This window comes from Carassius carassius, chromosome 40 (genome assembly GCF_963082965.1).
Source record: "Carassius carassius chromosome 40, fCarCar2.1, whole genome shotgun sequence".
NCBI lineage: Eukaryota > Metazoa > Chordata > Actinopteri > Cypriniformes > Cyprinidae > Carassius > Carassius carassius.
Window position 1 is genome coordinate 13518673 of NC_081794.1, and position 55797 is coordinate 13574469.

The 55797-nt window shown below is 38.7% G+C and overlaps 1 pseudogene; it reads right to left on the minus strand.

Annotated features, from left to right (window-relative positions):
* Positions 1 to 315: 315 nt before the first annotated feature.
* LOC132121873 (serine/threonine-protein phosphatase CPPED1-like) lies at positions 316 to 42581 on the minus strand (annotated as a pseudogene).
* Positions 42582 to 55797: the final 13216 nt, after the last annotated feature.

A 55797-nucleotide genomic window follows, 5' to 3' on the forward strand; every position in this document is an offset into this window, starting at 1 on the left:
CGAAAAACATAAGCTATATAAAATATATCAACTTACCGTGTGCTTTTTTTCGTTGGAAAACAGCAGCTCGCTATTCTTGGTCCTCGTTGAGAAGCATCGCGACGCAATCATGAGTTATTTACTAAACTGAAAGATTATGATTTGAATTTGTGAGTGACAGACAAGTAGAAGGGTGGGGGCACACTGGGGGGCCAATTAGTTTTCAGGAGGGGCCAGTGCCCCCATGTCCCCTCCCCTGGCTATGCCAATGTCAGGTTCTATAATGGATGCTGAAGATGAAGATAAAACTACATGATTAGTGATCTTTAGGTGGATTCAAACCAACAATTTCTTAACATCTTTGTCCATTCCTCTTTTGGTTAATTGGTTCAGACTATGATGGATGATGTCATCTTCAGTAATTACCACCACTCACACACCATGAGTGTCGTCTCCCAACTGACAACCAACAGCGGAGCTCACCACCATATCCAGCCCATCATAGCAGCCCCCTGCATTTCTGTGGTTGTGACTGGAGAACACAGCTTTCACCCCTGAAATGAGAGATATATGTGACCCTGGACCACAAAACCAGTCATAAGTAGCACGGGTATATTTGCAGCAATAGCCAAAAATACACTGTATGGGTCAAAATTATAGATTTTTTTTTGTGCAAAAAATTATTAGTATATTAAGTAAAGATCATGCTCTATTAAGATATTTTGTACATTCCCTACCATAAATATAACAAAACTTAATTTTTGTTTAGTCATATGCATTGCTAAGAACTTTTCTAAATATTTAGGAATTGTTTTTTTGTTGTTGTTTTTTTTTCACTCTCAGATTCCAGATTTTCAAATAGTTGTATCTGGGACAAATATTGTCCGATCCTAACAAACAGTACACCAATTGAAATCTTATTTTTTCAGATTATTATAAATCTCAATTTCAATAAATTGACCATTACTGGTTTTGTGGTCCAGGGTCACATATAGTTAAAGTATAATTAAAAATAAACATTTTCTCCAGTGAAATCAAACAAAATATTCAATTCATGATCACATTAGTCTTAATTTCACACCTACAAATAGACACAGACCATTCGATGACTGGATACATATTGATGCATCTGATGCATATTGCTTACAAAACTCTAATATGGCTCATGTATACCTTGAATCCAAATGCAAGTCTTTTTAAATACAACTAAATAAATCTAAATGCAACTAAGGTGTACTTGCCAGGTTGATACAAGGTCATTTGGAGGATGAAATAATCACTGAACTTGCCAACTTTTGCAACTTTTGTGACATAAAATCCTTAAAAGAAATTCAAAGTTTTAAGTATGCTACATATACATTTTCACTTTATTTTCTGAGTTTGTCTGTGTACTTGTTACTGTTGGAAAGGTAGAAATGCTGTTCTCATAGTCTAAACAGTTTCTCTTCTTTGCAAGCTTAACATTTGTCTACTTTATACCCACATAAAATGTTCCAATATTTTTGTTAGTGTGAGTAGTAGTAATTATGATACACATTATGCCAAGATGATTTATGACTTTGACCTTTGACCTTTTGACAGGTTGAACTTCCGGTGACCTTATGATGGATGGGTTGAACTTCCGGAATGAGTTCATGGTTAACCTATGACCGTTTCCCACGCATCGATCATGTGGTTTTGACAGAAAGTTTTACCCTATTGACCTAGTTAGTTCTAAATTATATATTTTGACGGGTAGTTAAAACGGTAAAGGAAACACTCCCCACGCATCGATCATGTGGTTTTGACAGAAAGTTTTACCCTATTGCCCTAGTTAGTTCTAAATCATGGTTTTAGGAAAACCCTCCCCTACGCTGTTTGAACTTTGTGTCAGTTAGCTTGTTTGAAGTTTGTGTCAGTTAGCTTGTTTGAAGTTTATCCCAGTTATACGGTTATGTGTGTGTGTGTGTGTCTCCCCCCTCCCATTACATTCCTGAGCAGTGTATAAATGGGATCGGTGTGTTCTACGTTTATATATAAAACATCATATAATTTATTTAATCTAAAACAATTAAAGGTTGAAAAACATTTCAGTTATTTCTCATTCATATATAAAACATTATATAATTTATATAATATAGTAATTATCATGCTAAAGTTGAAAACATTTTAGTTATTTCACATTTATATATATATATATATATATATATATATATATATATATATATATATATATATATATATATAAACATTATATAATTTATATATAAAACATTATATAATTTACTAAAACAATTAAAGGTTTAAAACACATTTTAGTTATTTCATATATGAGGCATTCAGTTATTTCACATTTATATATATATATATATATAAACATTATATAATTTATATAATATAATTAATTATCATGCTAAGGTTGAAAAACATTTAAGTTATTTCACATTTATATATAAAACATTATATAATTTATATAATATAATAATCATCATGCTAAAGTTGAAAACATTTTAGTTATTTCACATTTATATATAAAACATTATATAATTTATATAATATTTATATAATTTATATAATATAATTAATTATCATGCTAAAGTTGAAAAACATGCCGTTCTTTATATTCTATCTTTTATATAATATACATAATCTAAAAGCAATTTAACTAAGGTTGAAAAACATTGTGTTCTTTTAAAAAGGTTATAAATGAAACGTTTATAAAAATATAGTGAAACCGACTGTTTCAGATAAAACAAGATCCATTTTTTTAGGGGGCAGAAGAAGCTGTTTTCACATCAGCTTTGATCCTGACCCTCTGTGTCCCACTGTCTACGTCTGCACGCTACAGTGCACACTCGTCCGAATTTACTACAAAATCACAATATCTTCAAAGCCATTGCTAATTAAAACTAACGTATCTCACGCAGGAGTACCGTGTTTTGACAGTTTTCTGACGGTTCACCTATGAATTACGGTTGGTGCGCGGCTAGCATCTCTTGTACCCCTCTCTCTCTCTCTCTCTCTCTCTCCCTCTCATACATTCATTCGTCTCCAAGTCTTATTTTCTTCTTTTAATGAATATAAACACATTATACATTCGCAAACAATATAAAACAAAACATTTACATTAGTTTTTGTCATCACTAAAAATATACATTTTACCAGGATCGGGGAAAAAATATAGAATTGAACACAATGAAGAATATGGTCTATTGAGGAACCCGGATGTGTCATTGACACAATTCAGTTAAAATAATTTCACATTAATCGTTGCAAAACATTTTCTATATTATATTTAAAACCTTTTATATCCATCTTTATATCATATCTTTTTCAAAAAGCTGTTTAATTATTTATTTTAACCGTACACCTACAGTACCACCACACACTAAAATGCTGCATGCACGTACATTTTTAATTAAATTTAGTTTTAAGCAATCTGAAATATGACTACCCTATACATTTAATCATAAACCACACGTACCATGTTATATCACTATAATATCCATTCCACTATACAATTTTGTATTCTGATAAACCATATAAACAAGCGTACATACGCATGAACATATCAAGTTAAAAAGAGACTTATATCTATTTTAAAAAATATGAAAAAATAAATAAATAAAATTATATATGACAACGTGTTACTAAACCAGAACACACGTTTTAAACAAGTATTCATCATGTTTATAAAACACATCGCAGTAACAGACATGTTACTAAACCAAACCAAATCATTTATCATACATTTTTAATCATGTATTCAACATATACTTATAACACCAATGTCTGGGGGAGGCCAAAATACCTCCAGTCACCCCAAAACCCACTCAGACTCCAGGGGTTAAAGAATATGGAAATAAATAATTATATAACGACATCAGGCTACTAAAGCAATTCATTAAACAACAAAAAAAAAAGTATTCAACATTTAAGTTAATCAAACTTATAAAACACACCATTCTCTTCTTTTAAAAAAAAGAAGAAGAGCATTTTTCTTATTTTAAATCTGATTTTATATATAGCATAGTATATAAAATAAAGATTTCTGATGATACATATAAAAAAAAATATCCCTTACATTTTTTTTAGACCGGTAAGAGATGTCCAAACATGAATGAAATATCCCCAAAATAAAATAATACGACTTAAAAAATTAAAATAAAATGTTTAAAGTTAAAACAGGATCTCACAGGTCCTAGTCCGGGTATTCTTCTGTATGCGAGACCTGAAGGGGTGCTTCACACACCGTGTACCGTTTGATTTGTTTAGGTTGTAATAGTTTTAAGTGTAAAACAGCTAGACTTCATTTTTGCGTCGATGCTTCATGCGATCACACTTTTTGGACAGACACAAAGTTGCCCTAAAAGAAATATCTCGAAGAGAAAAACTAACTTAATTTCTTAATTTTCATTTATTTCTATTACGATAAAGGCACACAAAGATCGCCTAAAAACGTACGGCCGTCGAAAATCTTGATACGGCTAGATCTCGAGGTGTAAGAAAAATGTCATTTACAAAACATTGTGATTCTTTGATGTGAAACACCCTTGACATGATCTGCTGGCCTGCATAAATGTTTTAGCACGGCTATTTACACCAATAGTCATAAATGTTTAGCACGGCTATTTACACCAATAGTCATAAATGTTTAGCACGGCTATTTACACCTATAGTATGAGAACTGTATATTGTGTCACTCGCATAGAAAATTAATTACTGGTTTATCCGGGCTCAAAAGGAAATGATGATAATAGTTGACACATCCTTAGCTCATACATTTCTTTCATTTTGAAAATTGCAGCTGCCGGCGCTTAAATTTTTTTAGTAAACCATTTAACATTACACAATGCCTACAAAATAATCAAAGCGTATGCTTTCTGCTCTAGGTAAGAACATTTACACCGAGTGTTATAGGCCCGGTAAATAATTTGAAAATAGTATTTCTGTCGAATGAGAAAAGAAAATACTACGTTCTGCTACGTTCTGTAAGCTCTGCTAATATTAAAGTGAGGTTATTGAACGCAGTCTCAGCTGCATCCGACCACCTGAACGGAGTACTGGGAGAGGTCAAGGCTGTCAGAGGTGAGGCTAGTTGGCCAAAATACCTCCATTTAAAAGCAAAATTAAAATATAAAAATGACCTTCTGGGTTTTTTACGTAGTGCTTTTCAGTTACTGTAAGATCGCTTTACACTAGTGTAATGAAAGTTAACTTTTCTTAAAGTTTATAGTTGTATTTTACTGTATCCGCATCCTTCTATCCTGTAGATTGTATGTGTACTGTAAAATAACAAATATACATTTTGCTTAAAGTCAGTAAAATAATTACACCTAGAATTTGAAACGAGTTTAAACACATTGTGTGTCACTAAAGCAAGGCACACCGTCTATCGTCTTATTTTTTAAATAACCTGATGACCGGCATCGTCTCTTCATATAATTTATGCACCCGAGTGGTTTTCTCACACGAGTAGAAAACTCTGTCTCTTTGGATGTGTTTGGCAGAAACATAATTTCTACATCAGAAACATTTTTTTAATGTACGACTGAACTTTTCTCATTCGACAGAAATACTATTTTCAAATTATTTACCGGGCCTATAACACTCGGTGTAAATGTTCTTACCTAGAGCAGAAAGCATACGCTTTGATTATTTTGTAGGCATTGTGTAATGTTAAATGGTTTACTAAAAAAATTTAAGCGCCGGCAGCTGTAATTTTCAAAATGAAAGAAATGTATGAGCTAAGGATGTGTCAACTATTATCATCATTTCCTTTTGAGCCCGGATAAACCGGTAATTAATTTTCTATGCGAGTGACACAATATACAGTTCTCATACTATAGGTGTAAATAGCCGTGCTAAACATTTATGACTATTGGTGTAAATAGCCGTGCTAAACATTTATGACTATTGGTGTAAATAGCCGTGCTAAAACATTTATGCAGGCCAGCAGATCATGTCAAGGGTGTTTCACATCAAAGAATCACAATGTTTTGTAAATGACATTTTTCTTACACCTCGAGATCTAGCCGTATCAAGATTTTCGACGGCCGTACGTTTTTAGGCGATCTTTGTGTGCCTTTATCGTAATAGAAATAAATGAAAATTAAGAAATTAAGTTAGTTTTTCTCTTCGAGATATTTCTTTTAGGGCAACTTTGTGTCTGTCCAAAAAGTGTGATCGCATGAAGCATCGACGCAAAAATGAAGTCTAGCTGTTTTACACTTAAAACTATTACAACCTAAACAAATCAAACGGTACACTCGTTTAAGTTTGAGCGTGTTAAAGTTTCCACACTCTTGTTTAGATACATTTTTTATCCATAACCTTTCGTGTATTCGAGCGACCAAATCACTAAGAAAGACAGTATAGCGAGAAAACTAACGTTTACAACGCATATAGATTTCAGAATACAATTGTTAAAGTTTTTTTTTTTTTGTTAAATGTTGATTTGTAAATGATATTTTTATTACTCCGTTAGATTTAGTCATTGTGTTCGGATAGCCTATGACACAATTCACATTTTGTTTTAAGACTCCTGTAAGTTCATGCTAACTCTCGCGTGGGAAAGAGAGCGGGGTGAGCGCATTCTATTCATTTAAGAAAAATTATTAAACATTTGCCTAAACTTTTTTTTATTATTTTGACAAAACACAACACGACGACATTAAAGAATGTTATCAGTTCCTACGGCCATCTTCTTTGATTCAAATAAAGCAACATCTCTGGTGTACGTGTGTATGTGCTAAACATCTTTGCTTCTCCACTTCTCCAGATTTGTTAGATGGGCTACCGTTGTAATACAATCACATTTGAGAACTACGATGTTCTCACTTTTGTAACGGTTATAGAAAAATGCCGTACACACTTTTGCATTTCACAATTCAGTGATTTTAGCTGTAATGAGCACATAAGACAAAAATTGTCAATGTGTGACTCATAAACATGTATAATTTTATTTATTTATTTTTACCAGAGATAGGCGACCGATCTGTTGACACGTTGTTTTGCAGTTTTCTCTGACTGTGGTCAAAGAGTTTTCTCTGACTGCGGTCAAACATACAGTCCCTGTTCATAGGAATTTTACAGCATAAAAATATCGCCCCTACATCTAGAGCTCTTGTTCATATAGCCGATGACCACGTTCACATTTTACTCGTCGTACTTGTTTCAGCATCTCCGCTTGACATTAAAGAGTAGGCCTATGCCCCTCGGTCGTAAGCATTATCATCTGCCGTGTGCTGAGATTTTTCTGCTTTGTCCACTTTTGACGGATTTGCTAGGGGACTATGTCACCTTGTTGTAACGTGATTACGTTTAAGATCCATAAGATTGCGCTAAATGCCCTTGAATAGGTTATAGACATACTCTTTTATACAGGAAACGTGTATCAGAATAACAAATACCTAATAGTGAAATCCAGTATTCTAAACTATTGTGAAAGTTTTTTATGCAACTCTGTAAATAGCTTTTTTTTTTTCTACTACTGTATACATTATTGTTTGGTTGTCTTTGTACAGTATTTCAATAAATAAACCATTGTTGATAAGTCGTTCATTTAAGTGAGAGGCGGGATGATTTTGACTGTTTTAGTCATTCATCGTGCTTAAGGTCTGATCCGGAAACCGCGCTACGTCTGGAACTGCGCTTTGTCACGTCTAAATAACCCGTTGTTCTTTAAGAAAACACGAGGCGAGCAGTTTCTGACATCTATTAATTCACTTCATTTTTTTCACAACCGCAAATGTTTTGTTTAGCATACATATTAGTTTTAGTCAGTTACATAGTCGTCACGCATGAAGTTTATAGTTATTTTAAATAATTATGATAGAGTTACAGGTTTAGGTTAGTGGGGTGCCTGTAAGCAGTGAAAACTTCAAGCATCGTAGACGACGGTGTTACTCAAACAGCCCATAGCGTTATCTTTTAACAAACTATTGTATTGCGCGTTACTAAGACAAAATCTGTAACAGTGTTCATTAATATGTTGAAATGAAAATAAACATACAAAACTTTATAATGACCGCGAGTTCAATATAGCTTAACACCGCATAGACAAATGTTTGTTCTAACTCTTTCGCCCTAAAATTGCGAGATTTCTTGACTTTGCCGTGTTTAACGGACTATAGATCTCATTGCACCGTAGCGAACTGTAAACCACACACTTTCTCATCAAAAGAAAACAGCACATGTTTAAAGCTATTACACCATAAACTGTCTAAAGTTGTTAATGTACAAGCACAGTAAACTATTTCTACAAAAAATATCATCGCACTACTGTTTTTTTTTTTTTCGTATAATACATCGTTCAACAATACTTTTGCACAGTCATTCGACTGTATTTATTACCGCCGTTCTCACGTTCCTGCTGTTCATAATGTATATATAATCCTTCATTGCTCTGTTCATAATGTACATACAATCCCTACATTGCATTCATATTTATATTCTGTATATACTCTGATCAATATTGTACGTATATAGCAACTCCACTGTATATTCTGTATATCATAGCTTTACTAACTCTGCACTTTTATGTATATAAAACACTATATTCTCGCACTTCTGGTTAGATGCTAACTGCATTTCATTAGCTCTGTACTTGTACTCTGCATAATGACAATAAAGTTGAATCTAATCTAATCTAAACAAGTACAATCGTAAGCTTCCAGGACTTTGCTCATTCTTTCTGTTTAAATTTGTTTAAACTGACTTTCACATTCTTATCTTATTTTCACCAACTAAGTGTAATTCCTAGGCCTCGCAGATTGTTTTCTAGTTTTGGCCGTCAACCTCTTTGTTCATTTCATGAAATATTTTATCTCTTATGTTATATCATTATACTATCCTAGTTTATATCAGATACAAGTTTGTTTCTTCATATTTCTCGCAAGTCAAACCCTAACCAGGCCCTCCCATCACCCTCCTCCGCTTTTGTGTGCAACGCCTCCAACCCATTTTTATTTTTTGTTCGAATGTACAGAAGATCCGCCACTACTTCCTCGTGACTACGGCTATTCTTTATCACCTGTGAGCGGCTGACCTCATAAACTCTGCAGTTATCGCAGGTTTTCTTATGATCCGCGAACATCTTGTCAATCAAACTGCAATATCTTGTCAATCAAAACATTATCTACGTGGACTGACAGAATCGGCTTCAACGATCAAAACGATCAAATAAAAAACTGCGCAAGGCCCGGATCGTCGTGGATTTTAAAAACACTCAGTTTACGTCTTGAAACTGAAATTGCACAAGGCCTGGATCGTCGTGGATTTTAAAAACACTCGGTTTACGTCTTGAAATAAATTCTGAAAAGGATGTCTGCCACTACCAGCGATGCTGAGGATGAGCGAGTGGAGTGCGGCTGTGCCGAAGGAAAGATGTGTGCTGTAAAAATGTATATTTTTAGTGATGACAAAAACTAATGTAAATGTTTTGTTTTATATTGTTTGCGAATGTATAATGTGTTTATATTCATTAAAAGAAGAAAATAAGACTTGGAGACGAATGAATGTATGAGAGGGAGAGAGAGAGAGAGAGAGAGAGAGAGAGGGGTACAAGAGATGCTAGCCGCGCACCAACCGTAATTCATAGGTGAACCGTCAGAAAACTGTCAAAACACGGTACTCCTGCGTGAGATACGTTAGTTTTAATTAGCAATGGCTTTGAAGATATTGTGATTTTGTAGTAAATTCGGACGAGTGTGCACTGTAGCGTGCAGACGTAGACAGTGGGACACAGAGGGTCAGGATCAAAGCTGATGTGAAAACAGCTTCTTCTGCCCCCTAAAAAAATGGATCTTGTTTTATCTGAAACAGTCGGTTTCACTATATTTTTATAAACGTTTCATTTATAACCTTTTTAAAAGAACACAATGTTTTTCAACCTTAGTTAAATTGCTTTTAGATTATGTATATTATATAAAAGATAGAATATAAAGAACGGCATGTTTTTCAACTTTAGCATGATAATTAATTATATTATATAAATTATATAAATATTATATAAATTATATAATGTTTTATATATAAATGTGAAATAACTAAAATGTTTTCAACTTTAGCATGATGATTATTATATTATATAAATTATAGGCTGTTTTATATATAAATGTGAAATAACTAAAATGTTTTTCAACCTTAGCATGATAATTAATTATATCATATAAATTATATAATGTTATATATATATATATATATATATATATATATATATATATATATATAAATGTGAAATAACTGAATGTCACATATATGAAATAACTAAAATGTTTTTTAAACCTTTAATTAATTATATTATATAAATTATAGAATGTTTTATATATAAATGTGAAATAACTGAATGTCTCATATATGAAATAACTAAAATGTGTTTTAAACCTTTAATTGTTTTAGTAAATTATATAATGTTTTATATATAAATTCTATAATGTTATATATATATATATATATATATATATATATATAAATATAAATATAAATATAAATGTGAAATAACTAAAATGTTTTCAACTTTAGCATGATAATTACTATATTATATAAATGATATAATGTTTTATATATGAATGTGAAATAACTGAAATGTTTTTCAACCTTAGCATGATAATTAATTATATTATATAAATTATATAAATATTACATAAATTATAGGATGTTTTATATATAAACGTATAACACACCGATCCCATTTATACACTGCTCAGGAATGTAATGGGAGGGGGGAGACACACACACACACACATAACCGTATAACTGGGATAAACTTCAAACAAGCTAACTGACACAAACTTCAAACAAGCTAACTGACACAAACTTCAAACAAGCTAACTGACACAAAGTTCAAACAGCGTAGGGGAGGGTTTCCTAAAACCATGATTTAGAACTAACTAGGGCAATAGGGTAAAACTTTCTGTCAAAACCACATGATCGATGCGGGGGGAGGGTTTCCTTTACCGTTTAAACTAGCGGTCAAAAAAAATCTGATTTAGAACTAACTAGGTCAATAGGGTAAAACTTTCTGTCAAAACCACATGATCGATGCGTGGGAAACGGTCATAGGTTAACCATGAACTCATTCCGGAAGTTCAACCCATCCATCATAAGGTCACCGGAAGTTCAACCTGTCAAAAGGTCAAAGTCATAAATCATCTTGGCATAATGTGCATCATAATTACTACTAGTGTGTTGCAGTAACTGATGTGAATGTCTAGACGGCTAGATGTCTGTCTGAAAATAATAAAAACTGTCTATCTATCTATCTATCTATCTATCTATCTATCTATCTATCTATCTATCTATCTATCTATCTATCTATCTATCTATCTATCTATCTATCTATCTATCTTTTTTTCTGGAGGGTTTCTCTGTGACTGGAACGAGATATCCTACCCTAATTAAAGCATTCAAAGTCATCGTCTGGAGTCTGTCTGGTTACTGCTACACTGGTGTAGTGGAACACTAGAAATCTTATTCCAGAGTGATAGTTTTCATGGGGGTGAGACATCATCCGACTCAGTGTGACACTCTTAGGCATTGGGTAATAATTCTTAACTGAAATGTCTAAGGCCTGGTTCTCCAGTGCAGTCAGATCTATTGTTGATGCGGTCAGAGACACCTAAGGATAATATCTGGTGTTGGGAGACACCCAGTTTAACTTAGATCAGATGCATATGAGAATTTCTACCACACACACACACACACACACACACACACACACAATAACTTTTTAAAGTTGTTTCTTCAACACATTTATTGTGATAGTCTGTTTTAGATAAACCATCCTTAAATGACACTTAAAGACAAAACTAACAGAAGTTACACTGTCAAGTTTAGAAAAGTTAGATTTTTTTAATGAAATGCATACTTCATTCAGCAATGATCATCAATCTGATCAAAAGTGACAGTAAAGTAATATTACAAAATATGTTTATAAAAAATCTGTTCTTTTAAACTTTCCATTGACCAAAGAATCCTCAAAATGTTAAGAAAAATATTAAGTTACACAGTTGTTTTCAACATTGATGTTTATTGAGCGTCAGATCAGCATATTACGTTACAGGAGTAATGGCTTCTGAGAATTGAACTTTGCATCACAGGAATAAATTATATTCTAAAATGGATTCATATTAATAGATTATAATTTTGAATGTGTATTATGTAAATTTAGATATACACTACAGTATTATTATTATATTAACATATTAAAATGTTATTTAAATTGTAATATTTCACAACTCTAATATTTCACAATGTTAGTGTTTTTACTGTTTTTTTTTAAATAATTAAATAAATGCAGCCTTGATTAGTATAAGAGACTTCTTTAAAAAATATTAACAAATCTTTCCGATCCCACACTTTTGAGAAGTATAACACAGATGTTAGTCAGATAGTCTGTTCCATTCTAAGTAGTCAGTTCTTGACCAGCATGAATTGCAATGTGGAGCACATTTATGCAAAAGATTAATCAAACCAACATTATGAGGCTATTTGCTCAACACTGCCACTGACTGAAACATCTGCATTTCTTGTCTGATTGTCTGTCTCCACGTAGACACGACTGCAAATCCACATGGGCATGGGCAGTTTCCCGTCCATCTGCATAACCATTGTGAAGCTTCTCATCTCTCCCCTGCAGCAGGGGCCAAGGCTCTGCCATTCAGGAAATTTAAAGCAAAGTTCATCAAACAAGTCACAGAGAGTGAGAGACACAAATGAGCTCTCTCTTTTTTGAGGGACGTGAAACTGGAGGTGGGTCTTCCACAGTTCAGCTGAGGTTTCTTTTCTGAAGAGAATTTAGAAAAGTTGGTACCCCATACCAAGGTAATAGATGCATTTGGAAACAAGAAACGAAATATCACATGAATTTTTAATTCAGAGAGAATAAAGGTGCCAAAAACCACAGTGATGATGGCAAGGAAGAAGATGGCACACCAAAATCCATAGAAGAAGAACGGAGAAAATGATAATGACAGAACACAATGTTTAGAGACTGCTGTTTGCTGTCAAGAGTTCATCTAAATTACACAAGTTGTTCTTATTCCACACGCACTTGAGAGCTATCTGCATGCTCTGTTGGACACTGCTAATGAAACCAAACCACACAAGCAGACACAATTACAAATACCTTGACACTCAAAGACTTACACAGTGCAGCACATAGAGCAGAAACCATCCCAAAAATGTAAAAATAATTAAAACAACAGGAACAAAACATTTGGATGAATTATAACTGCATTTAAATTACTTCAGTTGGCAGATTATGCACATTTTAAGCATCTTTCACATATCATAACCTCTAATCCACTTGATGGAAACAAGCAACAGAAACATAACGTATAAAGAAAAAAAAAAGTGTCCAATTATCTGGAGAAGTCAGATGTGAAACTGAGGAAGGGGAAGAAAAATCAAAGCACTTCTTAAACAAATCATTTACTCTAAGGACACTCTCTCTACTGCACTACCGAACAGAATAATTAGACATGCAATACTGTTAATGATGACTGCACATATCTAATGTAACTACACATCAGCCTGAAACCTGCTACACTTTCCACAAATACTGCACAAATCAGGGCCTGAAATTAAAAAAAAAAAAGATTTGTTTGTGTTATTTTCTATGAGCGGTCAGCAAAAGTACGTGCTTGACATTAAGAAAGCATCCTTTCATCCTTTAAAATCAGTCAGTGCATGTTTCTTTCAGTTTAAACTCAAATCATGCATTTTAGTCTGGGACTAGATTTAAGCTTTGTTTCACAGACCAGGTGTCAATAGAGCAAATTTATAAAGTGAATGAACTAACCAATGAACAAACCAATCAATCAAATGTATGTTTATATATATATATATATATATATATAGTACAGACCAAAAGTTTGAACACACCTTCTCATTCAAAGAGTTTTCTTTATTTTCATGACTATGAAAATTGTAGAGTCACACTGAAGGCATCTAGGGCTATTTGACCAAGAAGAAGAGTGATGGGGTGCTGCGTCAGATGACCTGACCTCCACAGTCACCGGACCTGAACCCAATCGAGATGGTGTAGGGGTGAGCTGGACCGCAGACAGAAGGTAAAAGGGCCAACAAGTGCTAAGCATCTCTCGGGGAACTCCTTCAAGACTGTTGGAAGATCATTTCAGGTGACTACCTCTTGAAGCTCATCAAGAGAATGCCAAGAGTGTGCAAAGCAGTAATCAAAGCAAAAGGTGGCTACTTTGAAGAACCTAGAATATGACATATTTTCAGTTGTTTCACACTTTTTTGTTATGTATATAATTCCATATATAATTCCACATGTGTTAATTCATAGTTTTGATGCCTTCAGTGTGAATCTACAATTTTCATAGTCATGAAAATAAAGAAAGGTGTGTCCAAACTTTTGGTCTGTACTGTATATATATATATATATATATATATATATATATTTATGCTTTTAATGGAACAATAGAAAGTCTTTACAAAATCAAGACTTAAAAAAAAAAGTTGCATTAATATGTGTCTCTCTGTTTGCACATACTGTAGCTTTATATGCCATAAAGGTTTCTGCATTTTTTGCAACGGTGTCTCAGCACGCTTACAGTCGCTTCTTTTCTCGGTTGTGATTTTTGGCTGTGAACATATCAGTGTGTCCATACTCCCACCAGTTCTGTAATCAGGCTGATTAATAAGCTGTGATCTCTCAACAAACAGTGCTGTGGTGGAATCACTTGTGGAGATTTTCTGTAAAGTCAGTAGTTTCTGCATGTTTATAAGAAGATATCCTTGTAAAGATGAACAAAAAATGCCATTCCGCTGAGAATTCTGGGATTCTACACTAATGCCAACAGCAGTGCTATGAACAGAATATGACAGCACCCTTCTGTATTGCTTCCACAGTAAATTCCTCCTGAATTTTGTCCACTGCTTCCAGCGACTTATTTCCATCTCATGAATTGCTTTTTATTTCACATCTTGTAGATGTATTTGAGAAAATCCCATTTATCTGCCTGTTAATTAATGGGCTCATTACTGCAAGAATAGTAGTATCTAGGGATCAACAGAGGTGAAATTTGCTGAGAATGTGAGAGAATAGTACATACTAAAAATAAACATTCACATAAAATAAGCCAGAGATCCAGTCCAATAAGGAAGTGTTCAGTTCTCTGGAGACACACTAAACGCACTTCTAGAGTCTCTATTCCCACAGAATTTACGGATCTGACAGATTTGGATGATATGTAAATCCTCAGTCTCATCTATTCAAACTACTCAGACTGCATTAACGGTTTAGTTTGAGGGTTGTGTGTGTGTTTAAACCTGTTTGTGTGTGCTGTCATTAGGCCACTGGGATACATTATTCACAAAACTCTGTGAGAAATAATTTGCAAGACAGAAGGAAGTACAAAATGATTTTGTGCAAGGAGAGCATTGCTTATGCTGGTCATATATATCGCACCCATTTATCACTCTAGATCCTCTAAATGTGTAATTACGATTAAATACAAATATGCATGTAATGCAACTGGCATAGTGTTTGGCAACTTCAATCAAGCTGATTCCTATACACAATGCAGCTGTTTCTTGTCTGGAAAAAAACATATTTAAATGGGATATTTTATATGACCTGCAAAAGTGCTTGAAGACGTGTGTTTTTTAATTTATCTATACTGATCGATATTGGAGATGTAATTGTTCATTTCCTCAATATTTACAATTAGATTACTTTTGCTGTCATCTAGCGCTTATGCAAACTTTAAACACACTAATAATTTAACAACACTATTAAAAGTAATCTTTAGTAAATGCCAAAAATGAATATACAATTTTCATACTGTTCTGTACATTATAATGTTGTGACAATTCACTGCTGCATTTAATATGATTAATTCGAGTTTTTAGTGCTAAATATTACATTTATTTGTATTTATACAAAATAATAGAACTTTAATAATGGCCATTTATCAGCCATAGTATAACATGAAAATAATTAACAGCTTACAGCTACGATGTTTTGATGAAAAACTAAGTAAATTAAGTTTCTACAATCTGCATTTTAACCTTAAGAAATAGTTCACCCAAAAACAAAACATTTGCTGAACATTCACTCCCCCTTAGGCCTTCCTTCTCCAAATCATGGCCTGAGGGTGAGTACATTTTCCAAATATTGTCATTCTGGGGTTAACTATTCCGTTAAACCAAATTACCAATCAAAGACATAATAGTCTAATAAAACCTAAATGCCAAATGATGCTATTTATCTTTTTAAGCTCCTGAAACACTCCATACAATGATGCAAGACCTTGAGATACACAAAAACACAACCAAACCTCTCCTAAAGGATATCTGATAACAATAGGCACTCCATCACACTGTAACCTCCACAGAACACACAATTCTTCAATGTCTGTCTAAAACCACACGCTTGCCAGCTTACCTACAATTCTCAGCAGATGACAAGCGTTCTGTTGATTAACCGAATCCTGCGCTCATTTCTACTGGCGTGTGCTGAATGAGAGCCTTAAGACAGCTGAAATAGCAGAGGAAACACTTGGCTTATCACTGCTAATTAACACACTACAAGATAGCACCACTGGCAGTGTCAGAAATGTTGAATGGTTATTTAAAATGGTTTTGCATTATAACACAATGAAATGTGGGCTCAAAAACACAAGTTGCCTTTTAAGATAGCACAAGCTCTCCTTATGCTTGTTTGTTTAGTGCTGTTGCCAAGAGTACTATTGTAGATTTACCAATAAGATGCAATCTAGGGTATTTACAAAACACACAAACATATATATTTTACTTAACAATGGCTCTTAAGCACTAAAATGTAAGCCTAATAAAATATGCCATTAGGATAAAGACTTGAAGTAAATTAAAAACATGTCTCATGGGTTTATTCTGTGCATATTAGTGGGAATAAAATGCATCCCAGTATTCAGGTGTTCAAAACACACTATACCCAAATATATATATATATATATATATATATATATATATATACCTGTATATGTTGGTTTAGAGAGAAAATGTGTGGAATGTATTTATACAGTGAGAAAAACTTAAACAGATATAAGTTATACTCTCTTATTGGTAGCTGTAAATATAAGATTAGTCTCTAAATAATTAAAAACTAACATTCAAGAGGCTGAGGATCGGTAGAACCTTGTAAAATGTAGGCATTTCCATTGATATTACTCTAAGCTCCGTTCACCTTGGTGCTAACTCAGGCAAGTGTTACAGAACGTCCAATAGGATTGCACTAAAGATATTAAGGAGCAGCCTGATGTCAATAAAACATGCTCATAATGTCTGATGATTGGATATCATTCTTAACATCGCAATGCAGGTAGGTTATCTTGTTAAATTATTAAGAAACTTTACTGAAAACTTCAAATCAGAATCAATGCAAACACTTTAACTGAAAAAAGTCTAATTTAACAGTATTACTACTGATGCTACGATTCAACTCTGCTACACAGTACATTTTATTATTAACGCAAGGCTTATCACAAAGCACAGAGGACCTGACAGACAGCTATTACAGGGCATTAGAGATGAACAGTATTCTACTAATATATGTTAGTGCAGCAAAGGAATATGGTCTGTTAACAGCTAGTGATATCAGGAACTGTATATTATATGTATTCATTACAAATGCCACCCACTGTACAAACCTCAAAGCTAACAGACATCTGGAGTGATCAGCATGTTTTCCCCTTAGGCAGATGTCTCAAAAAAATCATCTTCTCCTCACAGCCTTGCTTCCTTTTAGAAAATGCAGTTTAAATCATACAAATATAATTTGCAGCAGGATATTAAATCTATGAGCTCAAAGAGCCTGAGAAAATTAGTTTGTGGGCAGTGGCTGTGTTTTCCTCTGACAGGGATCTCTGATCTCCAAGAGGACTGGTTTATTTTTTCAAGCAAATTCCTCATATTTGCATCTTCCATGTTTTGATCATTGAGAAATTAGAAAGTGGAAATGGAAATATTAAACGTGGTGTTCGGAAGGAATCTGTGGAGTGGATGGGGAATCAGAATGGGGAAGAAAGGGGATTTAATTGACTTTGAACGTGGAATGGTTGTTGGTGCCAGACGGGCTGGTCTGAGTATTTCAAAAACAGCTTAACTACTGGGATTTTCATGCACAACCATCTCTAGGGTTTACAGAGAATAGGCTGAAAAAGAGATCAAAGGGTAGTTCCAGTAGACTTCGTTGAGCCAGTTTCAGACAAACAGGTTGTAGTAGAGTATGTATATGGTATGCAGTCTCTCTTACCTTCATTGCCACACAGACTCAACAGTAAGACCCGGGCTGATGTCACTTATCACATTAGAGCCTTAGCCAGTGTCTACGCACCTGTAGCTAGCAAAACAGCTACACAGACTTACCTCTCAGAGTTAAAGGACATTGCAAAACAGACTGGCAAAGACTTTGCAGCTGTCCTCAGAGAAGAGCTCTCTGTCATCAGTGAGAGTGTCGATCTAGATCAATCCGAAACCCAAGATGAAGATATTGAACAGAACTCACCTGATACCCCAGGGCAATATGGCCCTGAAAACGCTGCAGAGGTAAGCCCCCTACCTAGTACGGCCACGGAGCAGCATGTTCAACATCATTGGTCTCCACCACCATCTAAAGAAAAGACACAGCCTGCTCTGAAACTTTCTGACGTCAACCCACCTGACATACAAAAAGTAATAGTCGAGCATATAGTGAGAAATATTGATTCTGCTCTGCAGGTACACACTTCTTTGAGACTCAGACCCTTCTCTGGGCGTTTCCCACGATCCAACAATGAAGTGGATTATGAGACATGGCGTTCCAATGTGGAACTTCTCCTTAAAGACACAACACAGTCTGATCTTTACAGGTCACGAAAGCTTCTTGAAAGTCTCTTATCACCTGCTATCGATATTGAGAAGCACCTGACACCTGAATCTCCTCTTAAAGCGTACTTGGAGATCTTGGACTCCGCTTTTGGCACTGTCAAGGACGGAGATGACCTCTTCGCAAAGTATCTTAACACAATGCAAGATAACGGTGAGAAACCCTCAGCTTATCTACAACGGCTGCAGGTGATGCTGAACACCACCCTCAGGAGGGGAGGTGTAACTGCAAGTGAACTTGACCGCCATCTTCTCAAACAGTTTGTCAGAGGCTGCTGGGACAACATCTTGATAGCTGAACTCCAGCTAGAACAAAAGAAACAGAACCCACCTTCCTTTGCTGAACTTCTCTTGTTACTACGCACAGCAGAAGATAAGCGTACTTCCAAAGCATCCCGCATGAAACGGCACTTCAATATTGCAAAGCCAAGAGTGTCTTCTTATTATCAAGGTATTTATGTGCAGAGTGAAGAAGACTGCAATCCATCTCAGCCAGCACTTGATCACAGGTCCAAAATCCAAGACCTAAAGAAACAAATAGCTGATTTACAGGCTCAGCTCACACGTATCACACAGAAAGACGGTGGAAAGTCTAAATCAGCTGCCAGACCAGTAGTTCCCCAAACAGCTATCACTCCAGCATCTCAAAGGCTGCACCACAGCCGAGATGTAAACAACAACACAAGCAATAGACCAAGGCCCTGGTATTGCTTTAGATGTGGAGAGGACAGACACATTAAGCCTTAGTGTGAAAGTGAGCCGAACCCATCTCTCATAGCTGAGAAGAGGAAGCAGCTAAGAGAAAAGCAGTTAGCATGGGACATTGCAAATGGCGCTTCAAAGCCTGATCATTTAAACTAGACCCAGTTCCGGTTGTGGGACAAACGGGGACTGGAACACAGACAAAGTGTCCTAAAAAGAAGCTGCACAGAGCCCGTGTGTACTCTCACACACAAAAACAGACAGTGACCCTGCCAAAAGGGCTGATTGGAGCCAAGTGCACTGCACAAGTGACCATAGGTGACAGAATGGAGAAAAAAAGCTTGGGAGAAACCAGGCTCAGTTGGGGGGGCCAGTTCTCCTCTGACCAGACGAAACCAGTAGTTCAATTCCAGGCTGCAGCAAAGTCAGATTGTGCAGAAAAATCATCTGTTTCCTGTGGTCTTGTCCTGGTGGTCCTCTGAGACGAGGTCTTTACAGGGGATCTGTATCTGGGGCTCTAGTTGTCCTGGTCTCCGCTGTCTTTCAGGGTTGTAGAGGTCCTTTCTAGGTGCTGATCCACCATCTGGTCTGGATACGTACTGGATCCGGGTGACTGCAGTGACCCTCTGATCTGGACACAGACTGGATCTGGTGGCCACGGTGACCTCGGAACAAGAGAGAAACAGACAAATATTAGCATAGATGCCATTCTTCTAATGATGTAGCAAGTACATAGGGTGTTATGGGAAGTGTTTCCGGTTCCGGTTTACCTAATTAATGCAGCCTAAAAATCCTTTAACGGATTTGGATATTAAAAGCATCTTAGTACGTTATGTGTATGCCAGGTTAAAGAGATGGGTCTTTAATCTAGATTTAAACTGCAAGAGTGTGTCTGCCTCCCGAACAATGTTAGGTAGGTTATTCCAGAGTTTAGGCGCCAAACAGGAAAAGGATCTGCCGCTCGCAGTTGATTTTGATATTCTAGGTATTATCAGATTGCCTGAGTTTTGAGAACGTAGCGGACGTAGAGGATTATAATGTAAAAGGAGCTCATTCAGATACTGAGGTGCAAAACCATTCAGGGCTTTATAAGTAATAAGCAATATTTTAAAATCTATACGATGCTTGATAGGGAGCCAGTGCAGTGTTGACAGGACCGGGCTAATATGGTCATACTTCCTGGTTCTAGTAAGAACTCTTGCTGCTGCATTTTTGACTAGCTGTAGTTTGTTTACTAAGCGTGCAGAACAACCACCCAATAAAGCATTACAATAATCTAACCTTGAGGTCATAAATGCATGGATTAACATTTCTGCATTTGACATTGAGAGCATAGGCCGTAATTTAGATATATTTTTGAGATGGAAAAATGCAGTTTTACAAATGCTAGAAACGTGGCTTTCTAAGGAAAGATTGCGATCAAATAGCACACCTAGGTTCCTAACTGATGACGAAGAATTGACAGAGCAACCATCAAGTCTTAGACAGTGTTCTAGGTTATTACAAGCGGAGTTTTTAGGTCTTATAATTAACACCTCTGTTTTTTTTCAGAATTTAGCAGTAAGTAATTAATCGTCATCCAGTTTTTTATATCGACTATGCAATCCATTAGTTTTTCAAATTGGTGTGTTTCACCGGGCTGCGAAGAAATATAGAGCTGAGTATCATCAGCATAACAGTGAAAGCTAACACCATGTTTCCTGATGATATCTCCCAAGGGTAACATATAAAGCGTGAAGAGTAGCGGCCCTAGTACTGAGCCTTGAGGTACTCCATACTGCACTTGTGATCGATAGGATACATCTTCATTCACTGCTACGAACTGATGGCGGTCATATAAGTACGATTTAAACCATGCTAATGCACTTCCACTGATGCCAACAAAGTGTTCAAGTCTATGCAAAGGAATGTTGTGGTCAATTGTGTCAAACACAGCACTAAGATCCAATAAAACTAATAAGAGAGATACACCCACGATCAGATGATAAGAGCAGATCATTTGTAACTCTAAGGAGAGCAGTCTCAGTACTATGATACGGTCTAAATCCTGACTGGAAATCCTCACATATACCATTTTTCTCTAAGAAGGAATATAATTGTGAGGATACCACCTTTTCTAGTATCTTGGACAGAAAGGGAGATTCGAGATTGGTCTATAATTAACTAGTTCTTTGGGGTCAAGTTGTGGTTTTTTGATGAGAGGCTTAATAACAGCCAGTTTGAAGGTTTTGGGGACATATCCTAATGACAATGAGGAATTAATAATAGTCAGAAGAGGATCTATGACTTCTGGAAGCACCTCTTTTAGGAGCTTAGATGGTATAGGGTAGAGCCCGACCGATATATCGGCCGGCCGATATGAGCTAATTGCATTTAAATCGGCATCGGCGTTTATAACGGCCGATGAAACATGAGAAACAGTCTCATGCTTCACTCATGTTATGAGTATTGCATAGTTTGCCCACCAGAGGGAGCTCTGCAACTCCCCAGTTGACAACAGCGCCAGAAATCCACTACAGAAGAAAGCGATCAGCCAAGCCAAGCCACGGAGATGTACGGTTTTGACGGTGAGTCTGTCGTTCATCATGTGAAATGATTTAGTTCATACACTGTATATAAAAATGGTGTGGTAGTTCTAGCTAACAGTCCTATCATTGTCACTTCTAAATATTCTGTAACATCACTTACAGCCGCTAATGCATTGCTATATTACAGATTAGCCACAAAGCTAATACCATGTTTATCAGTGGAAGAGCGCGAACGTTAATAAGAGGTCAAACGTAAGTGGGCAAACGTAAAGAGAACGTCGTGGCGTGTGTCCATTGCGAGATAGAGCTGGCATACCACAACTAGGGCCCTATGATTCCCGCGATGCAGAAAACGCGGAGGGAATCGCGGAATCCAGTCATAAAAACGGAATTTACAGCTTAACACGGAATGGCAAGGAATTTGCCAAATTTTGAATGAATTCATTAAAAATAGGTCATTGCACTTTCATCAAATCACGATAAGGATGAATATCTGTAAATATTAAGACGGAATAGTCTGTTTAAGTATGAATCCTGCATGTTCTATGTGTCTCTGTTTATGAATGGCACAGAAGCGCTTCTTCATTCATAAACACACTGAAGCGCGCATTAAGCTCGCGGTAATTTTAGCGTCTGCTGTCTCAATAAATAAGGACGTGAACACATGAAGAACATCTCCAGAACTGCTCTGACAGTCACTTCATGAGCATTTGACCGTTTGATTTGAGTAAAACTAGCGTCACATCACATACACAGAACTGTAAAAGTACGCCAACCCGTCAAAATAAAAGTCCAGTTAAAGACTGTTCAGCATAATGTACATAGCCTATCACTAAAAACTTTTTTTTTGTTTTAATCACACAACATTTCTTCCATGTTTTTTTTTTATAGTAAATCCCCTTTGTTTACCAAAAAGTTAAATAAATGTTCAATAATTAAAAGATAAATTAAATTAATGTTTTATGTGTTTAATGTGCATCTCAGAAAATGCTTTATTTAAAACCACAACTGAATGGCACTTAAATGCACTTAATTCATCTATGATTATGGGTAATAATTAAATGTTTATTTTTCATGTATACATTGCATTCTATGCATTTAAAAAATAAAAATATTTTATTTTTCTAAATAAGGAAACTTAGTTTAACTTTAATTAAGCAAAAACACATTTTATCCGATTACTAGATTAATTGATGGAGTTTTTGGTAGAATACTCGATTACTAAAATATTCGATAGCTACAGCCCTATGTTATTCTAACGCTAATATAGCTTTCTTTTTAGCAGGCCCCTTAAATGCTTGCTATTAACTTGATTGAAGGTGGTTCTTCTCAAAATTGACAGCGGTGTGTTCATGACACTAACGTTAACCATTCAACTTCGAGTAGGTGCGTCAGAAATGATTAACCAGAGGGGACATGTAAATAAATGTGAGCTGAACAAGCACTTTTTTTATTTTTTTTTATTATTTTTTTTTACAGATTGTTTCAAAGCAGCTTTACAGACATAACAGGAAAATGTTGTAATAATATTGTTAAATATAAGTAGGTAATAGGTAATACCTATTGCTTGACAAATAAAAATATATATATATATTTCTCATTTTTGCCTATGTAGGAGATCCCTGTTTATTATTATTATAATTCTAATGATGACATGAGTAATGATACATGGTGATATTATTAATACACATGCTTATTCTTTCTCTGTCTCTCTTTCTGCCTACAGATGACTGAAAAAGGTGAATGCTGTAGCAGCAAAGTGTGGGACTACTTCTGCAAATACTTTAACTTTAGTATTATAATTTATTTACAGTACACACACAGACTGTTAAAACCAGCTTCAACTGGAAGAAAGTAAAAGTGTTAAATGTTTAAAACCAGACTGTTTTTTGATCATTAAAAAATATAAACTTTTGATGTGCAATTGTTTATTCATTGAGTAATCTAAGGCTTTTTTTTAACATAATCCCTTCTGGAAAATGGTTTATACAGCCCACATACATAGAACAGGGAGATATTTTGCTATTGAATGTTGTGTAAGTGCAGTTTATAGGAAATGGGTCTAATATCCAGTTTATTTTCAAAATCAAAATATCGGCTTATAAATCGGCTCTTTTCGAGTTAATATCGGCATCGGCCCCAAAAAATCCATATCGGTCGGCCTCTAGTATAGGGTCTAACATACATGTTGTTGGTTTAGATGATTTAACAAGTTTATACAATTCTTCCTCTCCTATAGTAGAGAATGAGTGGAACTGTTCCTCAGGGGGTCTATAGTGCACTGTCTGATGTGATACTGTAGCTGACGGCTGAATGGTTGCAATTTTATCTCTAATAGTATCAATTTTATAAGTAAAGTAGGTCATAAAGTCATTACTGCTGTGGTGTTGGGAAATGTCAACACTTGTTGAGGCTTTATTTTTCGTTAATTTAGCCACTGTATTGAATAAATACCTGGGGTTATGTTTGTTTTCTTCTAAAAGAGAAGAAAAGTAATCAGATCTAGCAGTTTTTAATGCTTTTCTGTAGAATATGTTACTTTCCCGCCAAGCAATACGAAATACCTCTAGTTTTGTTTTCCTCCAGCTGCGCTCCATTTTTCGGGCTGCTCTCTTTAGGGTGCGAGTATGCTCATTATACCGTGGTGTCAAACTGTTTTCCTTAACCTTCCTTAAGCGTAAAGGAGCAACTTTATTTAAAGTGCTAGAAAAGAGAGAGTCCATAGTTTCTGTTACATCATCAAGTTGTTCTGAGGTTTTGGATATATTAAGGAATTTGGTTACATCAGGAAGATAACTTAAAAAGCAGTCTTTTGTGTTAGAAGTGATGGTTCTTCCATACTTGTAACAAGAAGTAGAATTTACAATTTTGGCTGTATGAAGTTTGCACAGAACTAAATACTGATCTGAGATATCATCACTTGGCTGAATAATTTCAACACCATCAACATCAATTCCATGTGACAGTATTAAATCTAGAGTATGATTTCGACAATGAGTAGGTCCTGAAACGTGTTGTCTAACACCAATAGAGTTCAGAATGTCTATAAATGCTGATCCCAATGCATCTTTTTCATTATCAACATGGATATCAAAATCACCAACTATTAAGACTTTATCTGCAGCCAGAACTAACTCGGATGTAAAATCACCAAACTCTTTAATAAAGTCTGTATGGTGCCCTGGTGGCCTGTATACAGTAGCCAGTACAAACATAAAAGGGGATTTATCATTAACATTTGTTTCTCTGGATAATGTTATATGAAGCACCATTACTTCAAACGAGTTATACTTGAAGCCTGCCCTCTGAGAAATCCTGAAACGTTGTTATAAATTGATGCAACACCTCCACCTTTGCCTTTTAGACGCGGCTCATGTTTATAACAGTAATCTTGGGGGGTGGACTCATTTAAAATAATGTAATCATCAGGTTTTAGCCAGGTTTCTGTCAAACAGAGGACATCTATATTATGATCAGTGATCATATTATTTACAAAAAGTGTTTTCGTAGAAAGGGATCTGATATTCAATAAGCCAAGCTTTATCATTTATCCATATTGCTTCTGTTTTTTATTTGTTGAACCTCAATTAAATTGTTAATCTTAACTTGGTTTGGACGTTTTTAGTTTTTTTTAGTTCGGGGAACAGTCACAGTCTCTATAGTGTGATATCTAGGTGAAAAAGTCTCTATGTGCTGAGAATTAACTGACCTCTGTGACGGGAGGCGGCTAGCAGATGGTCGGTTTAGCCAGTCTGTCTGCTTCCTGGGCCCCAGTTAGTCAAGTATAAACACTAAGACTATTTGCCATATTTCTAGAGAGAAGAGTGGCGCCACCCCAGGAGGGATGAAGACCATCTCTTTTAAACAGGTCAGGTCTGCCCCACAAGCTCGTCCAATTGTCTATGAAACCTATGTTATTCTGTGGGCACCACTTAGACATCCAGCCATTGAGTGATGACAATCTGTTATGCATCTCATCACCACGGTCAGCAGCGTGGGTGCATCACTGAGTGGGGAGAACCTGTTTAATGTTTTGATCAGAACAGAAGAGCGGTGTTTTGACCCATGACTACGCTGCCTCACCGTCACACAGTTGCCCTGCTGCTGGGGCTCTGTTTCCGGAACCGAACAATGTACAGGAATCCCTGAGCTAGACGCATCCAAAGCCGTATCTAGAGCCCTAACATTCTTACTGTCCTCAATTAAAGTTTGGATGCGTGTCTCTAATTCTGAAATCTTCTCTGCCAGCCTAACTATTTCCCTGCATTTATCACATGTGAATCCCTCATCAGCGACAGAGATAGATAAACTGTACATGTGGCAAGAGGTGCAAGTAACAATGACGGGAGAAGCCATTACTCACCGTGCTTGATGAAAATTCTTACTGCGGTTGTTTGATGAACTTGTGAAAAACTGGAGCGAGAGGAGAAAAGAAAACAGCGATAGGTTCAAATGAAAACGCTAATGACAAGCTAACGAGTGCTAACGCTTTGCAGGTGTACTGCACTCACGGATATAAAATAAAAGTGAACGATCAAAGTTAATCTGATAAGATTGATCGATAATATCAGAAATATGGTGTGAATTAAGTTATATCTTACCACTTTAAAAAACAGAGAGTGATAGTAAGATAAAGATTCTAGAGAAAAAAATAAAATAAAAACAGCTACACAGAGCTACGATTTGCTACAGAAGGCCAACAGGAAGTAGGGAAAACACTGTCCAACAGCGACACCCGCAGGCAGAAGTCTACACTACCAGGGTGTGTGTTAACCAGGCTACCATCAGATTCCCAAAGAGCTTGCTTGGAGCGGACATTGAGGTGCCCACACTAGTTTTGGTTGTACCTGACATGCGCTCCACCTTGTTATCAGTGCTTATAGGCACAAATACTTTGGATGTTCTTTATGAAAAGTATGCAGATATTGCACCTCAGAACTATGAGTCTCTTCCTTACAGCTACAAAGTTGTCTTAAAGACCCTTGAAATCAGGAAAAGGCAGTCTGTTGATTCCAGTCTAGGAGAGGTGAGGCTTCATAGTAGGGACTTTGAGACTATTGCAGCTGGACAGACCAAAGTCCTTGAAGGATCAGTGAGCCGCAGGACAACTGATGTTGGAAAATGGGTGATAGTAGAGTCATCAAAGTCATCTTCCCTGCCAGGTGACATTCTGGTGACAGATAGCTTGGTAAGCCTTACACCAAAACTATCACGCTGCATACCAGTCATGCTCAAGAATGAGTCACATCATGACATCACTCTATCTCCAAAGGCTGTAATAGCAGAGATACAGGCTGTCAAGAATGTTCAATCAATTAAGACCCCTGACCCAGACCTTCCCACAAAACCTGACCAAAAATTAAATCTCAACCTTGACTTCACTGACTCTCCTGTACCCAATGAGTGGAAAGGGAGAATAACGGAGAAATTAAGTTCCATGCCGGAGGTGTTTGCACTGCACGAGCTTGATTTTGGTCGCACTGACAAAATAAAACACCATATAACCCTCAGTGCAGAGACAACATTCAAACATAGACCAAGACCTATACACCCTCAAGATATAGAGGCTGTGCGTAACCATCTCCAGCAACTCCTGGATGCAGAAGTCATCTGTGAATAGGAATCGCCCTTCTCCTCGCCGATTGTTGTCGTCAGGAAAAAGAATGGCAACGTCAGACTCTGCATAGACTACAGAAAGTTGAACACCCAAACAGTAAAAGATTCATATGCCTTACCTAATCTTGAGGAGTCATTATCGGCGTTGACTGGGTCCAGGTGGTTCTCAGTGCTCGATCTCAAATCAGGATTCTATCAAATAGAGATGGAGGAAGCAGACAAACACAAAACCGCATTCGTCTGCCCACTAGGATTCTTCGAGTTCAACAGGATGCCTCAGGGGATAACTAACGCCCCTAGCACGTTCCAGAGGCTTATGGAGCGCTGTATGGGAGAGTTGAACTTGAAGCCCTAGTTTTTCTTGATGACCTCATCATCTTCTCCTCGACACTGGAGGAACACGAGGAAAGGTTGATGTGCGTGCTCAACCAATTGAAAGAGTTTGGCTTGAACTGTCTCCAGGGAAGTGCAAGTTCTTCCAAACTTCTGTGAAGTACCTCGGCCACATCGTGTCTGAAAAGGGCATCAAAAACTGATCCAGACAAAGTAGCAGCATTAAAAACCTGGCCAAATCCAAACAACCTGAAAAAACTAAGAACCTTCCTGGGTTTCTGTGGTTATTACCGCCGGTTCGTAAAAGACTACTCAAAGATTGTGAAGCCACTTAACGAGCTCACTGCTGGCTATCCGCCGCTGAGAAAGCGCAGTAAAACCACAGAGAACCGTGAGAAATACTACAACCCAAAGGACCTCTTCGGTGACAGATGGACGCCTGCTTGTCAGGCAGCGTTCGACACCATAATCGGAAAACTGACAACAGCACCCATCCTCGGGTTTGCTGATCCCAAGCTCCCCTACATTTTACACACAGATGCGAGCACCTTGGGACTCGGTGCTGCCCTTTACCAGGAGCAAGAGGGACAGAAGCGAGTTGTTGCCTATGCAATTCGAGGTCTGTCGAAATGTGAGTCCAGGTATCCTGCGCACAAATTAGAATTCCTTGCCCTTAAATGGGCAGTGACAGAGAAATTCCAGGATTACCTATACGGGAATACATTCCTTGCTGTCACTGATAGCAATCCATTATATCCATATATTCTTACCTCTGTTTAGCTCGACGCCACGAGCTATAGATGGTTAGCCGCTCTGTCGACATTTGATTTCCAGCTACAATACAGAGCCGGTAAGCAAAATCAAGACTCAGACGGGCTGTCCAGGCGTCCCCACGGCAGATTACCTGATGACATATCATCACAAAAAGAGTTGGAGAGGATACAACAATTCACAAAAAGACACTTGTCAGAGGCTGATTATGCACACTTAGATGAAAACACCATCAAAGCTATCTGTGAGAAGCATTTGGTTCGCCAAGTGATCAACAATCACTCTGGGGAAACATCACCCAACACCACCTTGGTTGTGTCACTTGCCCATCATCCAAAGGCTCTCCCACAAAGCTTTGAAGAAGAGGATCAGCTTGGTGGCTTACCTGTTATCCCCTCACTGACACCAGCTGAATTAAGAGATAAGCAAAATGCTGATCCCTGCATCCGTGAAGTACTCAGGCAAGTGGAGTTAGAAGAGAAACCCCCACCATCCTTGAGGAAGGAACTTCCTGAGCTTGGTCTCTTATTAAGAGAGTGGGACAAACTTACGGTCTTAAATGGTGTCTTGTATCGCAAGCGGCAAGAGGGTGCTCAGACTCAATACCAGCTTGTGCTCCCTGAAGTCCTGAGATCCTTAGTCCTCAAGAGTCTTCATGACGACATGGGCCACATGGGCGCAGAGCGCACCCTAGATCTCGTCCAGAAGCATTTCTATTGGCCCAAAATGTCAGCCGAGGTGGAAACTAAGGTCAAAACCTGCAACCGCTGCATACGACGTAAGACTATGCCCGAGAAAGCCGCACCACTCATCAACATCATCGCTACAAGACCACTCGAACTTGTGTGCATGGATTTTCTCAGTGTGGAGATGGACTCCAGTAACACCAAAGACATTCTGGTCATTACCGACCATTTTACAAAATATGCAGTGGACGTCCCCACCCTGAATCAGAAAGCCAGGACAGTGGCCAAGAGCCTGTGGGACCACTTTTTCATCCATTATGGCATCCCTGAAAAACTCCACAGTGACCAAGGTCCCGACTTTGAGTCCCGAACAATAAAAGAACTGTGTGAGCTCATTGGCACTCAAAAGATAAGAACCACCCCTTACCATCCGAGAGGGAATCCTGTCGAACGTTTCAACAGGACCCTGCTCAACATGTTGGGGACCCTCAAGAATCAGAAAAAGAGTCACTGGCGGGATTACGTCAAACCATTAGTACACGCTTATAATTGTACTAAAAACGAGACAACGTTCAAGGTTTACCCCTTACGAGTAAATGTTCAGGCGGCAGCCAAGATTGCCAGTTGACCTAGCCTTTGGCCTACCAGTCAATCACCAGCTAGGCTTACACTCACAATATGTTCGCAACCTGAAATCTCAACTTGAAGACAGTTACAAAATAGCAACTGAGAATGCTAAAAAGACAGCCAGTCGCAACAAAGCGAGGTTTGACAAGCATGTTGTTGACTCCACCTTGAAGGAAGGCGACAGAGTCTTGGTTCGAAACATCCGCCTTAGAGGCAAGCACAAGCTAACCGACAGGTGGGAATCCGATGTGTATGTTGTCCAGAGACAGTCTGGAGATGTCCCAGTATATGTTGTGAGGCCTGAGACAAGAGATGGTCCACAAAGAACTCTTCATCGTGACATCCTGCTACCATGCGGTTTCCTTCCTGTGACCTCGATCGAAAGTGAAACTAACCCATCAATGGCAGTGAGAAGACCAAGAACTCGACAACATCCTAAAAATGACAGTTCAGATGGAGCTGATGGGGATGAATCCCAATCTGACTCTGAGGAATTTCACTATGATAGACACAGAAACCTAAGAGTGGAAATACTAGGTTTTGACCCGACCCCTGAACCCATAGAACACCTACCAGAAAGGATTGAACCGGAACCCTCCAAAAAGTTTGCTGTTGTTAAGCAAGACCCTTCAGACATAGCCAAAGCTTTTCCTGAGGATGTTCCAGTAGAGACTTGTGACTTGAACTTACCTGATCCTGCAGACTATGACTTACCTGATCCTGGAAATAATGACTTACCTGACACTGAAGAAAGCAGCTCAACCGCTGGACAGGAAACTGGAAACCTACCCGAGGAAGACCTGGATAATGTCCATCTTTCTACTCAACCTGTTCAGGAGGGCAAAGAAAACACAAGTGTTATGGACCAAACTGACATCCAGACACAAGGTGACTGTTCTAGAAGACCTATCAGAGACAGAAAAGCGACTAAAAGACTGACTTACCCTGAGCTAGGGAACCCGTTGGTTACAATAGTTCAGTCCTTATTTCAAACCTTGAGTGATGTGTTTACAGATTCCCTTAAAGAGCCTAGCTTTCCAAAAACCCCTAGTGTTGTGACAGTATAGATTCAGAATGCACAGGGACGTGCATTAGGTAAAGAGGGGAGGATGTAACCCATGTTAAAATATGACATAAATAATTAAAATGTTAATTAAAGTTAATTAAATTTAGTTAATTAAAAATGTTAATACAACGATTTAATGTTAAGATTAAAAGTATGCCGACAGAAAATTCATGTCACTGCCCCTTTAAGGGACTAGTGACGCTAGATACAGCACTTCAGTGACGTTGCAGCAGAGGAGAAATCGGAGAGAAACGAGCTGTGTTTAATAAGCAGAGAAAAGAGTGAAAAAGTTGATTTTGCAGTTGAAAAAACATAACTTACCTGGTCGGGAACTGACGGGGATTTTATGGGAACTAAGCCACAACAGTTTTGGTCAGGTTTTTCTGCTTGGTTTGAGGCTTGGTCGGAGCGAAGATTGGTTTGCAGTGTGCAGGTGTGCACATGCACAGACGGGATTCAAGATGGCGAGCCAGACCCAGACTTTCAACTCATCTTCTCCATCGCATCAGTGAGGAAATCTCCTGTGTATGGTAGCTCGCTGCCAGAGTGGTAGGAGAATCAGGAATTGGATTTGAATTGAACTGGAAACTGATTGAACTATTATTTTTGGACTGAATCGAACTGAAACTTTTCATTGAACTGAATAATTGAACTCACATTTGGACATGAACTTATGTTAAAGTGTCATACTTTTATTTTCATATTGAGTTCATATGTTTGAATGTGATTTGAAATGCTTGTGGTCCACTTTGATTTGGTTGTGTAAACTGAAGGTATTTTCCTACCCATAAAAGAAAGGGAAAAAGAGTTAACTCAGGAAAAATAGGAATTCTAAAATAAGTTCAACCTAGGAAAAGACTGGTCTAACTTAGATTAGCCTGACTAAAATAACTTAGGTGAACTAAAGAACAAAAAGGAAGTGAAATACCTTTTCATTTATTATACTTACCTCAATACGAAGAATCTGCAGGGTATTTTGTTTGTTTGTTTGTTTACTGTATATTCTATGTGTGTTTTGCATTCAGTAAATTGCCGGTCTATTGTATTTAAAGCAACAGTCTCTGGTGTAATTTTTTTTTTTTTTTTTGCTCCCCACTCCTTAGAACCTAGAACTGGTCTGGTGGCACAGTAAGTGGTGTGATTCGGGTGTTACAAACAGTAATTCAAATAACCACACGTTACAACCAAGGTATGCAGAATATCATCTCTGAACGAACAACACGTCGAACCCTGAAGCAGATGGGCTACAGCAGCAGAAGACCACACAGGGTGCCACTCTGTCAGCTAAGAACAGGAAACGGAGGCTACAATTCACACAAGCTCACCAAAATTGGACAATAGAAAATTGGAGAACCGTTGCCTGGTCTGATGAATCTCGATTTCTGCTGAGACATTCAGATGGTTAAGTCAGAATTTGGCATAAAGAACATAAATGCATGGATCCATCGTGCCTTGTCTCAACGGTTCGGGCTGGTGGTGATGGTGTAATGGTGTGGGGGATATTTTCTTGGCACACTTTGGTCCCCTTCGTACCAATTGAGCATCGTTTAAATGCCACAGCCTACCTGAGTATTGTTGCTCACCATGTCCATCCCTTTATGACTACAGTGTACCCATCTTCTGGTGGCTACTTCTAGCTAGACATGTGCCGGTATTCGGTGATGCAATATATCACGGTAATGAATATGCACAATATTGTTATCGTGGGCACTTCTAAATACTGTAAAATTAAACATTACAAATTATTCAGAATGTGGGATGCATTTTAAGAATACTTTTGCCATCAACTAGTCAAAATGCACAACACCGCTGTATGCTGCTTGAAAGAGCATGTACTCTGATGTAAACAAGCACATGAAGCGCATGGGGGAACACGTGAGAGGCGATGTCAAAGACAAAGTCAAAGTCACCTTTATTTATATAGCGCTTTAAACAAAATACATTGCGTCAAAGCAACTGAACATCATTCATTAGGAAAACAGTGTCAATAATGCAAAAATGATAGTTAAAGGCAGTTCATCATTGGATTCAGTTATGTCATCTCTGTTCAGTTAAATAGTGTCTGTGCATTTATTTGCAATCAAGTCAACAATATCGCTGTAGATGAAGTGTCCCCAACTAAGCAAGCCAGAGGCGACAGCGGCAAGGAACCGAAACTCCATCGGTGACAGAATGGAGAAAAAAACCTTGGGAGAAACCAGGCTCAGTTGGGGGGCCAGTTCTCCTCTGACCAGACGAAACCAGTAGTTCAATTCCAGGCTGCAGTAAAGTCAGATTGTGCAGAAGAATCATCTGTTTCCTGTGGTCTTGTCCTGGTGCTCCTCTGAGACAAGGTCTTTACAGGGGATCTGTATCTGGGGCTCTAGTTGTCCTGGTCTCCACTGTCTTTCAGGGATGTAGAGGTCCTTTCTAGGTGCTGATCCAGCATCTGGTCTGGATACGTACTGGATCCGGGTGACTGCAGTGACCCTCTGATCTGGATACAGACTGGATCTGGTGGCCACGGTGACCTCGGAACAAGAGAGAAACAGACAAATATTAGCGTAGATGCCATTCTTCTAATGATGTAGCAAGTTCTAGATTTAAACTGCAAGAGTGTGTCTGCCTCCCGAACAATGTTAGGTAGGTTATTCCAGAGTTTGGGGGCCAAATAGGAAAAGGATCTGCCGCCTGCAGTTGATTTTGATATTCTAGGTATTATCAAATTGCCTGAGTTTTGAGAACGTAGCGGACGTAGAGGATTATAATGTAAAAGGAGCTCATTCAAATACTGAGGTGCTAAACCAGTCAGGGCTTTATAAGTAATAAGCAATATTTTAAAATCTATGCGATGCTTGATAGGGAGCCAGAGCAGTGTTGACAGGACCGGGCTAATATGGTCATACTTCCTGGTTCTAGTAAGAACTCTTGCTGCTGCATTTTGGACTAGCTGTAGTTTGTTTACTAAGCGTGCAGAACAACCACCCAATAAAGCATTACAATAATCTAACCTTGAGGTCATAAATGCATGGATTAACATTTCTGCATTTGACATTGAGAGCATAGGCCGTAATTTAGATATATTTTTGAGATGGAAAAATGCAGTTTTACAAATGCTAGAAACGTGGCTTTCTAAGGAAAGATTGCGATCAAATAGCACACCTAGGTTCCTAACTGATGACGAAGAACTGACAGAGCAACCATCAAGTCTTAGACAGTGTTCTAGGTTATTACAAGCAGAGTTTTTAGGTCCTATAATTAACACCTCTGTTTTTTCAGAATTTAGCAGTAAGAAATTACTCGTCATCCAGTTTTTTATATCGACTATGCAATCCATTAGTTTTTCAAATTGGTGTGTTTCACCGGGCTGCGAAGAAATATAGAGCTGAGTATCATCAGCATAACAGTGAAAGCTAACACCATGTTTCCTGATGATATCTCCCAAGGGTAACATATAAAGCGTGAAGAGTAGCGGCCCTAGTACTGAGCCTTGAGGTACTCCATACTGCACTTGTGATCAATAGGATACATCTTCATTCACTGCTACGAACAGATGGCGGTCATATAAGTACGATTTAAACCATGCCAATGCACTTCCACTGATGCCAACAAAGTGTTCAAGTCTATGCAAAAGAATGTTGTGGTCAATTGTGTCAAACGCAGCACTACGATCCAATAAAACTAATAAGAGAGATACACCCACGATCAGATGATAAGAGCAGATCATTTGTAACTCTAAGGAGAGCAGTCTCAGTACTATGATACGGTCTAAATCCTGACTGGAAATCCTCACAAATACCATTTTTCTCTAAGAAGGAATATAATTGTGTGGATACCACCTTTTCTAGTATCTTGGACAGAAAAGGGAGATTCGAGATTGGTCTATAATTAACTAGTTCTTTGGGGTCAAGTTGTGGTTTTTTGATGAGAGGCTTAATAACAGCCAGTTTGAAGGTTTTGGGGACATATCCTAATGACAATGAGGAATTAATAATAGTCAGAAGAGGATCTATGACTTCTGGAAGCACCTCTTTTAGGAGCTTAGATGGTATAGGGTCTAACATACATGTTGTTGGTTTAGATGATTTAACAAGTTTATAAAATTCTTCCTCTCCTATGGTAGAGAATGAGTGGAACTGTTCCTCAGGGGGTCTATAGTGCACTGTCTGATGTGATACTGTAGCTGACGGCTGAATGGTTGCAATTTTATCTCTAATAGTATCGATTTTAGAAGTAAAGTAGTTCATAAAGTCATTACTGCTGTGGTGTTGGGAAATGTCAACACTTGTTGAGGCTTTATTTTTTGTTAATTTAGCCACTGTATTGAATAAATACCTGGGGTTATGTTTGTTTTCTTCTAAAAGAGAAGAAAAGTAATCGGATCTAGCAGTTTTTAATGCTTTTCTGTAGGATATGTTACTTTCCCGCCAAGCAATACGAAATACCTCTAGTTTTGTTTTCCTCCAGCTGCGCTCCATTTTTCGGGCTGCTCTCTTTAGGGTGCGAGTATGCTCATTATACCATGGTGTCAAACTGTTTTCCTTAACCTTCCTTAAGCGTAAAGGAGCAACTTTATTTAAAGTGCTAGAAAAGAGAGAGTCCATAGTTTCTGTTACATCATCAAGTTTTTCTGAGGTTTTGGATATATTAAGGAATTTGGATACATCAGGAAGATAACTTAAAAAGCAGTCTTTTGTGTTAGAAGTGATGGTTCTTCCATACTTGTAACAAGAAGTAGAATTTACAATTTTGGCTATATGAATTTTGCAAAGAACTAAATACTGATCTGAGATATCATCACTTGGCTGAATAATTTCAACACCATCAACATCAATTCCATGTGACAGTATTAAATCTAGAGTATGATTTCGACAATGAGTAGGTCCTGAAACGTGTTGTCTAACACCAATAGAGTTCAGAATGTCTATAAATGCTGATCCCAATGCATCGTTTTCATTATCAACATGGATATTAAAATCACCAACTATTAAAACTTTATCTGCAGCCAGAACTTACTCGGATGTAAAATCACCAAACTCTTTAATAAAGTCTGTATGGTGCCCTGGTGGCCTGTATACAGTAGCCAGTACAAACATAACAGGGGATTTATCATTAACATTTGTTTCTCTGGATAATGTTATATGAAGCACCATTACTTCAAACGAGTTATACTTGTAGCCTGCCCTCTGAGAAATCCTGAAAACGTTGTTATAAATTGAAGCAACACCTCCACCTTTGCCTTTTAGACGTGGCTCATGTTTATAACAGTAATCTTGGGGGGTGGACTCATTTAAAATAATGTAATCATCAGGTTTTAGCCAGGTTTCTGTCAAACAGAGTACATCTATATTATGATCAGTGATCATATTATTTAAAAAAAGTGTTTTCGTAGAAAGGGATCTGATATTCAATAAGCCAAGCTTTGTCATTTGTTTATCCATATTGCTTCTGTTTTTTATTTGTTGAACCTCAATTAAATTGTTAATCTTAACTTGGTTTGGACGTTTTTTGTTTTTTCTAGTTCGGGGAACAGACACAGTCTCTATAGTGTGATATCTAGGTGAAAAAGTCTCTATGTGCTGAGAATTAACTGACCTCTGGGACGGGAGGCAGCTAGCAGACGGTTGGTTTAGCCAGTCTGTCTGCTTCCTGACCTGGGCCCCAGTTAGTCATGTATAAACACTAAGACTATTTGCCATATTTCTAGAGAGAAGAGTGGCGCCACCCCAGGAGGGATGAAGACCATCTCTTTTAAACAGGTCAGGTCTGCCCCAAAAGCTCGTCCAATTGTCTATGAAACCTATGTTATTCTGTGGGCACCACTTAGACATCCACCCATTGAGTGATGACAATCTGCTATGCATCTCATCACCACGGTAAGCAGGGAGGGGACCAGAGCATATTACAGTGTCTGACATCGTGCTTGCAAGTTCACACACCTCTTTAATGTTATTTTTAGTGATCTCCGACTGGCGAAGTCGAACATCATTAGCGCCGGCACGAATAACAATCTTACCGTATTTACGTTTAGCATTAGCCAGCACTTTTAAATTTGCCAAGATGTCAGGCGCTCTGGCTCCCGGTAAACATTTGACTATGGTGGCTGGTGTCTCTATATTCATGTTCCGTACAATAGAATCACCAATAACTAGAGCACTTTCATCAGGTTTCTCAGTGGGTGCATCACTGAGTGGGGAGAACCTGTTTAATGTTTTGATCGGAACAGAAGAGCGGTGTTTTGACCCACGACTACGCTGCCTCACCGTCACCCAGTTGCCCTGCTGCTGGGGCTCTGTTTCCGGAACCGAACAATGTACAGGAATCCCTGAGCTAGACGCATCCAAAGCCGTATCTAGAGCCCTAACATTCTTACTGTCCTCAATTAAAGTTTGGATGCTTGTCTCTAATTCTGAAATCTTCTCTGTCAGCCTAACTATTTCCCTGCATTTATCACATGTGAATCCCTAATCAGCGACAGAGATAGATAAACTGTACATGTGGCAAGAGGTGCAAGTGCTTGATGAACTATTCTTGCTGCGGTTGTTTGATGAACTTGTGAAAAACTGGAGCGAGGGAGATGAGAAAAGAAAACAGCGATAGGTTCGAATGAAAACGCTAATGACAAGCTAACGAGTGCTAACGCTTTGCAGGTGTACTGCACTCACGGATATAAAATAAAAGTGAACGATCAAAGTTAATCTGATAAGATTGATCGATAATATCAGAAATATGGTGTGAATTAAGTTATATTTTACCACTTTAAAAAACGGAGAGTGATAGTAAGATAAAGATTCTAGAGAAAAAATAAAATAAAAACAGCTACACGGAGCTACAATTTGCTACAGAAGGCCAACAGGAAGTAGAGAAAACACTGTCCAACAGCGACACCCGCAGGCGATCTACTGAAAGCACATTCACTCTCTGACAACAGATGGCACTAAACTGCAGAAAATGCAGCCGTTACCCTGGAAACACCATAACTAAAGCAGCTGCTACTTTCTAAAATGTATTTAAATAGATTTAAATAGTCATTCAGATTTGTGGATTTGCTGCGTTCATCATGGATTCAACTTTATTGTCATTATGCAAAGTACAAGTACAGAGCTAATGAAATGCAGTTAGCATCTAACCAGATGTGCAAGAATATAGTGTTTTATATACATATAAGTGCAGAGTAAGTGAAGCTATGATTTACAGAATCTACAGTGGAGTTGCTATATACAGTATTAAGCAGAGTATGTACAGAATATAAATAGGAATGCAACGTAGGGATATAGGGTTATATATATACATTATGAACAGCAGCAATGTAAGAACAGTGGTAATACAGTTAGATGAGTGTGCAATAGTATTGTTAAACAACGTATTCTATGCAAAGTAATCAGTAGTGCAATACTATTTATAGAAATAGTTTATTGTGCTATGTACAGTAACAACGTTAGATAGTTTACAGTGTGATAGCTTGAACAATGTGTAGTCTGTGCAAAATATGAGTAGTGCAAATACATGTATGTAAAGTACTGTGACCAGTGCAGTAAGAAAGCAGATGCAGGTTAGATTGGTAGTGTGGAGTTCAGAAGTGTCACAGCCTCGGGGAAGAAGCTCTCACTGAGCCTACTAGTGTGAGAGCATAGGTTTCTGTAACATCTGCCGGATGGAAGGAGGGTGAAAAGTCCACGGTTAGGGTTAGAGGCATGCCTTGATGAATACTTACAATATTTCGACTTTTTTAACAAAGATTAATAACTTTTGTTGCAAATGTAGCTATTGCTCATTGTGAATGTTAATGCATTAACTATAATTAACTAATGAGATATTATTGTAAAGTGAGACCTATTGGTCTTTATAGTTGGGGTCACTTCATCTACAGCGATATCGTTGACTTGATTGCAAATGAATGCACAGACACTATTAAAACTGAACTGAGATGACATCACTGAATTCAATGATGAACTGCCTTTAACTGTCATTTTGCATTATTGAAACACTGTTTTCCGAATTAATGTTGTTCAGTTGCTTTGACGCAATGTATTTTGTTTAGAGCGCTGTAATGAATTAAACCTTAATAATCATCGGGAAGAAGGAGGCGGGAACCGGCGGACAATCAAATGAAACTTTAATTACAAAATAAAACCAAAACATAAAACAAAGCCCAGGCCTGGTCCTCTCTCGTCCTTCACTGTCGTCGCTCCAGTTTTATATCCTTCCATCTCCTCCGTGGGCATCGACACCGGTGGGTCGAACAGGTTAAGCTCATCTCCAATCACTCCACCGGCCTCGCTCCCACGTCCCTCGGCCCCGCCCCACTCGTCACATACCCCCATCGCCCCTCACAGGCCGGGGGGTACTCCTGAAACTGCGCTCTACCCCCCCCCTCCCTCCGGGGGGGACCGCTCACGGGGACCTGCGGGAACCTGGGGGTAGGACAGACGAGGCGAGAGAAACGGAGATGGAAGGAGGAGCGACAGAGATGAGAGTTTATAAATATTATTTATAAATAAATAAATAAATTCCGGTTCCCAGACGCACTGCTGCTCGGCCCTCCACCAGCTGGGTGATCTCCTCCGCGGTGCCTGGCGGTGGCACTGGACAGCCCTCGGCGGACGGCACGACACTCCTCCGCCGCCCGGTGGATGGCGACGGCTCCTCCGGTTTTGGGCAGCCGGCAGGAGTCCCCCGTTCCCTGCTCCTCCGGATTCCTTCACGGCGCCGACTCCTCCGCTCCCTCACGGACGGCAGCCATCCCTCCACATCGCGGGCGGCCGGCAGCGAGCTCACCCGTCCCCGGCAACTCACTCCAGTCCACCGCCTCGGGCATCCATGGCGGCATCCTCCTCGGCTGCTCGATGGCACCGCGGATTCACCACAGCGGCGAGGGATCTTCAGCAGCGCGTCCCTCCTTCTCCCGGGCTTCGGCACCACTGTAATGAATTAAACCTTAATAATCATCGGGAAGAAGGAGGCGGGAACCGGCAGACAATCAAATGAAACTTTAATTACAAAATAAACACAAAACAGCACATCAGCCCCTCACGGACGACTGATGCGCACAAAATAAAACCAAAACATAAAACAAAGCCCAGGCCTGGTCCTCTCTCATCCTTCACTGTCGTCGCTCCAGTTTTATATCCTTCCATCTCCTCCGTGGGCCTCGAGACCGGTGGGTCGAACAGGTGTAGCTCATCTCCAGTCATTCCACTGGCCTCGGTCCCACGTCCCTCGGCCCCGCCCCACTCGTCACAAGCGCTATATAAATAAAGGTGACTTGCCTTGATAGTTCTTTTGCACTTGAATCTGTGTAAAACGTTAAATTTTATATATTTTTCTGTATTGCTTTATTGTATTTTTTTTTAAAGAAAAAAATGATTAAACCTGTAATATGACTACTTTTTTTAAAGTAAATTTCAATATCGTGATAATACCGTATACCGTGATAAAAGCATTAGCAATTAATCACAACATGAAAATTTGATACCGGAATATCCTACTTCCAGCAGGATAATGCACCATGTCACAAAGCTCAAATCATCTCGGACTGGTTTCTTGAACATGACAATGAGTTCACTTTACTCAAATGGCCTCCGCCGTCACCAGATCTCAATCCAATAGCAAGGTGTACCTAATAAAGTGGCCAGTAAGTTAGTGTGTGTGTGTGTATTTATTTATTTACTTTTATAAAATTAATATATATTGTTTTATTTTTTTTATTAACACTAACCCTTTGGAACGAAGAAAGATCTGTATGTTTTCCCTCATGGCTCGCATAACCCTAAACCCAATGAATTTACTTGATACTTTTCCAACATTTAATGGTTTATGGTTTCAGTATGTACTACAATGTATAACTGAAAATTAATGTTGAAAGATGCATATTATTTGACAGCTATAACAATAACATTGCAGTTTCTCATTCTTTGTAGCCATATGACAACATTCTTGTGTAGGACTTTGAAATTTGAACTACAATCAGATGCAGTCTTTTCAGGCTGAAAGTCAAGAGTTGTCTGTTAATAGTGGAAATCTTTATTAAAGCAAAGGGCAGTCTTCATTAGATATCAACATTAGAATAGAATATCGAATAATGTACACTATGCTGTGTATGTCCACACAGCTGTTAAATAAAACAACATCCACTCTGATTCGACCTGCTCTGAGTTCTATGATCAATAATTAACCTATGCCCAACAAGCCTCTTATATAGAGTCTACACTCATAATAGAATCCGGTGTTTGGACAACCTGCATATTTCTTGTCTGTAAAGCTTTTAGTATGTATCCTGTAAAAGCACTCCAGGGCACTCACAGCATAATTAAAGAGCCAAACAAAGGCACTATTCCATCATGTGACCATAAATGAACCATTTAATGCGGCATTCTTGCATCAATAATTTTGATTATTATTTAGGGGAAAAATCCCTCTGGTTACCTGGTTAAATAAAGGTTAAATGATTATATACTTAACATTTTATATATATATATATATATATATATATATATATATATATATATACACTTTTTTTTAAAGAATGAAAAGCAATTCTATTGAATATAAAAAAGTAAACCCTTTTTTCACCCTTTAGTTCACATTCTTCACTGAAAAAAAAAAACTAACCGAATAAATTATTTTGTTTGTAGGTCTACTGTACACTGATACATTATGTAGACTAGTTAACATATATGCTGCTGATATGTTACCCTTTCTCTCTAATTCTCAAACAAATCAATATTTTGTATTATTTTTTATTTATCTAACCATTAGGCAAATCAGTCAGAAACAAACCACAAGTCATTGTTCTGAATCATGGACTCGTCGAATTTGCTTGCATTTACCACTTACTGAAAAGCAAATTTATACTTCTAACTATATAATGTAACTGAGAACAAAAACTGTTTGTTTATGCCATGTGAAAGCAATGAAAAAAATGCAAATCAATATAATTTAAGTACTCCTGTTCTTATGGGAAAAAAAGATACATACATTAAATAAATAAATGTTGGGAAAAAAACATTTTGATTACTATTTAGCACATTTTTGGGAAAAAGGCTAAACGAGAGAGGACTCTTTGATACTTTAGGCTATGAGGTATGAACACTTGCCACTTGTCTTGTTTGATGTGTAAGGCTCAAGTGCTTTCTTCTCACCTGTTTGTTTGAATCTCTGGATCAAGCGCTCTCTGATTCCCCTCTGCAGGTTGAAGTAGTCATCCTCTTTATCGGGTGTATGGAGGAAGAGCAGAATGTGCTGGAAGACAAGCACGTGGTGAGAGGGGGTCTGGATGACTCTCTGCAGCTGGCTCTCTAGCCAGACCTCATGGGCCTCCATTAACTCAGGGCAGCCTGATGAGTCGAAGAAGAACTGAGAGTTCAACACCAAACACAACACCCTACCCATCAAAAAACTGAAGTAATCATTGCCCCAGTCGCAGCAGAACTTCTCCATGCTCAAGAGGAATGTCAGGGGTGGGTGCCTCTCAGTGTTTCTTTGAGGTCCTTAACCTTGTAGCTTATCAGACCCGAACCAGACAAATTAAATATTTGATCTGGAGCATGGTTATAACATGAGACGAATTCCACAGAAAGGCAACAGGATGTTGTAAATCAACTCCTAGCACCACAGTCTGAAGCAAGATAACCAAACAACTCTTTCACAGAACAGCTTTCAACATTAACACCATTAGAACAATTATTGACAATTTCAATTCGGAGAAGAGATTGTCAAATTTGGGGCAAGTAATCCAGATTGATGGTCAAAGAGATGCACAGCCTGACCATCACATGTAAACCTATGATAGAAGACAAGAACCAGACTGAAATTCCTTCACAGGGACCTTTTAACCTCTGGTCTCCACAGAACGTCCTTATGTCAAGGAATGGCAGATAAACTATCTTTTACAGATGTAGATCCACCAAAATGAATTAAAAAAGACTTATAGGATATTCTAGGTATTATCAAATTGCCTGAGTTTTGAGAACGTAGCGGACATAGAGGATTATAATGTAAAAGGAGCTCATTCAAATACTGAGATGCTAAACCATTCAGGGCTTTATAAGTAATAAGCAATATTTTAAAATCTATACGATGTTTGATAGGGAGCCAGTGCAGTGTTGACAGGACCCGGGCTAATATGGTCATACTTCCTGATTCTAGTAAGAACTCTTGCTGCTGCATTTTGTACTAGCTGTAGTTTGTTTACTAAGTGTGCAGAACAACCACCCAATAAAGCATTACAATAATCTAACCTTGAGGTCATAAATGCATGGATTAACATTTCTACATTTGACATTGAGAGCATGGGCCGTAATTTAGATATATATTTGAACACACCTAGGTTCCAAACTGATGACGAAGAATTGACAGAGCAGCCATCAAGTCTTAGACAGTGTTCTAGGTTATTACATGCAGAGTTTTTAGGTCCTATAATTAACACCTCTGTTTCCTGATGATATCTCCCAAGGGTAACATATAAAGCGTGAAGAGTAACGGCCCTAGTACTAAGCCTTGAGGTACTCCATACTGCACTTGTGATCGATATGATACATCTTCATTCACTGCTACGAACTGATGGCGGTCATATAAGTACGATTTAAACCATGCTAATGCACTTCCATCAATGCCAACAAAGTGTTCAAGTCTATGCAAAAGAATGTTGTGGTCAATTGTGTCAAACGCAGCACTAAGATCCAATAAAACTAATAGAGAGATACAACCACGATCAGATGATAAGAGCAGGTCATTTGTAACTCTAAGGAGAGCAGTCTCAGTACTATGAAAGGGTCTAAATGCTGACTGGAAATCCTCACATATACCATTTTTCTCTAAGAAGGAATATAATTGTGAGGATGCCACCTTTTCTAGTATCTTGGACAGAAAAGGGAGATTCGAGATTGGTCTATAATTAACTAGTTCTTTGGGGCCAAGTTGTGTTTTTTTGATGAGAGGCTTAATAACTTTGGGGACATATCCTAATGACAATGAGGAATTAATAATAGTCAGAAGAGGATCTATGACTTCTGGAAGCACCTCTTTTAGGAGCTTAGATGGTATAGGGTCTAACATACATGTTGTTGGTTTAGAAGATTTAACAAGTTTATACAATTCTTCCTCTCCTATGGTACAGAATGAGTGGAACTGTTCCTCAGGGGGTCTATAGTGGACTGTCTGATGCGATACTGTAGCTGACGGCTGAATGGTTACAATTTTATCTCTAATATTATCAATTTTAGAAGTAAAGTAGTTCATAAAGTCATTGCTGTGATGTTGGGAAATGTCAACACTTGTTGAGGCTTTATTTTTCGTTAATTTAGCCACTGTATTGAATAAATACCTGGGGTTATGTTTGTTTTCTTCTAAAAGAGAAGAAAAGTAATCGGATCTAACAGTTTTTAATGCTTTTCTGTAGGATAGGTTACTTTCCCGCCAAGCAATACAAAATACCTCTAGTTTTGTTTTCCTCCAGCTGTGCTCAATTTTTTGGGCTTATCTCTTTAAGGTGCGAGTATGCTCATTATACCATGGTGTCATACTGGTTTCCTTAACCTTCCTTAAGCGTAAAGGAGCAACTGTATTTAAAATGCTAGAAAAGAGAGAGTCCATAGTTTCTGTTACATAATAATGATAATGTTATTTGAAGCACCATTACATAACTCTACGAGTTATACTTGAAGCCTGCCCTCTGAGAAATCCTGAAAACGTTGTTATAAATTGAAGCAACACCTCCCCCTTTGCCTTTTAGACGCGGCTCATGTTTATAACAGTAATCTTGGGTGGTGGACTCATTTAAAATAATGTAATCATCAGGTTTTAGCCAGGTATCTGTAAAACAGAGCACATCTAGATTATGATCAGTGATCATATTATTTACAAAAAGTGTTCGTAGAAAGGTATCTGATATTCAGTAAGCCAAGCTTTATCATTTGTTTATCTGTATTTTATTTGTTGAACCTCAATAAAATTGTTAATCTTAACTTGGTTTGGACGTTTTTTGTATTTTCTAGTTCAGGGAACAGACACAGTCTCTATAGTGTGATATCTAGGTGAAAGAGTCTCTATGTGCTGAGAATTAACTGACCTTTGTGTCGTGAGGCAGCTAGCAGACGGTTGGTTTAGCCAGTCTGTCTGCTTCCTGACCTGGACCCCAGTTAGTCAGGTGGAAACTCTAAGACTATGTGCCATATTTCTAGAGAGAAGAGCGGCACCACCCCAGGAGGGATGAAGACCATCTCTTTTCAACAGGTCAGGTCTGCCCCAAAAGCTAGTCCAATTGTCTATGAAACCTATGTTATTCTTTGGGCACTTGGGCACACCAATAACTAGAGCACTTTCATCAGGCTTCTCAGTGGGTGCATCACTGAGTGGGGACAACCTATTTAATGTTTTGATCCGAACAGAAGAGCGGTGTTTTGACCCATGACTATGCTGCCTCACTGTCACCCAGTTGCCCTGCTGCAGGGGCTCTGTTGCCGGAACCAAACAATATACAGGAATCACTGAGCTAGATGCATCCAAAGCCGTATCTAGAGCCCTAACATTATTACTATCCTCAATTAAAGTTTGGAATGCGTGTCTCTAATTCTGAAATCTTCTCTGTCAGCCTAACTATTTCCCTGCATTTATCATATGTGAATCCCTCATCTGCGACAGAGATAGATAAACTGTACATGTGGCAAGAGGTGCAAATAACAATAGCAGGAGAAGCCATTACTCACCGTGCTTGATGAAATATTATTACCACAGTTGTTTGAAGAACATGTGAAAAACTGGAGCGTGTTGTGTGTGTTGTGACATGATGTGACAAAGACAGCACACCACACACGAACAGATTTTCAACCAGAGTCTCGACTGTGAACACAGGAAATCTGGCAAAATCTTGCGAGACTTCAGAAAAAGTATGGCGGATGATATGCAGGAAGAAATTGCAATGATGGTGTTTGGAAAGATTTTATACATGACACGTTGTATAAACATTTGTGCTGTTGCCACAAATCAATAAGCTGATCCTCCATCTCTGCTGTCCACAGCAATTTCACTTTGTGCTTCTCCATGAGTGCTTCCGTCTTCCACGTTTCACGTGATAATCTGCAGAGCGTGTGCGCGTTTGTCCTCGGGATTCCCCCAACACATCAGGATTTCTGATCATAAATATTAAACATGTTGAATATTTACGATTCGCAATCAGGGCGGCTCTGATGTTCTTCTGATCAGGTTCAGACACTCTTAACAAACCTCACACCAAGAGAAAATCTGATAAAATAATCTGTAGAACCATCAAGACAATCAGGACATAGCTAGGATTGTCGGAAGGGGGGAAATCGGCCCAAAATCAGCCCGATTATCTTTTGGTGTGTACCCAGCAGGGCTTAATTTGTGCTGGAACAAGCCGGATCCGGCACCTCCGAAATCGGATCCTGCACCTCATTTTGGCGGATCCCCCTCCTCCAGGGGTGGCATTTCCGTATGGCAGACAGATATGTGCCATGAAAAAATAACCAAAATTCATATCTCTATTATAATTGATTATTATTATTTTAAATCAGAGGGTTTTACAAATATTTAACCAATGATAAGTATTTAAAAGAGCTTGTCAGTAAAACTTCATTACGCCATTGGATCCTCTAGCTCTAAGCGAAACCTCGTCACTTCACCCCGCCTCCACTCAGATTAACACGCGCGCACAGCCTGGAGGAGACAGATCTCCGCTTATTCGCAAAGCAAGGGTAAACACATAACTGTTTGAATAGTACAGCATTTTCTTTACTCAAACACCATGTCTGTAAAGGCTAATGTCTTTGTGTGTTTGAAGACTGGAGAAGTAAGTTTTTTGCCATCTAGCCAATATACTTTTGTACGTTTTGAATATCCTGTGCATTAGCGCTTTATCTTTTATATCATAAGACATTGGCCAAGTTTACTAAACAAAAAGAAAAACCAAGCGCCCATATAGCAACAATAAACGTTATATAGCCTGTAAAAGATTATGATAGCATATAATGCGCTGCATTTGCCTCAGATGCGGACAAAACACAGATCTCCTCATTCGCCGGCCAAAGACCTTGTTAACTCCATTTGAGCTTGTTTTTCATATAGCCTAATGTTAATTGCACGTGTCTGATACAACACAAACACTGACAACGAAATGTTGTTTGATTTTTCACCCCTTTTCTTTCCTTCCCCCTCCCCCTGTATTTTAGTAGAGTGTGCCATGAAACTGTTTTATTTGTCAACAACCATCAGACATCATATTGTGTGTATTTGGTTGCTTAAACTGAAACTACGAAAAATAACTCTTATATAGGCTAATATTCGCGAGGTGGCTTTATACGCGCGAGCTTTGGATGTGAATGCGAGGGCACATAGCCTAATACAGCCTAATACTTAAAAGGTGTGCAAATTATTAATTTTTGTGACAATGCAGCAATTACCCGATTAGTAAAGTCAAGTGACAGTTCTGTCAGGTGTCCCGATCGATATGTGAGTGAGTCTTGTATCGCAGCTTGCAGCAGGTCGCTGAAGTGCAGACAAGATGCGCGATGCGCTGATGTGAAGCACGCTCCGAGAGAGTTTATGGTTTTCGAATGACTGATTGAATCTTGTTTGTGTGGATTTATTTTATTATTCAAACCTACAAGCTAAGTTGAATAAATGCAGGGATTTACCTCATTATAAACTTGAAAGCTGCGAGAATTATTAAAACCACAGAAATGTAAGACCTGATTAAATATAATTATTACACAGAGATTTGAAATTGTTGTTTTAAAATCGCATGTCATTTTCATGACCTTACAGACCCTAGATGCAACTGATGCATGCTCTTAGATCACTTAAACTGGTCTAGCAATGTGATTGCGCGAATGTTCCGTTACCTCTCCCTCCTGTAATCACATGCCGGATCCGTTACCCCGCTTTGTTCCGGGACCTCGCTGTTCTGCCCTGGCAATGGTGTTCTGAACCAAAGATTGACAGACAGCTAACAGAAATAAAGCTCCATCACACGTTCTTCGTTGTGTTTATGTAATGCACACTTTACTTTACTGTAAAACTAAAAGAAACACACAAAAAAAAACAAATTACAAAATGATTTACAAAATAGTATGAACATTTTCACATTCACAAGCTCCCGTTTACAGAATTAAACAACAAAATAGACAACCGAATTATGTCTCTGAAGAAAAAATGTGACTCTGCAACCTTATTAGCATATTAGCCGTCAGGTCGCGCTATATTTCAGAATCAAACATCTACTTACAAACATCTTAATAATGACCAGCTTTAAATTAAACTAACACAACATTATTGCAGTTATTTTCAATATGAAATTTATAACTTACGGTCGTATCTACTCCAAGGATTAGACAGCATCCAAAATGCAGATCACAGAAAAACGACTCTTCTTCTATTGTTTTAAATGCTTTCTGTTTCGTTTTATTGAGTATTGTAATAACGGTTTTCACCACAAGGAGTCACACCTGAACTACTTATACAAATCAAAATGGAACTAAAGAAAAAACTAATACTGAACAGAACACTCCCCGCCTGGTATAACTTGAGTTATACCACTATGCATTCCGATTATTTGACAAAAGTAAGACAACATCACATATAGGTCTTAAGTACTCTCTGAATACCCCCTGCTTAGCAGTCTTCACCATAACCTTACGAATTTTTCCATCAGATGAGGCTATGGTCTTTGCTATGAGACCAATTGGCCACTCACTGCGCTTAGCTTCTCCATCCTTCAACAGAACAAGGTCTCCTTCCTGAATACTCTTTCTCTCCTCTGTCCATTTTCTCCTGGGTTGCAAGGTGGACAAGTACTCCTGCTTCCATCGCTTCCAGAATGAATTAGCCAACATCTGGACTTGACGCCACTGATTTTTGTGCAGGTGACCTATCTCAAAATTTCCTGGAGGGGCTGGAGCAACACTCGCCTTCTGAGTTAAGAGCATTGCTGGTGAAAGCACTTGGGGCATGCCCGCATCTGTTGAGATTGGGGTTAAGGGTCTGGAGTTCATAATGGCCATGACTTCAGCCATTAAAGTTGTTAAGACCTCATGCGTGAGTCTTGTGGGAGTTTTCATCAAGAGAGCCTCCAGAATACGTCTGGCAATCCCGATCATTCTTTCCCACACTCCTCCCATTTGGGAGGAATGTGGAGCATTAAAGGTCCACGTGCAACCTTGATTCTGCAAGAAGCCTTTCAACTCTGAGCCGCTACTGTCTATTTGAAGTTCCTTGACTGCTCCAATGAAATTTGTCCCCCTGTCAGAACGAAAGTGCTTCACTGGTCCTCTGACAGCCAAAAAGCGACGCAAAGCACAAATAAAGCTTGACGCTGATAGGGACTCCACTACCTCTAAGTGAACTGCTCTGGTATTTAAGCAACTGAATACGACAGCCCATCGCTTGTTCTCAGCGTTATGCCCTCTTGTCTTACGTGTCACCACAGTGAATGGTCCAAAAACATCAAGACCTGTGTGGGTGAAAGGTGGATCTACAGAAACTCTATCTGAAGGCAAAGCCGACATCTTCTGACTCTCTACTTTACCTCTCAGTCTCTTGCATAGCACACATTTGTGGATGATATTTGAAACAGATCTTTTGCCACTGACTATCCACAATCCAGCACTACGTATAGCACCCTCAGTAAAATGCCGGCCTTGATGAGCCACTTGATCATGATAATGCTGAATTAAAAGACCAGTCACATGATGGTTGGGAGGGATTATCAAGGGATGCTTCTCTAGGTCAGAGATGTCAGCACAGTGAATGCGACCCCCAACTCTTAACAGACCCTCCTTGTCCACAAAGGGGTCAAGCCTCAGGAGTGTGCTACGCTGTGAGACTTTACCAAACTTAGTCAAACTCTCAAATTCCTCCTGGTACACTTCTCGTTGTGCGGTTTTGACTATAGTCAACTTGGCTTGTGATATCTCCACACCTGAGGTTTTAGTACACAGATGCCATTTCCGACAGTGTGTGTCAGGAAAAGATTGTGAGAATGATTTTGCGATGTGCGTCAGAGTAGCGACAGCTCTCACCAAAGATCTCCACCTTGAGAAACGTTCAAATCTGCTTGAGCTTAGTAAGTGCTCTTTGACGTTAGTTGCCAGTGTTTTCACTTGGGGGCAAATTTCAACATCCTCTTCTGCTTTGACAAGTCCATATGACTCTCCTAAACTACCTTCTATAGGGCCACATTCCCTAAGAAACTCTGGACCTGAAAACCAGTTGGTAAGGGGTAAGTGACCTGCTGCCACAAACCTGGTGGCATGATCTGCTGGGTTCTGTTCAGAACAGACGTAATGCCATTGACTAGGTTCTGTGGTTTTTCTTATGCGTGCAACTCTGTTAGCCACGTACATGTAGAATCTGCGTGTTACATTGTGAATGTAGCCGAGCACTATGCGACTTTCAGTATAGAACTGGATATTGTGAAACTCTATGTCAATTTCTTCCTTTATGAGTTCCATCAGCTCAACAGCAAGCACCGCTGCACATAACTCCAGGCGTGGAACAGTATGTGCTGGAAAAGGGGCCAACTTGCTTTTTCCCATTACAAACCCCACATGAAGCTGTCCATTGGAATCTATTACTCGTAGGTACGCTACTGCAGCGATAGCTAAAGTAGAAGCATCCGAGAAGATACACAACTCTCGAACCTGAGCTCCGCACAGTGAGGTTGGGACATAAGATCGTGGTATTTGTAATCGATCAAGCTCTGCTAAAGATGAAGTCCATACCTTCCACGGATCTCTTTTGTCTGCCGGAAGAACGTTGTCCCAATCCTGTTGTATAGTTGAAAGTTCTCTCACTAGAGCTTTGCCTTGCATAGTGACTGGACAGACAAACCCGAGAGGATCATATAAACTATTGACGGTGGAAAGGATCCCTCTTCGAGTGAAGGGTTTGAGATCTTGAGAAGCTTTAAATGTAAAGCGGTCTTCCTTGATGTTCCAACTTATACCAAGGCTGCGTTGGAGAGGTATTGGGTCTTTATCAAAATCCAGGTCTTTGAGATCTTTGGCTCTCTCACTGGATGGAAAAGCTTCCATCACCGTAGCACTGTTAGAAGCCACTTTATGCAGATTCAAGCTTGACCTTGACAGCATTGCTTGCGTTCGCTTTAGGAGATCAATGGCTTCTCTTTCAGTAGGGACAGATGTGATGCCATCGTCAACGTAGAAGTTGCGTAACACGAAGTCCTTAGCATCCATTCCGTACTCTTCTTCGCCTAGTTCTGCTGCTCGTCTTAAGGCATATATAGCAACCGCTGGCGAAGGACTATTGCCAAAGACGTGCACGGTCATTCTGTAATCAATGATCTCCTTTTCTGCACAGTTGTCTTTGTGCCAAAGAAAGCGAAGATAATTGCGATGCTGCTCTTTTACTTTGAAACAATAGAACATTTGTTCTATGTCCGCCATCACAGCTACTTTCTCCCTACGGAAGCGCAAAAGCACACCCAAAAGGGTATTGTTAAGATCAGGTCCGCTCATCAAAACATCATTAAGGGACACCCCTCCATACTGGGCGCTCGAATCAAAGACCACCCTAATTTTGTCAGGTTTGTGTGGGTGGTAAACTCCAAAAATTGGTAAATACCAATATTCTTCCCCTGATTGTAAGGGTGGAGCAGGTTCTGCTTGCTCATTTTCAATCACCTTCTGCATAAAACCAAAGAAATGCGTTTTCATATTCGGTTTCTTTGAAAGAGTGCGCTGCAATGAGTTCAGCCTTTGTATAGCTTGCTCTCTATTGTTCGGGAGTTGCTTTCTTGGAGAGCGGAATGGAAGTGGCGTCACCCAGTGGTTATCATCATCAAGGTACACCTCTTTGTCCATTATGTCGAGAAAGACTCGATCCTCTACAGATAAAGCTGATTTATCATCCTCTGAAGATCTGAAGAACACATTCTCTTTTAAGCCCTTTGTATAGTTCTCACTGGTTTTTGAACCCTTGAGAGAACATGGTGGGTCGGGTAGATATGACAAAAAAGATGACTCACCCCGTTCTATGACACTGAAACTCTTTGTGCATGGAGAGAAGAATGAAGTTCGCCCATTTTGAAGTATGTTGGTCTTATAAGCGTTCACGTTGGACTGACAATGAGTCCCATTCAGACAAACTTCTCCCACTACCACCCAGCCCAGGTCTAAGCGCTGCGCGTATGGTGTGTTGAGGGGTCCGTTTCGTTGTTCACGCACTTTGTGCACACTAAGAATATCTCGACCCAAAAGGAGAAGGATAGGAGCACAAGGATCTAAAGGCGGAATTTTCTCTGACACAGCAGTGAGGTGGGGGAAACACATAGCTAACTCTGGCGTAGGAATCTCCGATCTGTCATCTGGTAAAGTGTTACACTCTATCAAAGGCGGAAGAGCAACTACTGTTTTTCCATCAAGCGATTCAGCAGAGAATCCATTTACTTTCCTCCCCGCCGTAGTCACTACACCTGAACATGTCTTCAGTGTATAGGGGGAAGAACTGCTAACAATGTTGAACAGATCAAAGAACTGTGACTTCACTAATGATCTATTACTCTGTTCGTCCAGTACAGCATAAATGCGTTTGGCTCTTTCACGTTGATTAGAGGGATAAACATTTATGAGACAAATCTTTGAACATGACTTGGGCCTACTAGCATCTCCACAAATCTCAGTGCATTTGTTGTTTACCTCAGCGGTCTCTTCGTCTGTTTTTTCCATGTTTTGATCTGCTGTTGATACAGACACTTCAGTGGACCATGGAGCAGGACCCGGATGCATGGCTGCAATGTGTCGGTCACTGTTGCATTCTCTGCACTTAACAGATGCTCTGCAGTCTCTCGCAACATGCTTAGTGGAAGCACAACATCTAAAACAGACAAACTTTTCCTTCAAATGCGCTTTTCGTTCATCCAGGTGTTTGCTCCTGAATGTGCGACACTTGTAAAGTGGATGAGGTTTATTGTGTATGGTGCAAAACTTGTCTGGATCTACATTCTTGTCTAAGTGTCTGTCTTGGTTTGGTTGTGCAGCCATTATTTCAGTTTTCTTGACGAAGACAGAAGTTCTGTTACTCAACTTGGCAGCTCCGTCGGATTTTGGGTTGTTTGAGTAGCCAGTTGAAGCAAGAGCAAAGCTAGGGTCATTTCTAGTTCTAGCTTGTCTACAAACAAATTCAACAAAGAAGCTGAAAGGAGGAAAGTATACCTTATGGTCTTCTTTGTACCTGGAACCTTGCGTGATCCACTTGTCTTGAAGACTGAATGGGAGTTTTTCTATGATGGGGTTGACTCCCCGTGCTGTGTCAAGGTAAGCAAGTCCAGGTAAACGACCACTTTCTTTTGCTGACTGCAGTTCAAGCAGCAAGTCCCCAAGATCTCTCAGACGATGGCTGTCTTTGATTGTGATGCGAGGAAATGCGTCAAGTCTCTTTAACATCGCCTGCTCGATGACCTCTGGACACCCATAGCAGTCCTCCAGGCGACGCCATATCATACGAACTCCTAAGGCTGGATCACTGACATGAACTGATTTGATTCTTTTGGCATGACTGGACGAATCAGGACCAAGCCATTTGACAAGAAGATCGATCTCCTCTCTACTTGTTATATTGAGTTCACTGGTTACAGCTCGAAAAGACGTTTTCCACGCCCAGTAATTTTCCGGACAGTCATCAAATTGGAACAAGCCAGAACTCACCATTTCTTTCTTCAGCAAAAATGTAGTAAAGTCACTTGCATGTGGTGATGATGGTGCTGGAGTAAAGCACTCAGCAGGAACTTGAGAGGACAGGCTGGCGTCACGTTGCATCCGTACTGAATATTTTTGATGCTTTACTTCATCATCTCCATCATATGGCTCCACTTTTACCTTTGAACTAGAACACTGGAAGTTGTGCAGAGTTGTCTTTTCCTGCTTCATAGGAATTGTCTCTGCATTCGATTCCTCCTTCATTGTTGAAGGGAGAGAACTTAGTGAGCCTGCAACATAACTCCGTGTCACATAACTTGATCTCTCACTTACATGTTGTGAATTAGGAGTCAAATCAGGAGCATTTCTTTGCTGAGAATGTTTCTGCACATACTCTTCTGTGCGTTCAGTTCTACTTAAGATGCATGATTCTTTTTCTAGGCCGACACTTGCTCCGTCTTCTTCATAAACTGCAGCTTCATAAACTTCTGCCTCTGTAGATGCTGCTACAGCTTCTTTCTGCAGTTGTAACACGTATAAATCAGCTTCAACTTCTGCTTTTCTGCGAGCTGTCTCAGCTAGTGCTTTCTGTTGATGCTCTTCAATTTGAGCTCGTTCTCTCATCATGATAGCTTCCTTTTCGGCATAAGAGGCCTTTACTTTGCATGCGGCTGCTTTAGCTCTTGCTGTGGTCGCAGCTGCACTAGCCGAAGATCTACTTGAACGATGTGATCTGCTTGACCGGGATTTTGTTTCTAGCGGTTGGTCAACTTCCTCTTCTTTCCTGAAAGGCTGTGACTCATCCATCTTGATAATGTAGTATTACATGTAAGCTGGACGAAATCCTGATTGTTTGTCTTCACCCGCCGTGCAGTCGACCTTTTACTGTTCTGCCCTGGCAATGGTGTTCTGAACCAAAGATTGACAGACAGCTAACAGAAATAAAGCTCCATCACACGTTCTTCGTTGTGTTTATGTAATGCACACTTTACTTTACTGTAAAACTAAAAGAAACACACAAAAAAAACAAATTACAAAATTATTTACAAAATAGTATGAACATTTTCACATTCACAAGCTCCCGTTTACAGAATTAAACAACAAAATAGACAACCGAATTATGTCTCTGAAGAAAAAATGTGACTCTGCAACCTTATTAGCATATTAGCCGTCAGGTCGCGCTATATTTCAGAATCAAACATCTACTTACAAACATCTTAATAATGACCAGCTTTAAATTAAACTAACACAACATTATTGCAGTTATTTTCAATATGAAATTTATAACTTACGGTCGTATCTACTCCAAGGATTAGACAGCATCCAAAATGCAGATCACAGAAAAACGACTCTTCTTCTATTGTTTTAAATGCTTTCTGTTTCGTTTTATTGAGTATTGTAATAACGGTTTTCACCACAAGGAGTCACACCTGAACTACTTATACAAATCAAAATGGAACTAAAGAAAAAACTAATACTGAACAGAACACTCGCAATTTACAAATTAAGCACTGGTACCCAGCATAAGGATTCATATTCATGTTTAGTATGTGTGTGTTTGAATCTTCTTGCTTGAAATGTTTCTGACCACCAGTTATTTGTCAAATGTATCATATTCTTGTTATAGGAATCATGTCCAAAATTATACCCTGCAAGAGCGGGAAAATTCGGACTACGTGATTGATAAGATAACATGATTTATTAACGGACAAGAAAAACATTGCAACTTCCCGAGCAAAGGCAATATCTAATTGTTCAAGACAACATTTGAGGTGTGGCCAAAAGGCCAGTTTAAATACTTAAGACACCATCAAATTTGGCTTTTAGCCTTTTTTTCTTTTAGCTTTCGCTTTTAGCTTTTGCTTTTGCTTTTTAGCTTTTGCTTTTAGTCATCACTTTTAGCATTCTTTGAGCCATGTTCCAGTGTGCTTCGACCTGCTGCTACTTAGCCACGATGAGAAGAAACACCACCTAGTCTCATCAAA